This window comes from Primulina huaijiensis, chromosome 7 (assembly GCF_012295235.1).
Source record: "Primulina huaijiensis isolate GDHJ02 chromosome 7, ASM1229523v2, whole genome shotgun sequence".
NCBI classification, from domain to species: domain Eukaryota; kingdom Viridiplantae; phylum Streptophyta; class Magnoliopsida; order Lamiales; family Gesneriaceae; genus Primulina; species Primulina huaijiensis.
In genome coordinates, this window is record NC_133312.1 from 15,053,836 (window position 1) to 15,108,881 (window position 55,046).

At 36.4% G+C, this 55,046-nt stretch overlaps 1 pseudogene; it reads left to right on the forward strand.

Annotated features, from left to right (window-relative positions):
* Positions 1 to 30,481: 30,481 nt before the first annotated feature.
* Positions 30,482 to 38,315, forward strand: LOC140981711 (general transcription factor IIH subunit 2-like; annotated as a pseudogene).
* Positions 38,316 to 55,046: the final 16,731 nt, after the last annotated feature.

Genomic DNA, 55,046 nt, shown 5'->3' on the forward strand with positions numbered 1-55,046 from the left:
GTGATGAAACTTAAAATTAATAATTTATTATATGTTAAAACCTATATTTTAAAATTGAAGTTTCATTAAAATTATGTTATTTTAGTATTGTTTGTTTATATTTAAATGTCTTACTAAATATGTTTTATTTTCAGGTTTTCTACGTGTTGGTAAAATAATGATAACTCAAGCTAGAAAATTCAAATGGAGGTGATTCAAACATGTTTGAAATTCTTGAGAAATTATCTACAACTTTGCAGAAGACATGATTGCTTAAAAAGTTTATTAAGATGATCAAATTGTGAAAATATCAAAAGGAGGACAAATTTGCTTTCACCATGACCAGTATATAGTAAAAAAATCATAACTATTTCAATATTTAACCAAATGAGGTGAACCAAGTGGCCAAATTCATCTACAGACAATTCCCCACATGTTTGTTGTTTTGAGCAGAGTCAAATTCGGTGATTAAAGTCGTGGAACAAACCATTGAAAGAAAGGACATGGAATTAAAGTTGGACGAGACAATGACTACTATTACAACTACATAGCATTAATAAAATTTTTGACCCTTTCTCTCATTTAGCCTATAAATAGAGACCTTGTGCTAGCTTGAGAATCATTCTATCTCATTGTAAAATATAGTGTGAGTGTGTATAAAAGTTCTAAGTTCCAATATATTTTTCATTTTCTCAATTATGAGTGATGTTTTTAGTGTTGATCAAAAGTAAGCTCATGGAAAGCTAAATCTATTATGTCAAGGTGAAGAGGATGAATTCTTGGTAAAGTAAGATTGTTTATATTTTGTATATTCTTTCTTTATTTCTTTTCATTTTGCTAATTTCTTTTTATTGTAGGTATAAAAATGAATTATTTGTTGTTATCAATTTACATCAAATTCTTGATATCATTGAAATGGTTATCTTGATTTGTTGTTTAATTTTGATACAATAAATATTTCATCAATTATTATTGTTTTATTATACATATATATATTTATATATATTTATATAATTATCATATATTTTATTTAGACGATAGCGTGGCTCTGCCGGTTGTTCTAAATGAAATATTATGATTTAATACTAATATATAGCAATCTAACATTTACTTTATCGCAACTAACTTCTACTTTCCGCATCTAACATTTACTTTATCGCAACTAACTTTTACTTTTTGCAACTAACTTTTACTTTCCCGCAACTAATTAAGTAAATCATATATTTCATTTAGACGATAGCGTGGCTATGCCGGTTGTTCTAAATGAAATATAATGATTTAATTTAACATTTACTTTATGCAGTTATATATTTATATAGTTATATATATAATTATAGGTATCATATATAAAATATCGATGAATTCGGTATTTTCTAAAGTGGGAACTATATTATATTAGGTGTGTGTTTAAATATTTAATTTTCTTGGAACCATTATTTATGGTGGTTTCCTTTGTTTTACTTTTAATTAAACAATATTGCATAAACCAAGAATAAATCCTCGAGCCTTGACAAAATTTATAATTTGTAAACTTCGTTCTTGCATTTGGTAATCTATAAATTAATAAATTTAAACTTAAAATAACCTCTCTATGGATCGATCTCGTACTTACGAAATATATTACTTGCAGACAACCTACACTTGAGTGAATTATAATTTAAGTAGTAGCAAAAGACGCTAGGAAAATATCTTACAATATCAACATCTTCTAATTTCTGACTGACGGGAGCATGTGCGGTAGTAACACACGCTAGAAAAGCTTGGCATCCGTGTTTAATAAGCTTCCTCGCATGTAGACAAGAGATAACATGCGGCATTTGCTTGTTTCTCGCCGCCTCAAAGACAAAAGATTTACCACTAGGCGATCGAATGGACACTGATCTCTGATGAAAATCAATCGAAGCTCCGTTCGCTGATAACCAATACATCCCAAGTATAATATCAAATTCAGGCACAGGAAGTACAATGAGATCTGTCCGAACCACATCTTTGAATAAACGAAGCTCCAGATTCTTGACAATTTTAGACGTGAGCATTTGATCACCGGCAGCAATAGAAATTTTGAAACCCAAACCCATGTCTTGAGGAGTAATATTCAGTCTTTTGTAAAGGTTTCATATATGAATGAATGTGTAGCTCCCGAATCTAGTAGTGCATAGGTAGTTACCCCTTGAATGATAATCCTCCCTACGGCGACAACGTCTTTTAAATCCTTTCGTGTTGAAACTTAAGGATTTACTATCATTAATTTTCCCAAAAGGTATGCGAAGATACGCGTTGAGCATTTCTTGAAAAATTGTATTTTAGCCCTTCAATTTTTCGAAACTTGCATTTTACTCCCAAAATTTTTGAATCTTAGCAATTTAAACCTTTATCTTTTTCAAAAATTTTTTATTTTAATCCCTTAAATTTCAAAAATTACATTTTGAACCTTAAGAATTTCAAAAATTGCACTTAGGTCCCTTATCTTTCGGTTAATTGCATTTCGGTCCCTTAATTTTCGAAAATTACATTTTAGACCCTTATGATTTCAAAAATTGCACATTGACCTCTTATAAAATTCGAAACCCCCTAACAACCCTTGATTGTGGTTTTCTTTTAATTTCTTGGCCGTAAAACTTTTTATTTGGAGTTATCGCATCCTTCTCATAAATTAAGGCACAAAATGAATACTATTTCTATGGTTTCTAAAATCATATCTTAATTCACTACTAAGGTAGAGCATGCAACCTAATTTGCACTAGGTTATTCTTGATCTGAATTTCTTCTAATAACCAATTTAACATTTCATGCAATAATAAGTAATATAAAAATGTTAAATGACTAGGTTACCCGTGATGAGAGTAGTGTCCGGCTCCTCCTCTGCTTCTTTTGCATGCATGACATAAGCTCGTGCTGTAGTAGATGCTTTCCTCTTTGGGCAATCAGTCTCTTTGTGCCTATTCTCCTTGCAGTAGAAACACTTGAATATCCCCCATTCGCACTTGCCAAGATGAAAGCGGTTGCACTCTTTGCATGGTTGCCTCTCCGCAGGTTTTGGTGCTCCAGGATTTGGTGGCTTTTGTGGTGCTTGTTTCTTAACTTGACCTTGGGGCTTTTGAGGCCCTTGCGGTCTAGGAGGCCCTGTATATGGCTTTTTATTTGGTTGATTATTGTTATGATACTGTTGCCTCTTGCGCTGTAACTCAAACTCGATGTCCTTCAAGGATTGCTCAGACTGGTATGCATAAGTAACTGCAGTAGCATAATCCAAAGGATGCATCATCATAACATTATTCCGTATAGTAGGTCGTAGACCATCCATGAAGTGTCTAAGCTTTTCTTCGGCATCCCTGGCAATAAGGGGTACAAATTGACAACCCCTATCGAACTTCTTCACAAATTCAGCAACAGTAGTGTCTCCCTGACGGAGAGTCATAAATTCCCTCTTTAAACGGCTTCTCACATCAACAGCAAAATATTTCTCGTAGAACATTGTTTTGAATTGAGCCCAAGTAAGTGTAGCAAGGTTAACACCCTGCTCGGTTCCATCCCACCATAAAGAAGCGTCATCCATAAACATATAAGTAGTACACCTCACACGGTCAGCATCTCTCATATCCAGATAGCAAAAGTGTACCTCGAGTGAACGAATCCAACCCTTCGCAGCAAAAAGATCGGTAGTGCCAGAAAATTCCTTCGGCCCTAGCCTCCGGAAGTGATCATATATATCATGTTGTGGCCTCGGTGCCTGCTGCATATACTGTAACTGCTGCTGCAACTGCTGCTGTTGTAACTGTTGCTGCTGTAACTGTTGCTCGAAGAGACGAGCCATCCCTTCTAACGCACGAGTAGCAGCATCCCTGGAGGAGGTGGTGGTGCTGCTGCTGCTGCATTCCCTTGACGGTTCACACTGTTCTCGGCTTGATTCTCATTTACTGGAGCGCGTCTAGGAGGCATTATATCTGAATGTTTTCCAAATTCTAACGTAACCAACATGCATTTAAATCTAAGTTTTCTAATCATGTATGTGGGGACCCGGACGTTAATTCCAATTTTAATCATCCTTAGGAATTATTCAATCAATTAGAATAAACAGGGTCTAATTTTTTTTTTTTTAAATACAAAGCGGAAACGCAATGTAAATCAATCTGAAATACATATTAAACATAAACATACAAGTCTTGTATTGTCTACAATAATTCAACTAGGTTCAACTACATATCAGTGTTGAATCCTAATTTGCTTCTGAGCCCGGATCTCCACGCTAACTAGTCCTGTCTCGTTCTCTTCTTAACCATGATCCTGTTCCACCTGTTGTCATGCACACATAAAAACAAGACAACAGCTGAATAACTCCGGTGAGAATTATATTCTCAGTATAAATCATGTATACATGCAATCATATAAACAATATAAAAGCATATACCAGATCTTCATAACATGTATCAAAATCAGAAACATGAATCAATTATTCATGGCATGTATCATAATCTGAACATGAAGCAATATCAATATTAAATCACACTCTAAACATGTACCACAATCAGGAACATAAATCCATGTACCACAATCAGGAACATAAATCAATATCAATCAATGAATCACTATCAGTGACTCTTAGACTCAGACTAGACTCGATCCTAGTCTAGGGATCCCGATCTGAATAAGAACGTAACAATCTCCCACCTACTCTCCCGATCGTGGTGGCGGTACGTTCTTATTTACGGACTTTGGCCCTCGTTATATCGAACATCAGTAATAGAAGCAACTCCAATTCTATCCACTTTGATATGACCAAACGTCCGATGTCTTGACCTATCCGTCAAAGACTATGGCACTTCCGCCATTCACTATCCTGTGACAAACAAGACCAATCATCTAATATCTGCTTTCTATAAATCCATAGAACAAGCATATCAATTCATTAATTGCAAATATCAATGCAATAAAATAAAGTATGTGATTTAGGGAAACTCGAGTCAAACCTCACTCGAGTTGTGCAATCCCAACTCAACATTAATTTATACCTTTCTCTTCTCGGTCTGACGAAGACGAAGTCTCGAATTCAACTCTGTCCATGCCCAATGTCCAGTTGTAGCCTGCGTTTGTAGGAACACAGTACTGAAGTCGGATTCAAAATCGGACGGGCGGATTTCTCGCAAATCACAAATCTAATAAAAGAAAAGGCGTAAGGATTTCTTCAAAGCTTCTCGGTGCTTCTTTCTTCAAATTACTGAAGGAACAATCGATTTGTACATATATATATACATCCGGTTGCATGCAATTGAAACGTGGCACAATTTCATCAAACTTAGGTGGCGCTCGGGCGGTTAAACATTACCGCTCGGGCGCGGAATGTTCTGCCCGGATGCTTAGCTATTGTCCATTGTCGCTCGGGCAGTAACTTTCTACCGCTCGGNGATTCTGTCAATTAATCAATGTCTAATCACGATGGTAAAGTCTCGGGCATTACAATGTACCATATCCTTATTCATTTTAGCAAATTAAGCATTCAAGCATAAATACTCAAAAAGCTCGTAAACATGTAAAGTAAACATAATATTCATGCTATCATGCAAGTAACATCATGAAATCAAATAAAGCATGTAAAACTTACAATTTGAGGCTCGACGACTGATCTTTCCGGCGCTGATGGTGGCACAACCCTTTACAGGATCTTTGCTCTGATACCAACTGAAACGTCTGCCCTTTTTATTGCTTAAAAAAAGTACTAGAAATTTTTTTTCTTTTTTTTTACCCACGATTTCGGCCATATACCTATACTACATAAAAATATTTTTATAAAATATTTTACCCCTTGAAATAGAACATCAACCGATTATTAATTTAAAAGTAAAGTGAAATAGTCATAAAATGAAATCGTCAAATGATTTACCAAACCTAAAAAGCAATAACTTTGAAAAGTAAAGCCCATACTAAACCTCTCAAAAACATAAATAAATGGTCTCAAAATCTTTAACGTGAATCATGAATCATAAATCATAAATGCGGAAAAAGTAGAAGCGCTGGTCCTCGATTTGTGTGCATTGACAGTCCAGCAAAATCAACCATGAAGGCCTTCCATAACATTAATATCATCATTACCTGCATCCATCACACCCAGTGAGTCTAAAGACTCAACACACCATCATCTTGTTATCAAATAATACGTATAAAACCACATGCAACAGTGAAAAAACTTTTACGTAAACATAACATTTTCATGAGATGCATGACATGACCTTGATCTTTTCCTTTTCCTCAAAACTTAACAATAAAACCATTTTATCATGATCATAACATTTTTCTTTTCCTTTGTTGAATTCAGATCATTAATTGTGACTTTCCTCAATCCTCAAAAAATCGATGGATCCATCTACATGTAACCACAGTACTGGGCGGCGGGGGACATCAGCGACACTCTCACCGGTCAACTGAGCCCTGGCCTATCCTCATCGAATGGAAATACGATCGTCAGGCTCCTTCTGGGGCCTTCTCCCATAAATGGGCTCTCTCTGGGGCTTTTTCCCTCACGATATCCCCATTCTTATCCTCATATCCACATATACTCAATGGTGTCATTGGAAATACGATCGTCGGGCTCCCACTGGGACCATAACCCTCACGATATCTCCAACATAACATCATTATAGCCACAACTACTTCACTTCCTTCAACGTTTTACATTTCCATCACTTTGTAAAAATCATGCATAACATATCATTTTTATTTTTGAAACCAAGCATGCAACATGTCTTATAAATGTCATCCTTAAATCATAAAAATCAAATAGACATTTAAAACTCATAATTTCCTCATGAAAAATTCATAATCGTTTAAAAATAATCATAATATCATAAAAACAGCAATTAGAGCACTGCCATGACGTTTACTAATTTTCTGGTGTAAAAAGACCGTTTTACCCCTGGACGTGACATTTTACGTTTTTGACTTTTTTTTGTTTTCATTGACTCTAACATGTCCCAAATAATTATTTAAGTTTAAATTAAAATTCTCAAAATTTTATTTATCTTAAAAACGAGACTTTTTAATTTATCTTTAATTAATTGTTTTGCAGGTGTTTTAATCCCGAAAAATTTTAAACTTTAATATAAAATTCTTAAATTAAAAACTTAGTCTTTTTATATTATTTTAGCCCTTATGAACCACGACTTGACCCCCGTGAGCCGTGTTTCGATTTATTTTTGTTTTGAAAACCCTAATAAGACCTATAAATTTCGACCCCGAACCATCTTTTGATTTTCTCGAGTCGCCCCCGAACCATGTTGATCCAAACTCTGACCAACCCATTGGAGCACCCTACTGGACCCTTGGATCCCATAGAAACCAGCCCAAACCATGGAACGAAGCCCCCCCAACCCCAACCCTTTTCTGGCCGAGAACTCCATCTTGGTATGGACTCTTGTTTGCGTGTCCAGGCCTCTACCAGCGAACCCAGGCTTTGAACCAACCACTCACCCACCTTCCTAGGACCCTTAAAACTGACTCTATCCCAGACCCTGATCCACATATCGAGCCCCCAGGCCGCTGGAAGTCTGCACCAACTTGCGCGTGACCTGCGTGGTTAGGACTCTCCCCTTGACCCTCCACCAACCCTTAGCCAGGCCCTGGTCCGACCGAACCCAGTCCAAACCCTCACTACATGGGAACCGATCCCTATGAGCCCATGACAGTCGAAATTGCTTCCAGCTTGGTTTGCTTGTTTCCTTCGACTATGGTGATTAGGGTGTGTGTGTTAGGACCTTAACTCATTTATAAACATCACTTATTCATAACCTAAGATCATGGCAGCCCCTTTTTATAATAAAACCATGAATTTGCATCAAAATCTCAAGTTTCCCACATGTTCATGCAATATTTCGAAATTAATCATAGAAAATTCTTGCTTTCATACACACGATATTTAAAACGATAATACGATGTGATAGATGAGAAAAAGAGATGTATGGCGTGCCTTTGCGTTTTAAACGCACGATTATACGTTGACGACGAAGAACAAAGATGAGGAGACGATGGCTATGACGCTTCCTCTTGAAATTCCAAAATTCCTCTTCAATTTATGAGTGTCTGCCGTGAGGTTTTAGGGGAGAGTTTGCTGAATTGGGGCTTGAGTTGTTGTGTCAAAGTGGGAAGGTTTTTTTATGTATTATTTACTAATTAATACCTTAGTTAAACTTAAGCCTATTAAGCCCTCATATTAAGCCCACTAGTGCTTGCTTAAAGTTTAATTAAAATCTTAAAATAGTTTTGTTTAAATAAGTTTGTGAATTAAATAGCCGGGTTGCCAAAAAGTTCGCATTTTTTGTCGAAAAACAAACACCGATAAAATTTAAATCCTGACGTATAAAATCACCTCAAAACCCCTTAATTTCAAAAATATGAAAAACAATCACTCATATTTTAAATAATTAAAATTAATTATTTAATAAAAAATTTTTACGTTTTTCAGCCATCGGTCTCCGTTCCTCGATCGCAACTTGAATATTCCTTTAAAATACAGTTTTATGCATAATGACAATAAAATCATATTTAACATATAAGCATGTATGTCACATAATCAATTAGCAATTAAAATAAATTAATTACTCATTTTCTATTTTCCCTAGATTTGCATGCAGTTGGATTACGTCTTCTTAATTTTGGACATTACAAAAATACACCCTAGTGATTGTCGATGATTTTTCAATATTCACTTGGGTTATTTTTCTCAAATCAAAAGACCAAATAGCTGCGCAACTGATTAAATTTTTCAAAATACTTTAAATGAAAAATCAGTTGGGATTGACAGAATAAGGTCTGATCGAGGGACTGAATTTTTCAATCAAAATCTTTCTCTATTTTTAGAAAATTCTTGAATCAAGCATGAGTTCTTAGATGCAAGATCACCTCAGCAAAATGGTGTAGCTGAAAGAAGAAATCGAACTCTTAAAAAAGCAGCTAGAACAATGCTTGCTGATTTTGGTATTTCTCAAAGATTTTGGGCAGAAGCAGTGGATACTACATGTTATACTCAGAACAAATCAATGATTAATAAAAATCATTTGAAAACATCGTATAAGATCTAGCATGGAAAGAAAAGCTTGGTGTCTTACTTCAAAATATTTGGTTGCAGATGCTTTATTCATAAAAATGACAAAAATAATTTAACAGCATTTGATGCTAAACCAGATGAAGGAATTTTTCTTGGGTATTCATAAGTCAGCAAGGCTTACAGAGTTTTCAATAAGCATACTTTAAATGTAGAAGATCAATGCATGTTGTATTTGATGAATATGCTCTAACTGATAAGCCAACTGATCTAGTTGAGCTGACTGATCTCTTAACAGAAATAAGCTTGGAGGATGATAGTGAAGAAGAAGTTCACATCAATCTAAACATCCTTAAAACACCAGAACCTGAAGTGATGGATTAAACAGTTGAACATGAAGATGTTCCTAACAATCAGTTTGTGGAACAATGCGATGATATTCAAATACTAACTGAACCTGTTGCAACTGATGCTGAAGGAAGTGTTCAGTTACAAACTGAAATAGTGACGCAAACTGATCCAACCAGTTCCAATTACAGATGGAGTAAATCACATCAACAGATTTGGTGATCGGTAATCCATCTGATCCGGTAATAACTAAAAATCAAATGTTTAATTTATTTGTACACTCCGCATTTTTTTTATCAATTTGAACCGAAGAAAACTGATGAAGCTCTAACTGATCCAAACTGGATAAATGCTATGAAAGAGGAACTAAATCAGTTTATCCATAACAACGTCTGGACTTTAGTTCTAGGACCCCTTTCAAAATCAATTATAGGTACAAAATGGGTTTACAGAAACAAACTGAACGAATATGGTTCAGTTGTGCGCAACAAAGCTAAGTTGGTTGCAAAAGGGTACAGACAAGGTGAAGGAATTAATTATGACGAAACTTATACACCAGTTGCTCGACTGGAAGTAATAAGAGTATTTCTGAAAGGGTCGGTTAGGAAGTAATAAGTGTTTAGAAGGGGGGTTGAATAAACACTCACGGATTTTATGTTCTTTTCAAAAATTGAGTTCAGTTTAGTGACAAACTGACACTCGGTATCTCGTCAGTCAATAACAATCAGTTTAACTGAAAGAAACAGTTGCGGAAGTAAACTGACTGAAAGATAGAATAAATGAAGTAAAATGATAAATGAAATAACATGCACACGGTTTGTTTCTGGATGTTCGGAGAATAGAATAACTCCTACTTCACCCCATTCTATCACGAAAATAGGATTTCCACTAAAAGACTTTGATCGAATACAATAGTTGTACTGACCCACTTCAGTTTGGACTTATCACTGCCACAACTGAAACTCTTAGTTACAACAAAAACTTCTACAGTTTGTGACTGATCTTAGCACAACGTAAAGAATCTAGCAAAGATTACTGTAACGTCCCAGATTCGATGACTATCCTCACTGTACCAAGACGAGTCTTTCCAGCGTGTTTATGTCCTCACTCACACACACCCTAGGAAACTTCCCAGGAGGTCACCCATCCCAAAATTGCCCCAAGTCAAGCACGCTTAACTTTGAAGTTCTTATGTGATGAGCTACCGAAAAGAAGATGCACCTTCGTGGTATAAGTAGTACATATCAAATCTTTTAAGCCCTCTTCAACTGTACAGTCCATTACATTGAACAGTCTCGGTATCTCTCTCCTTCCGGTGTAAGATCGGTTCATTCATGTTCCCTCCGCCTAGAAGCCTGCCAGGAGCCGCTCATTGTCCATGCAATCTCATGGCACCGGCGATCACCCCCCGCCCTCTTTGACCCCGGGCCTCACATGCCCACCAGCTTCAGCTTGGTTCGTCCCCGAACCCACACCGTACTAGGAGATGTCGGCTCTGATACCAACTGTAACGCCCCATATTCGACGACTGTCCTCACAGTACCAAGACTAGTCTTTCCAGTGTGCTTATGTCCTCACTCACACGCACCCTAGGAAACTTCCTAGGAGGTCACCCATCCCAGAATTGCCCCAAGTCAAGCACGCTTAACTTTGGAATTCTTATGTGATGAGCTACCGAAAAGAAAATGCACCTTCGTGGTATGAGTAGTACATATCAAATCTTTTAAGCCCTCTTCAACTGTACAGTCCATTACATTGAACAGTCTCAGAATCCCTCTCCTTCCGGTGTAAGATCGGTTCATTCATGTTCCCTCCGCCTAGAAGCCTGCCAGGAGCTGCTCATTGTCCGTGCAACCTCATGGCACCGGCGATCACCCCCCGCCCTCTTCGGCCCCGGGCCTCACAATTACAACGTGCTAATAAGCTCGAGAATGTAGCCTTGAATGCTACTGATAAAACTAATAAGTGTGAGCTTTTGATTTGCGTAATGATTTTAGCAGCGTAACAGCTTGAATAGAATAGTTGTGTTGAAATTGCTTCGTTATTTCTTCAGCTGCTCTCTTCAGCTATTTATAGGATTCTCTTCCAACGGTAACTTGATATGATATTTGAATATTATATCTGTTGATTGCTACGTAAATATTCCTCTGACATTCGTACACTGTAGACTCTGAAATGCGGCGTTCCACTACGAGTTGCAGTCTGCATTGTACTGATGTCGGTTGAATGTCTTTTTCATCTGATGACGTGTATAGCTGAACGATCAGCTGATAAGCTCATACTGAGTGAATCAACTGATCATTTTCCAACTGATCAGTCAGTTATCTTCGAAAGTCCTGTTAGGTTCAACTAATCAGTTTCCAACTGATCAGTCAGTTTACTTTGTCAGTTCAGTTTAGCTAGATTCAGTTTCCTTCGATAATTCACACGATACTTTTTAGTTAGGCAAGCTGTGTAGTTCGATTACTTGATCAGTTAGTCCAATAAATAAACAGTTTGTCAAACAGCTGAAATTATGTTTCCAACAATTTCGATCCAATGCCTCCTTCAAGAACTTCAAAGTTTACCAGATGGATGTCAAAAGCGCATTCTCAATGGTCAGTTACAGGAAGCGGTATATGTTGAACAACAACCAAGATTTATAAATCATTCACTTCCTAATCATGTTTATCATCTCAAAAAAGCATTATATGGCCTCAAACAAGCTCCCCGAGCTTCGTATGAGACATTATCAAAATTCTTAACTGATCATGATTTAACTGTTTGAACAGTTGATAAAACACTTTTCAAATTTTCAAAGAAATATCATACTTTACTCGTACAAATTTATGTTGATGACATTATTTTTTGGTCAACTAACCCCAAATTATGTGCGAAATTTGCTAAATGGAAACTGGTACATTTATCAGTCAAATTAAATATACAAAAGAACCGCTTAAGAAGTTTGGCATGGAAACATGTCCAGCTACAAATATTCCCATAAGTTCATCAATTAAATTAGATAAAGATGAAGAGCGTATACTTCTAGCCGTCCTGATATTGTGTTTGTTGAAAATCCTAAACAATTGCATTTTTCAGCTGCCAAACGTATAATAAAATATGTTAAAGACACACAAAATATGGACCTATCGTATGGTAAAGACTCATGTTTCAATCTAGTTGTCTATTCAGATGTAGATTATGCAGGATGTAAACTTGATCGAAAAAGTATTAGTGGATCATGTCAGTTTTTGAGAGACAGACTTATTTCCTGGTTTAGCAAGAAGCAAACATTCATCGCAACTTCCACAACTGAAGCGGAATATTTTGCTGCTGGAAGCTGTCGCGCTCAACTGCTCTGGATTCAACAACAACTGAGAGATTTTGGTTGCGTCGCAGAGGATTCACCAATCTTTTGTGACAACACTAGCACAATTGCGATTACATATAAACCAGATCTTCAGTCCAGGACAAAGCATATAGATGTCAGACATCACTCCATCAGAGATCATGCTCTCAAGAAAGACAACATACTGGAATACATTTCAACTGAAAAAGCAACGGATATCTTCACAAAGCCATTACCCGAGACTAAGTTTTCTTACTTTAGAAATATTTTAGGGCTTATTGATTTATCTTAATGCTTAATTTAGGGGGGACATCGAATTATAGTTAGTTAACTGATAAGACAATTATCAGTTAGTCCTAAACTGAAATGACTAAGTTTTCAACTGATCAGTCAGTTCTCGTTCAAACTGATCTTATCATATATGTTAACTGATTATCGATTCAGTTAAGATTCCACAATAAATTTTGCGACTTTTAAGGTTACTTCACCAATAATATCATTCATTGAATATTATTGTAAATTTGGTTACAAGTACTTCAATCGATTAACTTTCTATATTTACATATGAAGTAAATGCCATTTATTCGAATTAATCTTGGACGGCCACATGTCCAAATTTGAAAAGTCACACATATATATTCGTGTCGCCTTTCTTCAGTTCATTTAATTCAAGTTCTAAACTCTCAAGCACTCAAAACTTAGAGCAATCTTTTTCACAGAAAAATCTACGTAAATGGCAAGCCAAATCACAGCCTTCATTCTTAATGCTATGGAAATCGATTTTGACTATGTCCTATCTGTGTCAGATGAATCCATTCGCAGCGTATTTCTGAAGATAGGAGCTGCAGGTCTGAAGAAATAATTGGAAATGGCAACCCAAGTCATTTACCCAAATCTGATTCAAGAACTTTATGCTAACAGCTCAGTTTCTGATGATGACAAGATCTCCATGACTGTCAACAACTGGAAGATGACTATCGATGAAAATTCTTCAACAATCTTTTCCAACTTCCAACTGAAGTTCTGTCTCATTTATCTGAAGTAACAATAGCTGATATTGAAGAAATGCAAATCCTGCTATATGTTGATGGGAAGAAGATCAAGGTATCTGACCCAAAGAAGGAACTAAAGCTAGAAATCCAGTTGCTGGCTGACATTGTTGTCAAAGGCGTTCTAGCCAAGGCAGGTTCCTTTGCTGCCCTTACTTTGGAAAACTTTCTGTAGACGCCCGTATTTCGTACTTGAAAATTTGCGAAAAAATTTAAAATTTTCTCTTTAAATAAATAAAATGCCTCATTCATAAAATATAATGATGAAAAGATCCAATGTTTAAAGTAGCAGCGGAAGTAAATAATGTTTTCAGAATAACAACTTAAATGATTTGACAAAATAAAACTGAGTTTGGAATAAAAATAGTAAGTGCTGAAAATGAGGTCCTCGGGTTCCTACTACTACCGACCCAAGCTAGCTCACTGGTCCTCGGCCTCATCAGTACCTACATCAATCAAGTCTAGTGAGTTTAAAGACTCAGCATGCATATATCGTGAAATAACAAGTAAGTATATAATAAAATCGCATGCAACTTAAAAATATCGTGTCGTAACGTAAACATGGAAATCGTGTCATGATTAGTTATAAATACGTGCATAACTGAAAATCGTACGTAAAATTTTGCTCGGTAGAGCCCTATCATGAAATAGCATGTAATAATTTTCTGTTGAGACTATGTTCTACGCAAGTGGCCCATGAACTGAACTGAATCGCCTGATCAGACTAAACCACAGTATACTAGGCGGTAGAGATCATTACAGCCCTTGGACTGGATATCCGTACCAATAAATGAACATGAACCGGTTAGTGACCACCGGGTGAGGTAATAATCCCATGATAAGCTACAATCCCATGATAGTGAGGTGGCCACAAGAAATATCGCATAAATCTCAAAAATGAATATTTTATATTTTTATGCATGTAATATAATTAAATAACATAATTAAGCATCCTGTATTAATTTACCAAATGGGTTGGATCGTTTCCAGGCTCGCTGCGATCTAATTCTAAAATGAAAATATGCAAATGAATTAACTTGACCACAACCTCGTAATTGAACCCAAAAAAACGGGACAATTACGCCCAACGAACTTAGTATTCAATCATCGCTTCGTACCAACCCAAACCATCATTTAGCCATGATTAAAATACTCTTAAAATACTGGAAAACATGACCATAGGGCAGTAATACACGAAAATTATGCATGGAGGCCAAAATCATGAAACGCTCTTTCGAGTGTCACTTTGGCACATTGCACCGTAAATTCTCGTACAACCTCTAAACTTAACCAAATCACAAACGGCCAAACACATGACCTTCCTAACTCAATAAGGTACTGTCCAGTCCAAGGCCATAGGCTAAAAGCCAACCAAGAACTCGAAACACACCTCTGAACCGAAGGCAAAGTTGCTGAAAAATTCCAGCGGCAGCAACTGTGCTTGCTTCACTTTGATTACAAGGCTAATGGTCATTGGGGCTTGAACCACCAACCATAGCCTCTTACCAACATCCTAAGGTGTGGTTTGAACCATGGCTAAGGGCCCTAGGCCAGCCACAATCCAAGCAAACACCCAAGACAATCCCAAGCTTCACCCGAGAACACACATGGCACGCGTGGAGGTGTTGCTTGTTTTGCTGTGAAATGAAGGATCTAATGGTTATGAGGTTAACCATGGTCCATGATAGACATGCTAAGGTGTTGTATGAGTCATGGCTAAGGGCTAGAAGCCAACCACAACCCACTTGACACCATAAATTCGAAACTCAACACACAACCAAAACCAGAAAAATGAATACCGATGAGACGCTGTTCTTGTTTTGTTTTTAAAACCGATGGGACCGTGAACAAAGCCATGAAAGGTTATCTTGGTCACATCCTAGACATGCCAAGGAGAGGTTCGAACCATGGCTACAGCCCCTAGGGCAGCCAAGATCAGAACGCTTGCCTTCGACAAGCAAGAACCCGAATTTGAGTCTCGAAATGGCAGCTGCTGAAGTTGCTGTCAAAACGCGCTGCTGGGAGGGGGGGAAGGGAGTGAAACCAATGGACTAACACCTTCCTAGCACACCCTATATCATGTCTATAAGCAGCCTTGAGCCCATGGAAATCAAGCCAAACCCTGAAACAACAAAAGCAATCCAACCCGTGAAGCACAAGTGAGAGCCAAAAATCTGTGCAGAATTTTTCGAAAGTTGCTGTCATCTTTTTGGTTTTTTTCTTCATGATTTATGATCACAACATGGTTTAAAAATATGTATAAGACTTGATTGAAGAGAAAAGAAGGACATATACATGCCTAGAAATCGTTTGAAAAGAAAACGAATTAATACGACGATACGGCGCGGAGGAGACAGAGTTGCTTTGCTTTCTTGTTTTCTCTCTTGTTTTCCCTCTTGCTTCTCACGTTTTTTTGAGAGGTTTTGTAAGGAGTGTGTATCGTATTATCGTAAATCTTATGTTGATTATCGATAATGCATGAAATTATCATGTGATTACGTATATGATGTATATCATGACAATGGAAATGAGATAATATGTGGTGATAATGAAAGATTGTATTAGAAATTGATTTGTGTTTGAAAAGTATGCTGAACCGCAATACAAAAATGACACATGTTACGGTTTTTGGCATAATCATCTGAGTATTAGTCCAAATGGGATGAGATTAATTCCATTGAAAACCTAATACATAGTACTAAAACTTTCATGTTTTGAGTTTTGTCCAAATCCATTTGAAAATATGGGCAAAATCACCCCGAAGTGTATCATGTGCGTTGCAGTTCCTGCAATGACACATTTTAGGAGAATGAGCATAACTCTCGCATACAACTTTCGTGTTGACCACTTTCGCTAATTCGGAACCTAAAATAGCGTTTCGGCCAGAACAAGACGCGCATCCGGGTAGAACTGCGCGCGCGGGCAGAACTACCCGCGCATATGCGCGAGTTCGGTCGCGCATATGAGCAAATATCTCTGTAGCACACGTTATAAAAACGATAAGGATGAGTTTTTGGATATATTTCTTCATTTCCTTTGCTGAAGCTTCGAGGAAGAAAGTGGGAAATCGATTTCTTTTGTACGAAAGCACCTCGAAACGTTGTCTAAACGCGAAACAAATTATATATTCGGAATCCTCGCGTCGAGAGCTTCCTTTTGATGTAATATTCTTTTGGTTTCAGCAGCTCTAAATATGAAAGTGCTGGAATAGCATGTATTTGAAGTTGATTTCAATATATGCGATAGAATAACCGACAAGAAACTCGTATTCGAAGTCGGAATTGAATTATGTTATGATTTCAATTTGATATGAAATTTCAAAGTTTCAAAAGATATTTGAAACTTATATTGTTGATTTTGAATGATGTTATTGAGTGAAATGAATATGTTATTGATGTAGATAGATTATTATACCGAAATCTTCAAGCTACATCAATTGGAAACGAAGAATTGAGGTATGTTGCGATCGGGTAACATACGACAGGTATCTGTATTATATGATATATGTTTGATTGTTTGGTTTGAGATACATGTCTATATGCCTTATTTGTTGAGTTGATGTGGCATACATGACATGCACGTTGAGCTATGATCCTTGGATACCCTAATATGATTTGATTTGATTCTGGGGTTTGTGAACACAATGCTATGTTTGGTATTACATGACCCTTAAAGCATAGTCATTTGTGGCCCTGATGATTGATTGAGATTTGGGATTTGATGGCGCTTTGTCGACGCTATCATACGATTATCCCTGATTGAGGCCAGTGTGCCAGCTCGAACATTGATTTGATAGCGATTCGATTGATTCTGAAATATGCTCAGCGGATGGGCATTTGACCTGATACCTCCACGACATACATGCATTGCATATCATATATTATTGTTTAGATATCTGTGGTATATATTGTGGTTGCTTCAGACTGAGCTTTGCTCACCCCAGATGGGGCTGTTGTTGTCTTTGTATGTGGACAATGACATGTACTCCAGGATATCAGGAGACAGGAGATGGTACTTCTGGAGGAAGTCAAAGTTTGAGTTGAAGTTTCGTGGTCTTTCCCAGTATATATGTTATGTATCTATATACCGGGGTATGTCCCGAGGATATGATTTGTTGTTGTATGAGTTGTTTTGATTATGTGTGGGCATGTTTTATGATGTGAGATGAAATACTATTTTTAGTATTCAAATAGCATATTTTGGGCTCATTGTAAAGAAATTTTAAACTCGTTTTCCGCTGTAATTAATTAACCCTAATCAAATTACATTGTAATAACGATTAGGAGCTAAGGGCCCCACAGGTTTTGCTACTGAATTTCGGTGGAAGTGGTGAGGGAGAGAAGGGTAGGAAATGAAGGGAATGATTGCAAGATAAATGGGATTTGAAATGACCAACCAATCTTTCTATACTAGTGTTTGATAGATAAGGAATGAGGAGTGATTTGATTTGATTAAGGGGTGGCCGATTTTCTCTTTTCAAAATAAAGTAGAAAAGTGCTTAATTAATAATTATTGAAGATTAAGTGTGATGGAATTATCTCCCAAGAAAAATAAGGAAATAAATTAAAGATTGAGAGTTGCCAAATATTTTAAATCCTATCAAAGAGGTGGCCGAAATCTAATATTAAAATGGGGTGGGATATTGCTTAATTCAATAATTATTGGTGATTAAAAATGAATAATCATGACCAAAAAACTTTAAAATGCCTTAAATATTAAAGGAATAATTTTTAATTTAAAATACTAGAAATTATGCATGGTTTATACGTAGTCTGATTTAACGGGTTCTACAGTTTCAAATCATGACCGCTATCATGAAAGGCACAAGATTGAGCTGGTCATCAATCATTTTCACTATTCTGATGAACATGGTTCAATCTTCCAAGCAGTTTAATGGGTTCGCACAGCAGCTCAACTACTTGTTGAAGAGCTCTGGTCTCATCAGTGATTCTGCAGAAAAGATTTCAAAATTCAAGGTGTTCAATGCCAAGAATGTCCAACCAGTCAGAACAAAGATGGACATATCCCCAGCTAAATTTGTAAAAATCAAGACGGAAATCGAAACGATAGCAGCTCTGAAGTCTATGAAGATTGCAAAGGCCAAGGCCATGGCTCACCAACTGACAACCAAGAAGAAACTGGTTGTCACTGACAGTGATTCGGAGAAAACACCATCTCCCAAAATCTTGAAGAAACCCAGGTCTCAGAAGACCAAACCAGCTGTTTCAGAAGTCATTCCAGCTGTCAGAACGATGTCTACTGGAGCTGAGGCACCCAAAGCTGCTGAACCAATTCAGTCAGTTCCAGTTACACAATCAGTTGAAGTACCTCAACTGAAGAAGTCAGTTGATCACCCTTCAAAGATTGTCACCAAATCTGGTGAAAAATTGATGCTTATTGGTCTCTGTGCACCTCCTACCACCGTCATTCGACCAATAGTTCTTCCAATCGCACGACCTATGGACGCGGTGATTCGTGAAAAATTGGATTCAACTACTTCAGGGCTCAGTATCTCTCATGCTCTGACTGATCCAAAAGGCAAGGGCAAATTGAATGAAGAGCCCAGGCCAACAAATTCTGTTCAAACTCATATCCATCTCATCTGCAATGACATTAATGAGTTTGCTGAATCAGAATTAGAGAATATTGATGAATGGGTTAACTTCCGAACTGTATTCTTCGCAAAACGCCTGAAGAAAAAGTAAATTCTGAATAAATATATTGATTTGGATACTATGGTAATGAAGACAATTAAGGCTATTACAATTGCTCAAGCCTTAGAGAGATGAGCTTACTTCTTTGACATCATGCGGATTAAGAAATTGACTGAAGTGACTGCCGAGTTGAAACTGAACTATGATCCAACCAGTCCAACTGCGTATGATGACTGAGCAGTTTTTCAGCAACTGGATTCAGATCTCATCTCACTCCAAATGAAGATCAAATTATGGGAGATGGATTAACAGTTGTACATACCAGTTGAGACTAACAGTCCAAAATCAGCAGAGCGGGTTCACCCAACTGAAGCTCAGTCTGAACCAGTCAAGGAACAAGTTGTGAACAAGGATCTAAGCAAGTGATTGATTCTATTCTTGAGATGATTCAACCATCCACTACTTCTGCACCGTCAAGATCTTCACAGGCTGGACAACCTCTATACACAGATGCTGAGTTGTCATTGGCCAACGTCTACCAAGTGGTCAGATTAGTTGCAACTGACATCCAGCTGAATTTCGAACTTGCTCAACCAGCTGAGGAGGATGCAGATCCAAGTACTTCAGAACAAATAGCCTTGGAGGCTATGTTGAAAAGTATTGAAAATGAAGTTCAGTCAGTTTTCATGACTGAACAACGATCTGATGTTGCTCAATTGAATTCAGGACCAGTACTTTATATGCAAAAGCCAAATGATGCGTCGTCCAATTCAACTACTCCTCAACACCATACTTCAGTTCCTAACCTACAACAGGATGCAGTTGAATATTTCATTGCTTAATTGGAACAACAAACTGAGACTGGATCACAAACCTTAGCAATGGTGACCTTCAGTGAGAAGGACACAGGCAAATAACTGAAGCCTTGTCTCATGAGGTACCAATTGCTACTGATATTATGATCTAAATTATTCAATTAGGTTTGCACAATCTGATATCAATAGTTTCGGAAGTCAAATCTAATCAACTTATGCATACGCTGAGATTTGATTCCATCAAGGAACACACCATGAAGGATTTGAAGAAGATCACCAAGGACATAAACTGATCTGTTCTTTGCTGTTGAAAAACTGAAGAAAGACAGAGTCACTGTACCAGCGTTGTTCCAAACCCAAGATATTCTCATCAAAAGAATCGACTTTGTGCATACAAGCCTATCCATGAGGATGGACATAATGTAAACCCAAATGCTTGATGCAATATCCCAAGTAAGCGCAGAAGTCTGCCATCTTTCTCATTCGGCAGGTGTTGACAAAAATGGGGAAGATGAAGAAAAGCTAAGTCAAGGTCAAGGTGGTCCTTCGAAGAAAAGAACTGAACATCCAACTGATCAAGGACCGGCTGGAAAGAAAGCTAAGAAATGATGCACAGTTCAATCAGTTAGATATTTTAGCAGTTCAGTTGATCATTACTTTTTATGTACGAATCTGTACATTTATATTGAAGACTATTTTATCTACTATTTTTTTATCAGTTATCAAAATCTAAGTTTTGTCAAACACCTAAAAGGAGAAAATTGTTAGAATTAAAGGTTTCGGAGTTTGACAAATAGAGTATCGAAGTGTGCAGAACTGATCAGCTCAACTGAAGTAACTTGAATTGAAGCTATCTAAACTGAATTCATCCGAACTGAATATTAATTAGTTAAACAATCAGATGCAATCGAACTGAACAAAGTAAAACTGAATCTGCAAAGTCAACTCAACTATCAGTTATAACTGAACAGGACGCCCTAAGTCAGTTTAACTGATCAGTCATATAGTCAATTCTACTGATCAGTCAAATATTTGAACTGCTGATCAATTTGACATGTTATTAGTTAGTTCAGCTATCAAGCGACAAATCGTATGCAGCAAACAGCAACTAACAGAAGGAGCGCCCATTAGCAGACCGCAACATTTTACTATTGTCATAATAATGTTGACATATTCAAAAAGGACAAATCAACGGATAAGTATTAATTAATGCATTCAATGTTACCATTGGAAGCAAAGCCTATAAATAGCTGAAAAGTTCAGCAAGAAACAAGTTGTTGACTTCTAGATTTGAGAACATTTGAAAGATTCAGTTATACACGATCAGTTGCAATATTCATATAGAAAATCTCACATTTCATAGGTATATTCATAGCGTTCAGGCTATCTTTTGAGCAAAATTACTAGCGCATTAAATTGATATATTTGATCTTCTTAGATCAATTGTGCTACAAAAGAAAATCAGTTGTGTCTTGATAAGTTGTAAGAAACTAAGAGTTTCAGTTTGGCAGTGTTTAAGTCCAAACTGAAGTGGGTTATTACAACTTCTGTAATCATTCAAATTCTTTTAGTGATAACCTATCTTTGTGATAGAAGGGGTGGCATATGAGCGATTGAAGTCTCTGAATATCCATAACACCTTTTGTGTTTAGCATTTTAATTATTCTTTAAGTATTCAATCTATCAGTTAGTTTATTTTAGCACTACCAGTTAACTGACTGATATCGACAACAAGATTCTGGAATTCAGTTTATCACTAAACTTATTCATCATTTTGAAAAGAGCCAAAAAAATTAAGTGGTTATTCAACCCCCTCCCCCTTTCTTAAAAACTTTGAACGATCCTGACAGATTGAATGAACATTTGCATCATTTTGTCTCTACTAGGAACCAATGAAATATCCTGAAGCAGTGTAATTATCTAAGAGAGCTGAGGTTAGTTTGAAAAGATGTGGTAACCAAGTTCCTACTCAATACCATTAGTCTGGAAGACAACATTTCAATCCATATGGTTCTGCATCACTTCTCCCTAGAGGGAATCAATTTAAGAAATCTGGTTCTAGCTCTTCGAGTTCTGGGAATCATAGTGGAGAACATTATATTAGACCTTTTTTTGATAATTGAGGAGGTAAAGACTACACTAATCAGTGTGTTGGAGTTCAAGAAGTTTGCAATATTTGTGGCAGACCAGATCACTTTGCTAGAGTTTGTCCCAGTCAGACAAGGAAAACTGTTCAAGTCGTCGATGGAGTGCAGGGCAACATAATTTCAGCACCATCTCACTCTTGTTAGCAGTTTAGTAGTCTTTTGGATCAGTTTAGAGGACAGAGTCGTTAATAGCAAAATCATCCACTTGTTCATTTGTTTTCATTGACTGCGGATGAGGCTCAGGCAACTCCAAGCATTGTAACCAACGGTAAACGTACTTTATGTGGACTTATAGAGAGAGTATTGTTTGATACTCGAGAATCTCATTCGTTTTTTTCTCATACATTTTTCGCTTCTCATTATCTATGAACCACTAGCATGAATTCCAATCTACCTGTTGCTACTCCGATGGGAAAAATTATTATAATAGATAATGTGATGTTTAATGCGGTGTTGTTTCATGATGATAATGTGTTCTATCTAAATAAAATAGTCCTACCATGCATGATTTTGATTGTATTGTTGGTATAGACGTTTTGACCGTTAATAAATCTTGGGTTAAACGTGCATGAGTGAGAGTAGTACTGGGATGGGTGACCTTTGAGAAGTTCTCGTGAGTCAAGATGCTGACTTTGCGCCACTTGATCTAGTTGGTTAATTGAGCCGTAAAAGAGAGACACCAGAGCTTAACGAGTAATACTGTCTTTGTTGGGTACAAGGCCAACGGTAGGGAAAGGGTAAGACAGATCTCTAAGGGATATGAGACAGCACCTTGCAATCAATGAAAATCGAACCCGTGACCTTGGCTCTGATACCAATTTTAGGACCAAGTGCTTACCGCTTTACCAAAAGCTATAGCTGGTGGTAATGGTGTAACTCAAATCTTTTAAACCGCACAGCAACTCAAGCACCACGGTTCGATCGCTCTACCAAGCAGGGACAATTATTGCACTCAACACGCACCTTCCTAGACTCATGGGCCTAACAGCCCGATCCATTAGCACCCAAGTAAGTGCACTCTGCGCTGCCACAAGTATAAAGAAATAAAGTTGCGCCTTGGCTAACAGCTATAGCTTTTTGGCCTAGTGGTAAGTGCTTGATCCTAACAATTGGTATCGGAGCGAGATCATGGGTTCAAGTCTCCCAAGAAGCATATTTCTATACTTCTTGGGGGAGGGGGGTTAAGTGTGCATGAGTGACATTAGTACTGGGATGAGTGATCTCCTGGGAAGTTCTCATGCATCAAGATACTGATGTTGCGCCACTTTATCTGTTTGGCTAAGTGAGCCGTAAAAGAGTGACACCAGAGCTTAACGAGTAATAATGTCTCTGCTGAGGACAGGACCGATGGTAGGGAAAGGGTAATACTGATCTCTAAGTGATATGAGACAGAACCAGTAGATAGACACGCACTTCCCCTATAGAACCCGATAAATCAGATTACGTATAAGCCATGCATAATTACTATTATTTAAATTAAAAATGATTTTTTTTACATATGATGGGTTTAAGTCATTTTAAAATTTGTGAAGTCATGATTATTTATTTTAATCGCAGGAGTTTAGTTTTTATCTTTTCGGATAAATACGAGAGGCCGGACTAGAGTTGGAGGATTGAGATAAAATTTATAATAAGAAAATACTCCTAAATTTAATTTAAGCCAAGGAATAATTTATTTTAATGTTAAATAATTTTTTAAGATTTATTAAGTTGATTGGAGTTAAGTTATTACTTAAGTTCTCTCATGTCTAATATTTAATTAAAAGCCTAAATTAAAATGGGTGACCAATTGGGATAAATTAATCTAGGTCTAATTTATTCAAGAAATTATAACCTAACATTTTAATAATTAATTCTATAGACCAAGCCATGCCATGCAAGAAAATTATTACCCTAATTTAATTTACTAACTTACTAAAATACATGATGGAAGTTTAAAACTTTAAGAACTTAAAATACAAGATTTAAAACAATATTTTACCTTACAATTGCTAGTAAATTTCGGCCTCCTTAGATCAATTCATGTATGTTTGGCAACTCTCCATTTTAACTACCCTTCCATAACCCTTCATGGTATATTAATTCTCTCACCTTTAAATCACCTATAATTGATAATTTAAGCATCATTATGCACCTAATCAAACCACTAATCTAGCCTACCAATCCCACAATTTTCGAGCAGCAAGAAGGAAGGAAACAATGCTTGTGTCATTCAAATCCCTCACTTGTAGCTCCTACCTTAATGCATTCCTTGACTCATTTATCACATCTAGTAGACTTCACCTTCATTTCCTAGCACCCATACACCCATTACCTTCGAAAATATCAGAAGAAAAGAGCTGCTAGAATCGTGAACCAACAGCAGAAAAACAAGAAAGAAATACAACTCCGTCTCCGCCGCGTCGTGTTCATCGTATTGCTTTGTTTTATTCAAAACAAATTTCCAGGCATGTATATATTGTTTTTTTTCTCTTCAATCAAGTCCTATATATATTTTTAAACCACTATATGTTCTTGATTCATGAAACAAACGAATTTGACAGCAACATTTCAGAAAAATCTGTACAAGTCTTCTCGGCCTTGTGCTTGTTGCCTCACGGTTGAGCTGTTTTGATTGGCTACAGGGAGTTGTTCGGTTCCAGGCACTCAAGGATGCATCTAGGCATGATTTAGAGTGTGTTAGGGTCATGTTGGTTCATTAGTTCAAGCCCATACACGCAGGATGAAGGTTTGACAGCAAGAAGTCCTAGAACTACAGATTTGGCACACGATTTGCTGTTCGGTTGTCTAAGGTGAAGGTTCGAATCTTGGTTGGCCCAGGCCTATAACCATGGTTAGAACCCTCCCTTAGCATGTCTAGGACGTGACCAAGACAACCTTTCAAGGCTTGGTTCACGGGTACTTTGAAATTTTTATACCACAACACAAGTGCCCCTCGGTTTTTCATTTCTGGTTTGGGTGAGTGAGTTCGGTTTTGGTGTGTTTGGGTGGATTGTGGTTGGCTTCTAGCCCATAACCATGGTTCATACAACACTTCATCAAGTCTAGATCGAGCCCTGGTCGAGTATATGGCCACTAGAACGATACAAGACAGTAAAAACGGATCAACACATCACACTATGTAGAAAGTGATGTTCTCAGGCGAAGCTTTGGATTGTCATAGGTGTTTGCTTGGATTGTGGTTGGCTTTTAGCCCTTAGCCATGGTTCAAGCCACACCTTAAGATGTTGGTAAGAGACTCTGGTTGGTGGTTCAAGCCCCAATGGCCATTGGTCTCGTAAACGAAACATAGCAAGCGCAGTTGCTGCCACTTTTTTTTTTTGACAGCAACTTTGTTTCGGTTCAGAGGTGGTGTTTGAGTTTTTGGTTGGCTTTTAGCCTATGACCTTAGACTGGACAGTACCTCAATGAGTTAGGAAGGTCATGTTTTTTGGCCGTTCATGATTCGGTTAAGTTTAGAGGTCGTACGAGAATTTACGGTGCAATGTGCCAAAGTGACTCTCGAAAGAGCGTTTCAAGATTTTGGCCTCCATTCACTAATTTTCGTGGATTACAATTCTTAGTGTTATTATTTCATCATGTTAGGTGTATTTTAATCATGACTAAACGATGGTTCGATGTTGGTTCGGGTTGGTACGAAGTCATGGTTGGAAAATTAGTTTGTTGGTCGCGTTTGTCTCGTTTTTGGGTCGGATATCAAGTTTCTGCCAATTTGAAATTATTTGCATGTGTCTCATATTAGAATTAGGTCGCAGCAAGCTTGAGAACGATCCAACTCACTCGGTAGAAACATGGTTATAATTATATTACGTGTATAAAATATGAAATATTTATTTTTGAGATATATGCGATATGTCTTGTGGCCACCTCACGCTTATGGGATCTCTACCCGGTGACTTACGACCGGTTTATGTTCATGTATGGGTACGGACATCCAGTCCAAGGGCTGTGGTGATCTATACCGCCCATTATATTGTGGTTTAGTCTAATCATACGTTCATATTATGTTATGGGCCACTTGCGTAGAAACATTATCTCTACTGGAAAAATCTCAGCATGATATTTTATGACAGGGCTCTATCGAGCAAATATTTTACGTAAGATTTTCAGATGTGGACGTAATTATATTTATCCATGACACTATTTTCATCTTGCGCTTTACGATACGATATTTTTCGTTGCATGCGATCTTATGATATATTTACTCGTTATTCACGATATATACATGTTGAGTCTTTAGACTCACTAGACTTGATTGTTTTAGGTACTGATGAGGTCGGGACTGAGGGCGGGGACTAGTGAGCTAGCTTGGGTCAACAGTAGTAGGAACCCAAGGACCTCACATTTCATCATTTACTTTTTATGCTCAAACTCAGTTTTTATTTTGATGAATTATTTTTAAGTTGTGGTTTTGAACACAATATTTACTTCCGCTGTTACTTTTAAGTTAAATCTATTTATCAGTTTATTTTATAAATGATGCACGTTATTTATTTAAAGAGAAAATTTTTTAGTAATTCCGCAAAAATTACGAATACAAAATACGGGCCTCTACATCCCCGGGCTCATGTACCTAATAACCCGACCCATTAGCACCCAAGTAGGTGCACTCTGCGCTAACAAGTATACGAAAATAAAGTTACGTCTTGGCTAACAGCTATAGCTTTTGGCCTAGTGATAAGCACTTGATCCTAACAATAAAGCTTCTGTGGACTGTTATCAAGGAATAGTTTGTTTAGACCTAATTTTGCTCTTAAACGGAATTTCTATGGCCGTGGTTCTCAATCCAAAATTCCCTTGGTCTTTTCTATTGAAATGACTCGTCAACTAGATTCTGATCACAAAAGTTTTCTGGTTTATGCTGTTGATCTGTCAGAAAATGACCAATACATATATGATATTCCTGTTGTTTGTGAATTTCCCGATGTATTTGCGGAAAAATTCTCGGTTTTCCACCGGAGCGAGAAGTCAAGTTTATTATCAAATTGATGCCATGAACTAAACCCATATCTCGAGCACCGTATCGTTTAGCTCATGTTAAGTTGAAATAATTGAAAGAACAATTACAAGAGTTGTTGAGTAAATATTATATCCGTTCGAGTTCTTCACCTTGGGGTACATCTGTTTTATTTGTCAAGAAGAAAGATGGTTCGATGAGGATGTGTATTGACTACTAACAATTCAATAAGTCCATTGTAAAAATAAATATCCACTTCCTAAGACTGATGATTTATTCAATCAATTGCAAGGTACTTCGGTATATTCTAAGATTGATCTTTGTTTCAAATATCATTCAAGTACTAGCTAGAAAAGAAGATGTTCCGAAAATAAATTTTCACACAAGATATGGACATTTTGAATTTCTGGTTATACTTTTTGTTTTGACCAATGCTCCTGTTGTATTCATAGACTTGATGAATTTTGTGTTTAGAAAATTTCTCGATTGATTTTTTGATAGTTTTCATCGAAAATATTCTTGTTTATTCTATGTCTGATGTAGAGCACACTAAGCACCTAAGAATAATTATTCAAATTCTTCAAAAGAAGCAATTGTATGCCAATATGTCCAAGTTTGAAGTTTGGTTAGACATACCTGTCTTTTTAGATCATGTTATCTCTCAACATAGTATTTCTCTTGACCCAAGTAAACTGGTAGTAGTTTTGAACTGGGCAAGACCAACTAATGTGCCAGATATTCGGAGTTTCATGGGTTTGTTTCATTATTATCATAGATTTATTGAAAATTTCTCAATGATTGCCAAATCAATTACTCAATTGACTCAAAAAAAAATCTTAGATTCATTTGGTATGATGAATGCAAGTCAATATTTGTTGAATTGAAGAAAAATTTGACTGTTGCACCACTTCTTACCATTCCAAGTGGTTCAAGAGGATTTGTTGTTCGCACTGATAAATCAAATCAAGGACTCGGTTGTGTTCTAATGTAACATGGTTGAGTTGTAGCATATGGTTCTCGTCAGTTGAAACCGCGTGACTCTAGATATCCTATCCATCATTTGTAACTGATTGCTATTATTTTTGCACCAAAGATTTGGAGGCATTATCTATTTGGCAACAAATTTGTAATTTATTCAGACCATAAAAGTTTGAAGTATCTTTTATCTCAATCAGACCCGAATATCAGACAAAGGCGTTGGGTGGATCTTTTGGAAAATAGTGATTCTGAGATCCAATACCAGCCAAGAAAAGTGAACTTCATTGCTGATGCTTTGAGTCGTAAAATTTCTGATGTTGATTTATCTTCTTTTCACGTTTCTAAGTTGCATGAGGATATTCGCACTTCTGTTTTGGATTTTCAGATTCAAGGAAATGTCATTTGCTTGTTTCATATTTCTATTGAATCAGAGTTATTTCAGATTATCAAATCATCTCAGAAGACCGATGAGCAAATTCAAAAATCTTAGGAGTTTGTGTCTCAAGGACATCAATCTGGATTCACAATTCATTCAGATGATTTTCTTCATTTGAATTGAAGATTTGTTGTTACCGATATTTATGAATTGTGTACAACCATCCTTAAAAAAACTCATTGTACTCGTTATAGCATCCATACTGGAGGTAGGAAAATGTATAATATTCTAAGACCTTGGTTTTGGTGGAAAAACATGAAAAAAGATATGGTTGAGTTTGTATCTCGTTTTATGATATGTCAGCAAGTCAAGGCGGAACATATAAGACCAAGAGGATTGTTTCACAGTCTTGAAGTTCCTCAATAGAACTGGGAGCACATGACTATGGATTTTGTCACACATCTGCAATGTACATCTCGTCACTTCGATGTCATTTGGGTAGTTGTCGATAGATTGTCTAAATCGGATCACTTTATTCTCTATGAAAGAACTTATTCGTACAAGAAGATGACTTGTTTTATATAGACTACAGATTTTCAGTTGCAATAGTCTCTGATCAGGATCTTCGATTCTCTTCAAAATTTTGGACTAGTTTAAAAAATAAATAGGTACAAGACTTGCGATGAATATTGCTTATCATACTCAAACAGATGGTTAGACATAGCGTAAAATTTAGACACTCAAGGATTTGCTTCGAGTCGTAGCTGTGGATTTCAAGGAAAGTTGGCAGAAAACTTTACTATTAGTATAATTTTATATAATAACAGCTTTCAAGTGACTATTGGTATGGCTCCTTTTGAGGCTTTGTATGGCCGAAGATATCGATCACCTCTATGCTGGGATGAGTTTGGTGAATAGAAATTAACTAGACCAGAGATTCTTTAGGAAATACATGACAAAGTTCAGTTAATTCGTCAGCGAATGAAGATGCTCAGGATCATCAGGCGAGTTATGAAAATAAACATTGCCGACCTCTAGAGTTTCAAGTTAGAGATTTTGTGTTTCTAAAAAATTTCACTGTTTAGGGGTGTGTTCATTTTGGTATGAGAGGCAAGTTGTCACCTCGATATGTTGGATCTTATGAGATTGTTGAGTGTATTGGACTTGCGCTTATCGGTTGGATTTGCCACTGTCGTTGTCTGGCATCAAAAATGTGTTTCATGTGTCTATGTTGAGCAAATACGAGTCCAATCCATCTCATGTGATTTAGCTTGATGATGTTGAATTTGATCCCGTTCTATCGTATAATGAGCATCCTATTAGCATTCTGGATCATTAGGAAAAAGTTCTTCATAAAAAGTTATATCACTTGTTCGAGTTCAGTGGTCAAGATATGTGGTAGAAGAATCAACTTAGGGAAAACATAAGAAGATAAGAGCATCTTATTCATATCTGTTCGATTCTTCGTTTTAGAGTGATGTATTCGTATTGTATATAAGATGTATTTGTATAAACATAAATTTTGAGGACGAAATTTGTTTTAAAGGATGGAGAAATGTAAGGTCCTAGAACTAATTATCCGATAATTTGGTATAATTAGAATAATTATTGAGTTGTTAATTATTTATATCAAATAAATTTATGAAATACGTTAAAAATATGTATTTTAAAATATCGAAAATTAAACAATATAAAATACATAGTATAAAGTTTAAATAACCAACAAAGTATAAATAACCAACAAGGACAAAATAAATACAAAACCGTGCTTAATGGGCATGAATTAGTATTTTTAGTTACCGATTTACCTTACATTATACCTACACACACATTTACCATAGAAAAGAGAAAAACCATTCCCCATACACGTTTCCCGTCGAGCCTCTTCCTCACCTCGTCTGCCATCGCATCGTGCCGCCTAGACCGCCAGGGTTGCAGCACCATGAGCCCAGCTACAAGCTCCAACCCTAATACTCTATTTTTGGACCGATTTAGATGAAAACAGGGCAAGGATCAAACATGGTTCAGAGCTTCTTCGCGCGCAACTTCTTCGCGCGCGAATTATTGACTGATTTAGGTGAGTTCTTTCTTCGATTTTCTTGTTTGATTTGTGGGCTTTTGAGAAAGTATTCGAAGCCCTAATATTTCCCCTGCTGTACTTGCGAGTTCCAGCCTTCAAGACGCAATTTCGGTGGCTGTTCCGACTAATCTCCAGTGAGCTAATTAACCGAGACCGCTAGCGACAGGCTAAAGTTCTGATCTTGGTGTTATCAAGTTTGAATTTCCAGTCTTGTTCGATTTTAGTAAGATGCAAAAATCTGAGATTTTAACCGCTCAGAATTAATTCGTTTTCATCAATTTAATTGGGATATATTGACTTATATATTGGTTATAAGTTGTAGGTTCAATCGTTGCGACATGTTTAAGGTACAATTCTTCGACCGAGATTGGTAAAACGAATTAGTTTGTTCGTTTATTGGAGAATTATTGTTAATATGTTGAAGATTGGAGTTTTGGGATTTTATTGGAGGAGATTTCGTGAATAAATCAAATGATTTCAATAGTTGGAAAAACGATCGATTTGTTGGATTATTCGATAATTTTAGTCGATTTTGAGATTTAATTTGTGAAATGAAGAATTATTAGAAATAAATGCGTATCTTTGAAATATTGGGAATAATGAAACGATGTTTTGAAAATTTAAATTGTCAATGTTGAATTTTAGCCAATAAATTCTACTTTAATATTTTTTTGTAAATAAGTTGGATTATTTTAGCTTTGTTAAATAATTGTGATTATAATATTCAACACTGAGAATTTCGGAATATTTGGAGTGAAGTTTTTGAAAACAATTTGCTGAGTTTGAAATTTTGTGAAATAATTCAGCTTGGAGAAATTTTGGAAATATAATTGAATTATTTAAATAATTGTCATTGTTATTGGTTAATTATTCGGCCTTGTGAATATTTAATCATTTTAGGACGAGGATTTTGAAGAAAGATTGATAGACGTTGTTGGGTCGTTTTCAAGACGGTTTAGGTATGTTAGAATTCAGTAAAATACGACGGTAATATATAAATTATGTTTTAAACATATTTATATATTGTTATGGATTGTTAATGTGATTTTGTGAATTGCATTTGTTATTAAATACCTTGTTGATTATATGTTCATTTATTTGATATATAATATTTATGTCATTTAGTTTTGGACATGATATTATGACATACATGTTGAGCCATATCATTTTTGTTAACTGTTGTCCTGTTGTATTGTACTCCTGGCACACGTGTTTATTTTGGAATCAGCGAGCGGATTTCGAGCCTAGTTATCACTAAGACCGAAATTATGATTATCTATTTCTTGATGCAGTTTCTGTTTGATATGATCTTGAAATCTTGGCGTCATACATTGTTTATTATTTTACCATCTTGTTGTATCAATATCAGCTGTATAGAAGTCGAGTCGTGAGTGTTTTATTGGACACAACATGACATACCTCACATACTTAGCAGGGCGGTTTAGCTACATGACGATGTAGCTCCCATGTGTGTTATTGCTCGAGCATTACTCCTATTGTTATCGTACCGTTTATTGGCTCCTATTATCCTGTTGTTATTGATTCATGTTCATGCATGGCATATTTTCATTTCATTATATGTTTATGCATGTTGTTGGACACCATGGTTGGTCATCCGAGTATTTTTGTAGCACCAGGTGGAACATCTGCCAGTGGAGCTCGGGATTGAGATAAAACTACTAAGTTGTCAGTCAAAGTCTCTTTGTTAGTCTATTTTATTAATTTATTGGACACAACATGACATACCTCACATACTTAGCAGGGCGGTTTAGCTACATGACGATGTAGCTCCCATGTGTGTTATTGCTCGAGCATTACTCCTATTGTTATCGTACCGTTTATTGGCTCCTATTATCCTGTTGTTATTGATTCATGTTCATGCATGGCATATTTTCATTTCATTATATGTTTATGCATGTTGTTGGACACCATGGTTGGTCATCCGAGTATTTTTGTAGCACCAGGTGGAACATCTGCCAGTGGAGCTCGGGATTGAGATAAAACTACTAAGTTGTCAGTCAAAGTCTCTTTGTTAGTCTATTTTATTATATCGGAGTCTAGTTAGTTTTATGTCAAAGTTTTTTTTTTTATTGGGGCGATGCCCCGTATATTTGTGTGCTTATTTGAAGTTGTTATGGTATTTTGGATTTAGTTTTGTTGTTGTGAGCCTTGCCGGCTATATTTTGAATTGCTACTTGTGAATTGTTGATTTGTGTCTGGTCGGTACTTGTGTGTGATTGTTTATGAAAACAGCAGCGTCGTCCTTGAGTCATTTATTTTACAATTATTTTAAATTTTTGGTATGTCCTATTTTAGGGGAAGTAATGCCAAAAATTTTCCAATCCCTGAGATTCATTTTTAAATATTTTAAGTCATTTTCCACTGTAGATTTAAATTAAATCAATATTATTTGATAATTTATTGCAATTATTATAACTAGACCTCACAATATCCTCAGTGTGAAGAGCAGAATAGAAGCATCGGTATATTCAAAGATTTACTGAAAAGAAGAAATATTTACCTATAGCTAGCCAGGAGGAGGACCATCTTGTGTAGCATCTTTGTCAAAAGTTTAGGAAAAGAAGAAATGCTAGCTGGAGTGACCTTTTGAACTGCTTTTTGGTCAACAAGATCTCCAGCTTGAGTATCCTTTTCAATTATTTATGCATCATTATTGGGATGATCATCATTTTGAGGACCTATGGGATCAAAACCAGCTTGAGAGTCTTCATCACCTTTGATAGGCAGCTCAAACTCCTGCCTTTTTATTTTTTACTAACATGAAGCATCCATTTCCAGTTGTTGAATGATTGCAGCATCATTTGGCTTAAGGATTGTGCGGATCAAAATTTTATTTTTTCCGCCTGATAATTTCCTTTAGTACACTCTCTTGGAGTTATAGGCCAATGAAATATCTTCATTGCAAAGCTTTAGAGATCAATTCATTTTCTGCACAAAGCAGAATATTCTCTTTTACCTGACTGAATATTTCAATTTCTTCTCTTTGTGGATGGTTTCAAAACAAACAACTATCCGATATTCGACCCATTTATCAAAGTTTGCCAATCTCTCATTGACAATCTCATCCTTCCTTTGTATTGCAATGTTGATAGTGGCCTGAGCATTAGACACCTTGGCTTGCTCAATAAATTTTCTTTTTCCTTTTTCCTGATGATCAATAGATGGCAGCACAGACTGAATGGCTATAACCACTAGTTCCACAATATGACTCCAGCCAGCAAGCTAGAGATTGGAATAGCTGGTATTTGAGCTGGGGCAAGTGGTTATGACACATGCTTGATCTGCTTGATTTACTTTTCTTAGGCTGTTTAGATTTCTCAGTTTGTTTCTTATTTTTTTGTTGACCTAGCCTTTGGAGCAGCGAAAACCTGTGTTAGAGGAATTTTCTCCCTCGCCCCATTATCGGAGTTTGAGTTAGAAGATAACACCAGCTTTCTTTTGGTGTCTTTAGCTGGGGTCTTGGTCTGCCTGGTGGTCTTTTTGGAATCCAAATGCTCTTCTCTCTTTTCTGTCTTGATTGCCAACAACTCAACACCTGTTGGCATGCTCTTCTTCTTGAACATCTCCACAGAAGAAGCGTTCAATAGTTTGATGGGGTGGAGCTTCGGAACATCCACCGGCTGGAATTTGAGCTGTTCAAGCATGAAAAAAATAGGAACATTAAAACTGTGGGATTGAGTGCCTCCCTTCACCATGGCACAAAAATATTTAAAAGAAGGTCTGACCAGCTGAGTTTGATACCAGAGGCAGTGTAATTTATGACCATGAATTTCTCTCTAGTCACATTGTCAAAAGAACCGGCCTTGTCTAGCAATGATTTTTCTATGTACAATGGTTGTAGATTCGATCGGGATATATGAGTTGAAGGGACCGTATGGTACGCTAACCATAACTTACTGGTTCTTGCGTGCACTATCAGTGATACCTAGAAGATCATGGGGTAATGTTACTAGACGTTCTTACCTTGATCCGATGTGTGCAATCAATCTTGAGTTCTAACTTTCTTGATCAAGGGGTTGATGTAAAGAACTGAGCTAATTAGGGTAAGTCGAATAAGGACAGATGTTGTCCTGAATCACATGAAGTTGTAAACCCGTGTCTAACTGTATCTCTTAATCATTGAGGGTCACACAAGTATCGGAATCCATGTTCCCATTGGGATAGTCAAATTCAAATAGTTGGAATTGAATTTGACGACTTTAGTTTGATAGAAATCAAACAAATTGTTTATAAAAAAATTTATCAATAGTTTTCATATGGAATTTAACATGACTGTTAAATCTGACGTCGGAACGAATCAAAACAAAATTTTATTATCATAGATAAATGTAATGATTATACTGAGATAATTCTCCATTTTGCTTCTCATTTTATATCTCGTGTCAATTTAGACTCTACTTTGGAATCGGTTCTCTATTTTTCGTTAAAATGTTGAGATTCAGTCTATTTTAATTCCAAAAATAAATATTTGTCCTTTTTTTGTTCTTTTCCAATTATTATAATTATAAAATTAAAAAATACCAACCCTAGCTTCAGCGCAGGGGAGCTTCAAGCCTGGAAAGGGGCCTGGAAGGGTATATATTTTTCGTTTAGGCCGAAAAATGAGCGGTTCTAGAAATAATCAATCATACATACTATTTTAGACACAATCAATTGCAGATTTGTGTGAAATTGTTATCTTTCTGCATATACCCTGATTTCCTTTTGTTTTGTTTTGTAAAAATAAAGCAGCATGTCGCACAATGAAACAAATGGTGAAGATATACGATTTAACAGAGAAGAGGACGATGATGATGAAGAAGGAGATGGTAGGGGGCTTGATGCATGGGAAAGGGCATATGCAGATGAGAGATCTTGGGAGTTTCTTCAAGAGGATGAATCTGGGCTTCTCCGCCCTATTGACAGCAAAACCCTTCAACATGCTCAATATCGTCGACGTCTTCGCACCGCGACTTCTGTCCGAATTCAGAAAGGCCTGATTCGTTATTTGTACATTGTTCTTGATCTATCTCGGGTATGTAAATTAAACAGTTTTCCATCATGAAAGTGTGGTAAGTGCAAGTAATATCTTCTTGATAGTTTGCTGTAAATACACATTTTATCAGCCAATTGAGGTTGTGGACACTCGGGAAAAAGATCACCCACCCTCTTTTGGTGGTGTAATTGAAATTAACTGTTATGTTGGAGTTTGTCTTTTAATTAGCTAGTCAGAGAGGGAATTGATCACAGAAGAGACTTGTGGATGCAAGATAAAGAATTTCCTTGAATGCGCATGAGTAGTTCCTATGTGTTAATATTTACGAAATGTTGGTTTGCTTATTGAACTTAAATTAATGTGTTTGGCAACATGTATATCTTGCGAGTTTGATCGGCTGTTAGGCCTGCCTTGCACATCTGGTGGCACTGGTTAAAATTTTATTCAAGTGTATCATTTTTAAAACCATATGCAGTTGCCCAAGATTATAGATGCCGACTTCTGTCTTTGTATAAAATATGAATAACATGCAATGGATTTATCTGAGAAAGCAGAGCCCGATGTGGTCATTTTCTGTTGGTATCTTATTCATCTTTTAAAAAATTATTTTTTATTAAACTTTAGACCATTTTAACAGCATTAGTGAGATGAGAAATCTCTTGAAGTATTTCCCTATATACGTGCATATAATTTTTTAGTGGTTCTGTAACAGTAATGATCAAATTGAAATTTGACATGCAGGCTGCGTCAGAGATGGACTATAAACCAAGTCGGATGGTTGTGGTTGCTCGACAAGTGGAGGCTTTCATCAGGGAGTTCTTCGACCAAAATCCTTTAAGTCAAATTGGTTTAGCGACGTTAAAAGATGGAGTTGCACAAAGTCTTACAGATCTTGGTGGAAGTCCTGAGTCCCATATCAAAGTTTTGATGGGTAAGTTGGAATCCTCTGGCGACGCGTCCCTCCAAAATGGTCTTGTTCTTGTACACAGCCTCTTGAATCAAATCCCAACATACGGTCGCCGTGAAGTTCTTATTTTGTATTCTGCTCTTAGCACTTGTGATCCTGGTGATGTAAATGAAGCCATCGAAAAGTGCAAGAGTTCTAAAATCAGGTGCTCAGTTATTGGTCTCTCTGCGGAGCTTTACGTGTGCAAATGTCTTTGCCAAAAAACTGGTGGATCATATTACGTTGCCCTAGATGAGGTGCGTTTCATTTGATAATGAATTAGAACATGCGAGAGTGGCAGTGAAAAGCTAGATTTTCTTAAAAATAATCCTAAAAGCGTTGTTCTTTATGATTGATACGGTAAGGAAAAATCGCACCCTCGAATGTATGGGTAATATTTAACTTCAATGTTATTACTGATTTCTGAATTGCTTCGATGACAGCCTCACTTAAAAGAGTTAATCCTTGAGCATGCACCTCCGCCTCCAGCTATAGCGGAATTTGCGATTCCAAATCTGATCAAGATGGGTTTTCCACAAAGAGCGACAGAAGGTGTGATCTCAATTTGTTCTTTTCATCACCCCATTTGGCAAGATCTTACCATCACCTCTTTCCCATTACGCCATTTAATGATGTATCACCATCAGTGTCAAATGATCCACGCAAATTGCCGAAAAATTGTTTTGGTTGCCAGCAATCTCTTCTGAATCCAGGTAATTACTCTTACCTACTTTCCACTTTAATCTTGTTTGTTACATTTAAAGCTGCTCTAAGTATGATAAATGCACAAATGCTATCAGATGACTGGTTTGTCGAGTTGTCATGTTTTTCTTTTTCAATCTAAGCTCAATCCGTTTTTCTGAGTACCATTTTTCTGTTCCTATCCCAGTGTTAGCAAGGCGATTCCAATGGAGCTTTATATTGCTCTAACTTTTGTACAATAGTTTCTTGAAAGATGCTCATCATTTGGGTTCAAACAAATTTGTACACAGATTCTATAAATATCTGAAAGTGAAGAACTAAGAAATATGTCTTCCCTTGACAAATATTTATGGTTCATGATAACGGAAACCATGATATTCTCTGAATAATGTATCTGAAGTTGCATAGTAATTTGGTTATTTGAAGTTTCTCTGTTGTTTACTTTGTTCTGTGCTTTATGCTTCGTTCATTGAATCCGTACAAGCAGGAAATTTGTCAGCTCCTTGTGTTTCTTGTCCAAAATGCAAGAAACATTTTTGTTTCGAATGTGATGTTTATATTCACGAGAGCCTGCACAATTGTCCGGGTTTTGAGGGCTTCCGGCATTCCAAGTCCATGGATGCTATGCAAGGATGATAGAACTGGAACTGTCATCGCAAGGACTTTCCCACTCGAAGAAGTTATTGTCTCGCATGGTTCTTCTCTTCATTCTTCAGAAAACTGAAAAATCACATGCGGAAGCATCAGAGGCTGGCAGGATTCATTCGTATGCAGGAAGATTGTGTTGTGTTTGGACGTATTTTATAATGCAAGTTAGTGGAGGGGCAGAAGTATAGAGTGTTTCTATCAGTTCTTGAGACTGCAAATTTTGAAATTTTGGTTCATCTCAATGTGAGCATTTGATTATATAAATTCCATACTTTGTGCAATGATTTATGAATGAGAACATCTCAAACGACAGTGTTGAATTTCACACAAGTCATGTCCATGGGCATCCAAAAAATCAAATAAGGTCCAGAGTACTTGGTGGATGGAGTTTTGATACATTTTTGTAAAGGTTAGTTATACTTGAAAATTTGAATAAAATTCTCATTTATCATTCCAAATCGAATTAAGTCGAATATTAAGAAAATTTTATGTTTTGAATTCAACTCGATTAGATATATCCGAGCTTGATTTCACTCGAAACTTAATTTTTTCATATTTTTTGTTCGAATTCGGCTTGAATTAAGGTTCTAGTTCGTTCAAAATATTCAAATAAGTTGACACACATATATATATACTAGTTACTCTGCACAGGCGGTGCGTATGTGTACAATATTTTTTATAATTATCGAGAGACTAAAGTGAAATTTGACAAATTATCAAAAGATCAAAGTGCTATTTGAATTGTTGAAATTAAAAAAAAAAAAAAAGTTAAAAAAAAGTGTTTGTTAAATGTTTAAAAAAAACAAAAAAAAAAAGTGTAATATTGGTATTATGTAAGGGCAAAATTGGGAAACAAAAGTTGGCGTCTATTTTGGCTCTATTAGGGCATTCTTAATATATAGTATAGAAGTATAGATATATATCCAGCTAATATGTGCACAACCAGGATTTACACACGCACACGCGCGCGCGCACACAGATATATAAATGATACCTCACAAACTTGTGAGGTTTACAAAATAGTTTTGGGCTTGTCTACAAGAAAATTTACTCTAAAAGTATTGTAAGATTGTGTTTGAGTTGAAAGATTTCAAATCTATGGATTCCCATATTTAAATATGTTTTGTATTTTTATAGAAGTAACACTATAAACTTCAAATCCATCAGTTGCATGTTTATAAATGTTTCATGTTGATTAAGATAAGTTTCAAATTCATCCAATAATGGAGTCATTTGAAATTCATTATGCTTTGTATAAAAATTAACGTATTAATTTAACATTTCGTTTATTGTTTCATTGTTAACATTAAAATTATAATTGAAATTCATTAATTTCTAATTCATCTATCTAAATTCAACCTGTGTTTGAGTGAACTTTGGTATCAACACTCTGGGCCTAAATCGTAGTCGAAGAATAAATCTATTTGATATGAAACATCTTTCTTATCTTATTACACTATCTTATACCTTTATGAACTCTCTTTTGTTCCTACTTGTTTGTTTTTCCTCGTATATATCCTTTAAGGATGTCAAAATAGTGTATTTATAGACGTCAAAGTCCAACGGTAAATATTTATTGAGATTGCACTGTGCGATTTGTCTTGTTCCATTAATGTTCTTGTACTTATTCATCCTTGCGTCATTATGGCTTTTGACCAAATCTACCATTATTGTTGGATCTCGGCTTTTTCGTGCCCAAAACGCAGAGAAAGTTTTAAAAAATTTTATTTTATTTTGACAATCAAAATAGATTTGTTTAGGTACTCGTATGGTTTTATAATAAATATTCATAGGGCGTTGAAATTTTATACAATTGGTGAATTATATCACTTGGCACCAACTAATCTGGTTTAGGCGGATATAGCTCTTGATGAATCCCTATGAACTTTCTTCGAAAACTCATTTCTTTATTCTTTTAATCAGGTCCACGACTAGATGATCTATTCCTCTTCTAATTTGCACTAGAAAAATTAGAAGATATTTTACGTTGGAGATCAATATTCATAATTAACATTAATGGACCTGATTAATTATTTGGGCTAGTCCAACTAGTTTAATTAATTAATCAAGGTCCATTAAGAACTTTAATTGTTTAGTATGTTGGACTTGTACTCTCACAAGTCTATTTAACATACTTCGCACTATATTTAATTTAATATTTAATAAACTCAACTTTTGAGTTTAATAAATTAAATTCTCAAATTTTATAAATTCAACTCCTTGAATTTACTATATCATAATATAAATTCAACTTCTTTAATTTATTCTCTCAACGGGAACAAACGATCCAGTGCTTGTGTGACCCTCAATGGTTCAGAGATACAGCTAGCCGTGGGTTCACAACTCCTTGTGATTCAGGATATAATCCTTTATGCGGGCCTACCCTTATTTTCCCCATTCTATGTATCAACAATTGATCATGAGAATGTTAGAAATCATATTTCTGATTAAACCTATCGAACCATGGTAAGAACGTCTAGTAGCATCGCCCCATGATTCCCTATGTATCAATGGTAGTGCCTGCAAGAACCAGTCGATTATGATTAACGTACAGTACGGTCCCTTCATCTCATATATCCCGATCGAATTTGTAACCACTGGTTCATCGAGGGTTGCATAATAATTCGATAACTATGTTACACATATAAATAGTGGCATCGCATGTACTATTGGAGAACTCCTTCTCTAACGTACATCTCATACTCTGGCCAGAGATTCCATGCACTATTATTTCATTAGATCACACAGGATATCCACACCCATAGGTGAGCGGTGAATCCCCGACTACAATGCACTGGCTCCTATATGTGTCGCAACTGTACCCAACCTCGTCACCTGATGAGTCTCTTGGAGCCGGTAAACGAGTCAAAGCACAGCTCTAGTATATAGAGCCTCAGTGTTGTCCCGGGTCGTAATAACTAATGGTGTACAATCATAACCACGTACTTATCCTCTCGATGAATGATAACCACTTGGAAAGTCCGAGGGATGGTTGTTCGATATAATAATTATATGACTACCCATTTGCATGTTTAGACATCTTTATGCCCTTACCAAGAAACGCAGTACACAACATCACAGATGATAGTCTCGAGCTCAAGCAACCTTTATCCATGTTTTAGGCGGCTGAATCGAGTAGGAAAAAATTTAGAATATGCACTGTTTACAAATGAGTTTCAACATCGAATTATGATTCATTTGTATTAAAGCATAATCAAGGACTTTATCTTTGCTGATCGCATGGGTATACAAATAAAGTGAAACGAAACCATTAAAAGTTAAATTATATTAAAATAAAGATTGTTTATTACAACTTAGTCAATAAAATCTCTAGCCAACAGTTGGCTTGCGGGGCATCTACTCTAACAATTATGACATATGGTCAAACAAGAATTTGTATGCCATTTTTACAAAAGTTCCTTCGTGGTATGCTGATAAGATTACAATTCATCGATTTTGCTTTCTAAGTTTGGAATCTTTGGAGCTTTGTTCAGATTCTCCAATCTTCTCTAATCTGACTTGTTATTGAGACTTTGATCTGCTATCTTCCTTCTTATACAGACTCTGTTGTGATATTTCTTTTGCTCTGATCATATGATTCTTGATATTCTACTCTTATGAAGTAATTTGTTTTTTATTTACATTGTTCTGACATCATGAAATTATGTTCTTGAATGGTTTGATTTAATATGTCTTCGCTATGAGAATCGCTCTTGTCTTAGCAACTTGTTGAGTACTATGATTATGATAACCTTCTTTGATCTGATAGATTACTTGAGACATTGATCTTATCTATGATCTTGTTTCTTTTCTTTATAATATGCTTATTACTACTGATACGTTACTTGAACGCTGATCTGGTTCTGTACATTCTGCTCTTGATCTGCTGTTGTACTTACTGCACTGGATCTGCTCTTGTGCATACTGTTATTGATATGCGATCTGCTTTTGTACCTACTGCACTCGGTCGGTCTACTCTCGTACATACTGCGATTGTTTTTTATATGCTCTTGTACGTTATTTATCTTGATCTTTGATAGTATCTGCATGAAATATGTCAGTCTCACAATTTCTTTGAGTATTGTCAACATTAAAAACCTGATCTTATTAAATTCCTCCTTTTGAGATGGAGACAATACTCAAGCAGCAAATATAAATAAAATCATTAAAGATTTTGATAAATAATCAAGTATAAACAAATTAACAGATTAATAACCAATTGGCTAAAGTAAAATGTTTTGCTTGTATATAAAACTTATATTTTTATCACTTATGGATCCTCTCTTTGAGATGGATACGGAAACGTCTACTCCTTAAAATTCTACTGTAATATTTTTTTTAAAGCTCTTTTCGGAAATACTCAAACACATGCATGAAATAAAAGCAGTCAATCATGCATTTTAAAAACTCGTCCAACCACTGAATAAAAATAACTGCAGTTAAATTAAATCTTAAAATGAAATCAATCTCCTAGTCTACTGTTTTAAAAGAACTCAATGTGTGTCAAAATCATCAACGTATAAAGAGATGCAAAAAAATTTAAAATATTGTTTACACCCATGACTCGTGATCATAATATGCGGAAGAATGGAAGGTCTTCGGGTTAACATGTGCACCTCCAGCTCAGCCTACTCAGTTTTCAGAGTCTCCAGTCTCCTCATCAACAAACTGCTCACCTGCACCATTCACACCTAGTGAGTCTAGATACTCAAAACACATGAACCGCTATAACAAGTACATATATATAACATGCAACAGTGAAAAGTACTGTAATTAAAATAAACTTCATGATCTTAAAAGCATGAACTTAAACATAACATGCCAAAGCATAAACGTATCTATAACATATCTCATCATATCAACATATAAGTGTTCATTTTCTTTACTTGAATTCAGATAATTAGTTGTGACTTTCATATCAGCTCAAATCGATGGATCCATCTGCGTATAACCGCGGTACCCGACAGCGGGGACATCAGCGACAGTATTACCCATCCACTAGGCCTTGGCCTTACATGTTCGTGTTCGTATTCGTCACAACCAACTTCCATCCTTCAAAAACATGTCATCGTATTCATTACTTATAAAAAGCATGCATATATGTAAATTTTCTTAAAATCGAGCATGCAACGTATTTTTTTCGTAATTTCCATGAAAAGTCATGTTAATGATAACATATACATTTAAAACATGTAATTTGTGATCAGGGCGCTGCCAAGAATGGTAACTTGACCCGGGTGCACAATAACCATTTTGCCCCTGAAAACACCAATTGATCGTTTTATCTTTGGACCTCAAAATTTCAACCCGAAGCTAACCAAACTTATTAAAACACCTCAAAACATATTTAAAATCATTTTCTAGACGTAGACTCGAGCACGTTAAGTAACTTTTACGATTCGTTTTAAAACTTGGACTGGGGTCTCGATTTTAATCTGAATTAACCCGAAACTCAACCAAATCTTTCCAAAATTAAACCATCACTCGAACCTATATGACCAGTCCTTAAATCACATATTTCAGACCACCTAAGGCCCTTGAAAACCCTCGACCAGCTGCTGGAATTTTCTGCACGTATCGAGATTAAAACTGAAACGTCTGCTATTCGTTTTGCTTAAAAAGTATTAGAAATTTTTTTAAAAAAAAACCTTACCATTCGACCGAATTATTCCAATATTTTTATAAAATATTTTGCATCATTTTAAAATAATAACTCCAACTAGTATTTGAAAATCAAAGAAATAGTCAAATCGTCTAACATCTTACCAAACCTAAAAAGCAATAATTTGAAAAGTGTAGCTCATACTAAACCTCTCAAAATCTTTAAAAAAGCATAAATAAATAGTCTTAAAATCTTTAACGTAAATCATAAACTTGAATGCGGAAATTAGAAGCGCTAGTCCTCATGTCATGTGCACCTTCAGTCCAGTCAAATCAGGCACCCCGGCCTCCCTCAACATTATTATCATACTCACCTGCATCAATCACACCTAGTGAGTCTAAAGACTCAACACTTCATATTCTTGATACCAAATAATACGTATACAACCACAAGCAACAGTGTAAAATACCATTTTCATGACATGCATAAACTTCAAACATAAAAATTTTCGTATCATCTTCAACATATTCATATACATATTATCATCAACATAAACATATTCTTTTTTCCTTTTCGTTGAATTCAGATCGTTAATTGTGACTTTCGTGTTCATCTACGTGTACGTGTTGGCCGATGGATCCATCTACATGTAACCACAGTACTGGGCGGCAGGGACATCAGCAACACTCTAACCTGTCAACTGAGCATTGGCCTTACGTATTAACATATCATCGTATACATATCCGTATCCAATAAAACACGATCGTCGGGCTCCCACTGGGACCATAACCCACACGATATTTCCAACATATCATCGTATTAGTCACAATTACTTCGCTTTCTTCAACGTTTCATATTTTCATTACTTTATAAAATTTAAACATAGATATAACGTTTTTCTTTTAAACCAAGCATGCACATGTCTTTTAAATGCCACGTTAAATCATAAAATTCATAAAAATTTTAAAAATAACATTTTTAACATATACATATCCATGAACAATTAAAATAATCATATTAACATATAAAACAGCAATCAGAGCACTGTCATGACGTTTACTAATTTTCAGGTGTAAAATTACCGTTTTAACCCTAGACGTAAAATTTCCTGTTTTTGACATTTTCTTAATTTCATTGATTCTAACATGTCCCAAATAATTATTAAAGCCTAAATTAAAATTCCCATAATTTTATTTAGCTTAATACTAGGCTTTTTAATTAATTCGTAATTAATCGTTTTGAGGGCGTTTTAATCCCGAAAAATTTCAAACTTTAATATAAAATCTTTAAATTCAAAACTTAGACTTTTATATTATTTTAGCCCTCGTGAACCACGACTCGACTCCCGTGAGTCGTGTTTCGAATTTATTTTATCAATGGAAACCCTAAACTTTCGAACCAACCTCATCGAGCCATCTAGCTTATTCATCGAGCCAAGCTCGGACCACGCCAAGCCGGCCCTGACTAGACCCTCTAGGAACCCTCCTGGACCCTTGGACCCAACCGACTTGACCCCTAGCTCGAAACCGAAGTCCCTAACCTAGCAACCAAACCAGCCGAGACTCCTCCTAGCTTAGGACTCTTCGAACTCGCCTCTAGGACTTAGCCATTGGACCAGCCCCTGAACCCGACCCATGTGCACCCTCCTAGGACCCTTGTGTCTTGATCTAGCCTAGCCCAGAACCCCCCTCCCCAGGCCGAGCCCCTTGCCATGCACGCAGCTGCAAGTGTGCGCGATCCCTATGCAATTCTCGGGTGGGAGTCCTATCAAGCTAGGACTTCTTCCCCTGCCCTTGACGCGAGTCCTAGCATGGCTAAGACTCTCTCCTTGGCTCGGACATGACCTTGGCTAGCCTTGGTCCCAGCCGTGCCATGCCATGCCATGCCAAGCCTTACACCAAAACCGAACCCCATCTTCCCTATGACAACAAAGTGGTCTAGCTTTAAACGTTTTCATGTGCAGCAATGATTGTGCATCCTAGGACCCCTAGAACTCGTGTAAAAGAATGCTTGTTCAATCCCTATCTCATGGCAGTCCCTTTATCATGTAAACAACACAAGTTTGAATAAAAATTCATGCTTGAAATTTCATGTGTTGCATAAGAACGAAAATAATTCAAAATATCACTTGTTTTTCCATACAATTCATACATAAACATATATTATGGTGTGATGATGTTTAAAGGAAAGAATTATGCATGCCTTTACGTATTTAACGCACGAATTCTCGTTGACGATTGCGAAGAACAGCGACAAGAACCCTAGGCTGAATTCTCCTTGAAACCTTCAAACTTTTCTTCAAAGTATTGTATGTGTTTGTCGTGTACAAGAGTTGGAGAGAATTGCAAATGTGGGGCATGTGATGTGAGGGTTTGGGGTGGGGTTTAAAGCATTAAATACTTAATTAAGTTACTAATAAGGCTTAAGCCCATTAAGTAGGTAAATTAAGCCCATTAGTGTTTAATTAAGATATTAAAAATAATTTTGTTTAAATAAGTTTGTGAATTTATTAGCCGGTTGCCAAAACTTTGTATTTTTGTTGAAAAACAAAAAACGATAAAATCTACGTCCCACCGTATAAAATCACCTCAAAACCCCTTATTATCAGAAATATGAAAAAGAATCAATCATATTTTAATTAATTAAAACAATTATTTAATAAAAACATTTTCTATTTTTCAGCCCTCGGTCTCCGTTCCTCGATCGCAACTCGAATACCCTTAAAATGTACATTTAAATGCAACCATGTAGAAAAATATAATTTAAATATGTCAACATGCACAACATAATTAATTTATGTANCACAATTCCCCCCTCCTTAGATGAAATTTCTTCTTCGAAATTAGAACTTACTGAATAGCTCTGGATAACGACTCTTTAAGTCCCTCTCGGTTTCCCAAGTAGCTTCCTCTTCCAAGTGATTCAGCCACTTGACCTTGACCATTGGAATGACTTTGTTTCGCAGTCTCCTTTCTTGTCTGGCCAAGATTTGGATAGGTCTTTCTTCATATGTCATATTTGGAGTTAATTGTAGAGGTTCATAATTTAGCACATGTAATGGATTCGATATGTACTTTCGCATAATCGAAATATGGAACACATTGTGAACTCCAGAAAGCATTGGTGACAATGCCACTCTATAAGCTAGTGTCCCAATCCTCTCCAAAATCTCAAACGGACCAATAAATCTTGGGCTAAGCTTGCCCATCTTGCCAAAGCGCATAACACCTTTCATAGGTGCTATTTTCACAAATACATGATCTCCCACTGCAAACTCTAAATCTCTTCGTCTTTTGTCAGCATAACTCTATTGTCGGCTTTGTGCAGTCTTCATTCTGTCACGAATTTTGACTACAAGCTCGGCAGTCTCTTCAATCACATTCGGACCAATCTCTCTTCTTTCACCAACCTCGTCCCATTGAATAGGAGATCTATATTTCCTTCAATGAAGTGCCTCAAACGGAGCCATCCTGATAGATGATTGGAAACTATTATTATAGGTGAACTCCACTAGAGGTAATTTTGGTTCCCGACTGCCTTGAAAATCAATAACACAGGCTCGCAGTAGATCTTCTAAATTTGAATAACTCTTTCGGACTAACAATCGGTTTGAGGATGAAATGATGTACTGAATAATAACTTGGTCCCCATCGCTACATGCAGACTCTTCCAAAAAGATGACGTGAATCTCGGATCTCTGTCAAAAACGATAGATACAGGAATCCCATGCAGACGGACTATCTCTCGAATATATAACTTTGTATATTGAATCATGGTGAAGGTCTTCTTGATAGGTAGAAAATGTGCTGATTTCGTAAGACGATCCACTATCACTCATATAGCATTGAATCCCTTAATAGTCTTCGACAATCCCACAATAAAGTCCATCGTAATATTTTCCCATTTCCACTTGGGAATAGGAAGTGGCTTAAGCTTCCCTGCTGGCCTCTGATGCTCTTCTTTAACTTGCTGACAAGTCAAACACTCGGATACAAATATCAGAATGTCTCTCTTCATGCCTGGCCACAAATATAACAACTGTAAATCCTTGTACATTTTCGTGCTCCCGGGATGAACGGAATAAGGTGTGTCATGAGCTTCCTTCATAATGAGATCTCTCAAAGAGTCATCACTAGGAACCCATAAACGATCTCGATAACGAACTATACCATCCACCTCAGAATATAACTTCCGGCCCTTGGCTTCATCTTTAGATCTCCATTTTTTCAACTGCTCATCTGTAGACTGCCCATCACGGATTTTATCTCTTAAAGTCGACTATACTAATAATGTGGCAAGATTAGGGGCCTCGTCCCTAGCATAGATTGCAAGCTCAAACCGTTGTATCTCGGACTGCAACGGTCTTTGGAGTGATAATTGAGTGATAACTGTTGCTTTTCTACTCAATGCGTCTGCCAAAACATTAGCTTTCTCCGGATGATAGATAATCTCACAGTCGTAGTCTTTACCTAACTCAAGTCATCTGCGCTGTCTCATATTCAACTCCTTTTGGGTGAAGAAATATTTCAAACTTTTAAGATCGGTGAATATTTTGCACTTCTCCCCACAAAGGTAATGTTTCCAAATCTTCAATGTAAAAACTACTGCTGCAAGCTCAAGATCATGAGTAGGGTAGTTTTTCTCGTGAATTTTCAAATGTCTCGACGCATAAGCTATGACTCGGTCTTTTTGCATCAAAACTGTGCCCAAACCAAGTTTAGAAGCGTCGGTATATAGAACGTACTCCCCTTGCCCCGATGGCATAGATAATAATGGCGTTGAAATCAAGGCTTGCTGCAACTTGTCAAAACCGACTTGACACTCGGGTCCCCATACAAACTTTTCATTCTTTGAATTATATGTTTACGTCACATGCTTAATTGCTTTATGAGGATATATGATTTATATGCTCTAGAATTTTTATACGTGATACGATATGAAATAAAAAATAATAATTTGATTTCAATGCATGTTGGTTTTGTGGTGGGATTGGACTATGTTGATTTTTTTTGGGTTTTAGTATTGATGTTTTACTTTTTGGGCTATAAGTTAATCATGAATATTATGAATGCTTTGGGACACGTAGATTTTCTAAGAAAATATTTATGATTCATGGTTACTAGTTGAATTAATTTTTTTGGGGGATTACTCATAATTAATAGTTATTCGAGGATTGCAACGACTTTGGGAGTAAGAAAATGTATAATTTGAGATTTTAAGTTTTGATGAAAGATAAGATAGGTTATAAGAATTGATTTTTGGGTAAATAAGTTTAAAATTATCGAAATTATGTTATGGGAAACTTGTAGCAGGAAATTAAGAATGCCAACAACTTATGGGTTAATCGTAGGATTTTCGAAATTAAAAACCAATTAGGATGATTTTTGAGAAAATTAAGAATTTATTTTGAAAATATTAAAGAATTTGGGGACTAGTTTAGCAATAAGTGCGAATTGAATGGGTTATATGGTAAGAATTTTGATGATTTAGACTTTTAAGAATATTCAGAACCTTGGGATATCTTGGTTTTAGTATTATAAGAAATTTTAATGAAGGGTTTTTAAGGATGAATCGATATTAGGCTTAAAAAATCTAAGCGTTAGCGGATGTGTTGGGGATTTTAAGATTGAAATATGATAAGTTGACGAACATTTTGGGTATAAAATAAGAAAAGTAATATACGATTACTATGGTCATCCATCTTTTGATATTGGGAATTGTAAAAAAAAAAAATTTGAAATTCGAGGTTATAATAGTAATAGCACTAAGCTATTATGAGTCTTTTTAAGTTGCGAATCGCAAATAAAGATTTAGAAGGAAAATTTAATTGGGATCAAGTGGACGTAATGGCATTCTAGAACTTAAGTTTGATCAGAGTAGCGCAGCGGAAGCATGGATTTTTGGGATACTAGAACTAATTCTAAACTTTGGGTTATTAAAGATAAGCGAATTTCGAGGACGAAATTCAATTTAAGGGGGGAAGATTGTAACGCCCCGAAAATTCGAAGATCCACGCAAACCACGTGCATGCAATTATTAAATTCCTTGTGTAATTTAAATTAAATGTTCTAATTGCATAAATTAATTATGTTGTGCATATTTGCATGTTTAAAAATATATTTTTCTACATGATTGCATTAAAATGTATTTTTAAAGGTTATTCGAGTTGCGATCGAGGAACGGAAACCGAGGGCTGAAAAATAGAAAATGTTTTTATTGGTTAATTGTTTTTAATTATTCAAATTAAGGGTGATGCTTTTTATTATTTTATAAAATAAGGGATTTTGAGGTGATTTTATACGCCGGGGCGTAATTTTTATCGGTGTTGAATTTTTAACAAAAAATACGAACTTGGTGGTAACCCGGCTATTAAATTCACAAACTTATTTTAACAAAACCATTTTTATACTTTAATTAAATCCTAATTAAGACTAATGAGCCTAATTTTGCATGCTTAATAGGCCTAAGTTTAATCAAGGATTTAATTAGTATATATAATATGTAAACCCACCTCAAAACCCACACAACTCACGCCTCAATCTCCAAGGCTAATCAAAATCTCCCTTGCAACAATTTTACACGGCACACACAAGTGAGAATGGAGAGAAAAAGTTGAAAAATTCAAAAGCTTCAAGGGAGTTCAAGCCATGATCGGTCGTCGCCGTTCTTCGATTCGTCAACGTAAATTCGTGCGTAAATTAAACAAAAACACGCCATATTTCTTCTTTTTCTTATATTTCACACCATAGTAATTATTTAAAATTGTTTTGCATGAAAAACATGGCACACAAGATGGAATTTTCGTAACTACATGCATAGGTGTCTTAAACTTGTGTTTTTGCTTCCCAAAATCATGTTTTTATATTGTACAAAGGGCTGCCATGATTAGGACTTGGTTAAGGATGATTTTCATGAAATTTAGAGTCCTAGACACACACACAAAACACTGCAATTTGATTAGAAACAAGCTGGAACCGTACGATTTCTAAAGAAAGAAAGGGTCGTGAGTTTGTAAAAGTGGGTATGCTTGTTGGGTTTAAGTGGTTCGTTTCTTATGCATGATGCTAGGTGGCTCGACCAGGGCTGGTTCAGGGTCAGGGGTGGTCTCGGGCTAGGGCTGGGTTGGGTCCTAGGGTGGCTAGGGTTCGAGTTCTAGGCTTGTGGAAGGAGTCCACCCAAAGTGGGACTCCTCCCATCTCCACGCGCAGGAATTTTAAGGGGTGGCCGAGAGTTGCAGGGTGTGGCTCGCTAAGGGGCTGGCTAGGAGGTCCGGGTGAAGGCTTAGGGTGGTCCAGTGAGGGTCAGGAGGACTTGGGCTCGGTGGTGGCTCGAGTAGGAACCCCCACACAAGAAGGAGTCCATATGCTAAGGAAGAGGCGTGCACAGCTCTTGGTCTGTGCATGGTTGTAGCGCGATTCAGGGCTTGCTGCTGGGGCTTGGGTGTGTTAGGTAGGTCCTATAGGGTCTAAGGATGATGGCCAAGGGCTGTGTCAGGGGCTGGAGTGGCTGGGCTGGCCGCTGGTTCAAGATGGCGTGAAGAAGCACCAACGCGCAGGTTGCTGTCATGTTGGTTCAGGTAGCTTGTTGGTTGCGTTCGGGGGCTTGGGCTGGTCTGGGACAAGGCGGGTCGCGAGGGGTCGATGGGTTAACAGCTGGAAGAGTCCGGGTTGGATTAGGAGTCTTGGTGAAGGTTAGGAGTCACACACACACATGTGCAGAATTTTGGGGCAAGTTTCAATAGGATTTTGAGCGGGCCAGGGCTGGTTATTCGGGCTGGGCTTGGTCAGGAGAGTGCCTAGGTGGGTTGGCTCGGGTTTGGCTTGAGGTGGCTTGGGCGTTACTCGAGTATTTTGGGATATGGCTCGGTGTGTTCGTATGTGTGTCAATTTAAAAAATTAAAGAAGAAATAATTTAAACATGGGTCCACGGGTGTGGCTTATGACTTGGAAGGTTATAATAAATATTAAAAATGCTATGTTAAAAATTTGAGATCAAAATAACGAGTTTTGGATTTATCCGGGATTTAATCGCCTCACGAAACGATAATTAACGAGTTAATTATAACGCCTAGTTTTAAGCTTTATAAAATTATGAAAAATGATATTTAAGCTTAAATAATTATTAAAAGTCTAAGTTTTTAATTTGAGAATTTTGTATTAAGGTTTGGTTTAATTCGAGATTAAAACGTAGTGATACGCCTTATTTAAAGATTAATTTAAAAGTCATCGATTTAAGCTAAATAAAAAAATATGAGAGAATTCATGTAAGCTTAAATAATTATTTGGGATATGTTAGAGTCAATGAAATAAAGAAAAAGTTAAAAACGTGAAATTTTACGTCTAGGGGTAAAACGATCATTTTACACCTAGAAATTAGTAAACGCATGGCAGTGCCCTGAATGCTGTTTTATGTGCTAATATGATTATTTCAAATGTTTATGAAGTTTTATGACATGGATTTTAAATGTTTACGATTTATTATGTCAAAATGTTATTTTATAAGGTTATGATTTAATATGTTGAAATGTTTATTTTAAATGTTTAAGATTTAAATGCATATTTTAAATGTTTATGATGTTGAAATGTTTAATTAAAAGATTTATGGATTTTTATATGTTGAAAGGTTTATTTTAAAATGTTTATGGATTTTTATGAGGAAACGATAACGTTAAAAGATATGTTGCATGCTTGTTTTTAAAAAGAAAAGGATATTAAATGCATGATTTTTGTAAAGTGATGATAATATGAAACGTTGAAGGAAGTGAAGTAATTGTAACTAATACGATGATATGTTGGAAATGTCGTAAGGGTTATGGTCCCAGTGGGAGCCCAATGATCGTGTTTCCTTGGATACAGATATGTATATGTATATGATCATATGCTTTGGGATAACGTGAAGGGAAAAGGCCCCAGAGGGAGCCCATTTTCGGGAAAAGGTCCCAGAGGGAGCCCATGCGTGGGAAAAAGCCCCAAAGGGAGCCCGTCTATGGGAGAAGGCCCCCGAAGCAGCCCCGACGACCGTATTTCCATATTATAAGGATAGGCCAAGGCCCAGTTGACCGGTGAGAGTGTTGCTGGTGTCCCCGCCGCCCAGTACTGTGGTTACATATAGATGGATCCATCGCCCAACACGTAGACGTAGACGTAGATGAACACGAAAGTCACAATTAACGATCTGAATTCAATGAAAAGAAAATAGAATACATATATGTTGATGATAATATGTATATGAATATGTTGAGGATAACATGAATATGTTTATAAAAATTTTTATGCGAAAGGATCATGAAAATGTTTTTAAAGTTTATGCATCATAAAAATGTTTACGAAAATGTTCATGTTTAAAGTTTATGCATTTTCATGAAAACGATATTTTAAGTACAAGTATTTTTCACTGTTGCATGTGATTTTATACGTATTACTTGTTATCAAGATTATGGTGTGTTGAGTCTTTAGACTCACTAGGTGTGATTGATGCAGGTGTTTATGATATTAATTTTATGGGAGGTCTTGATGGTTGACCTGACTGGACTGAAGGTGCACACAACCTGAGGACCAGCGCTTCTAGCTTTCCGCATTTATGATTATGATTTATGTTAACGATTTTTACGACTTTTTATTTATGCTTTTGAGGGATTTTGAGAGATTATAGTATGGGCTGTATTTCTCAAATATATAGTTGATTGTTTTATTTTAAAATGGTTCCAAAATATTTTATGGTTCGGCTGAATGCTATGTGAGGTTTGAAAAAAAAATTTCTAGCACGTTTTAAGGAAAAGAAAGTCAGACGGTTCATATATGAACTAATTTTAAATCATACATAAAAGCGTAAATTTTATCAGCACTAATATTTTTATTTGTCAACTTAACAAATGAGCTAAACTCGAACTTACGAGCCACCTAAACAAGCCGAGCTCGAGTTCGCTAGCGTATCAACGAACATGTTTGCAGGCTCCCGAGCCAAATATCCTTAGGCTTGAGCTTTGTTTGATTAAATTATCGAGCTCGAAATCGAGCTTGAGCTTGACTTGATATGATTAACAAACGAACTCAAACGAGCTTTTTATCGAGCTGAGCTCTGAATAGCTCGCAAACGTTTTGGTTCGTTTACATTCCCAGATACACCCAACATTTACGATAAGGAAAGTTTGTTGTTGTTTCGATTGTGTTTCCTCCTTTATCTGTATGTTTCTTTTGATAATATTATTTACTATTGTGTCCAAGTGAAATGCAACTCAATTTATATGGCATACGGATATTCATGTGTAGTAGCATCATCACATTACTTGTATTTTCGACCAGGAGCACAAACTAACATTAGAGCATGTTATTATTTCCACTATAACCTAAGTTGTACTGTTTCATGTCCCTGATTTTCGAATTATGTTGTCAAAAACGTAAGGGCATGTAAAAACTGTTAGAGTAGATGCCCTGCAAGCCAACGGTTGGCTAGCGAATTTATTGACTCAAGTGTAATAAACAATCTTTATTTTAATATAATTTAACTTTTCATGGTTTTAGTTTACTTTATCTGTATACCCATGCAATCAGCATAGATAAAGTCCTCGATTATATTTTAATACAAATGAATCGTAATTCGATGTTGAAACTCATTTGTAAACACTGTATAATCTAAATTCGTTCCTAGTCGATTCAGCCGCCTAAAACAGGGATAAAGGTCGCTTGAACTCGAGACTAGCATCTGTGATGTTGTGTACTGCGTTTCTTGGTAAGGGCAAAGAGATGTCCAAACATGCAGATGGGTAGTCATATGATGATTATGCCGAACAACCCTCTCTCGGACTTTCCAAGTGGTTATCATTCATCGAGAGGATAAGTCCGTGGTTATGATTGTACACCATTAGTCCTTACGACCCGGGACAACACTGAGGCTCTATATGCTAGGGCTGTGCTTTGACTCGTTTACCGGCTCCAGGAGAGTCATCAGGTGGCGAGATTGGGTACAGTTGCGACACATATAGGAGCTAGTGCATTGTAGTTGGGGATTCACCGCTCACCTACGGGTGTGGATATCCTATGTGATCTGATGAAATAATAGTACGTGGAATCTCTGGCCAGAGTATGAGATGTACGTTGGAGAAGGAGTTTTCCAATAGTACATGCGATGCCACTATTATATGTGTCACATAGTTATCGAATTGATATGCAACCCTCGATGAACCAATAGTTGCAGATTCGATCGGGATATATGAGATGAAGGGACCGTACTGTACGCTAATCATAATCGACTGGTTCTTGCAGGCACTATCAGTGATACCTAGGGGATCATGGGGCGATGCTACTAGACGCTCTTACCATGATCCGATGGGTGCAATCAGAAATGAGTTCTGACATTCTTGATCAAGGTGTTGATGAAAAGAATGGGGCTAACTAGGGTAAGCCCGAATAAA